The sequence below is a fragment of the Benincasa hispida genome, chromosome 1, assembly GCF_009727055.1.
Source record: "Benincasa hispida cultivar B227 chromosome 1, ASM972705v1, whole genome shotgun sequence".
In the NCBI taxonomy this organism is placed as follows: domain Eukaryota; kingdom Viridiplantae; phylum Streptophyta; class Magnoliopsida; order Cucurbitales; family Cucurbitaceae; genus Benincasa; species Benincasa hispida.
The window spans coordinates 27,675,018-27,747,106 of record NC_052349.1 but is presented as its reverse complement, the minus strand read 5'-3'; the positions used below and the strand labels follow the sequence as shown (position 1 = coordinate 27,747,106).

Here is a 72,089-nt window from a genome sequence, read left to right as displayed (position 1 = left end):
TTAGTTCAGGTAATTCTGGCGGTTTTTTAGTTGAGTTTCATGTTATTTAGCAATATTTGTAACCTAATCCTTCTGTTTTCTTGTAATATCTGGTTCCATTTTACATGTCCAACTTTGTATCTTCATCTACTCATATACATACATATGACACATATAAAATTGAATCATCTACACGTGATCAAGAATGTGCTAATGATGATTTGGTTGTTTATAGGCCTCCTGATGTCATGATTACTGCAAATTGATCACTCAGGTAGCCTCTTCATTTGATTCTATGGCCAAACACCAGATTTTATCTTGGAAAAGAGCTCCGTCAATGTCGATTTATTTATTTTTTATTATTATTGTTTTTTTGCATCCAGGTTGGTTCCTGGAATAAGCTATAGAATTCAGTTTATCATTTGTTGAAATGACGTGGTTCATAATCTTGTAAGTTGTACTACTAAGTGGCTGGTTGAATTATATGACATTCTACTGCATATGATGCCATTCTGATATATTTACCATCGTCACTGTTCTGCCTAAGGAATTTAATTTTCTAAATTTGATTTTTCATTTCTTTTGTTAGGCGTGTTACTTAAAGTTGCCATCTTTTTGTGGCCATTTATATATATTGGTAAACTATGCCATTTTTGCTTGTATATCTGACTAATCCTTAATGAATCAATGGAAAAAATTACCCCCTAATTATCAAGAGAACGACGTTTTGTTATAGTATGAGATGATAAGAGTTTTTCTAAGTTCATATATTGGCTTGTTTTGTTAAATGCCCTATGATAAGTTTCTTGTGCACAATTTTGGGGGTCCATTAGCATTATTGAAAGTATGTTGATGGATTGATGACGACAAGTCTCAGCATATAGAAATTGAACCCACCTTAATTTTTATTTTAAAGAACAAAAGACGATTTAGTTTAAATCTTGTTTTATGTTCGCTTTTCAAATCTACGTTGCTTTGGTATCTCTGGTTTTAGCATAAAAATAAAAAATTAAAGAAGTTGGTCCCTTTGAACTTTGAAAGGCCTATATCTTACTCTAAATATACAGACGTAGTTTATGTTCTTGTTGTTAGTTTTTAATTAATTGTTTAACATAAGTGTAGAATCATTTTGTAACATGACAAATTTGACGTTTGTATGTCACTTCAATGCAAAGTTATACTTAGAGCTAATGTGGAGAAAATTATTTAAAATGAATGTATCAACTTTCACAATAGCATAGCAACAACTTCGACCGAACAGTTGGTTCCTCGATGGCTGAGAAACAAGATTAATAGGTATCAATTCTTGCAAACCGAATGGAACTTCATTTCCTTTGATTTGGGAAGGCAATGCTGCTAACTATTCATCAAATTCCAGCTCCTTTGAGACAAAATACTGTTATAGATCTGTCATGGATGCTCAAACGATTAGAGAAAAGATCGTTCTATGTGAAACCATAATTGATGGTTCTTCAATTATGGAAATAGGAGGGGAAGGGATTACCATGAAGCCTATTGCATTTGCCATGTCCTTGTCATTTACAGCAGTTGTTTCTCAAGAAGCTGCCAATGTCTTCATAATGTAACACCAACCAACTGTATCTTACTTTTGTCTTTTTAATCCTTTTGAAAGATTGACTTTCATGATAATTGCATTTTAAGGGACCCAAAAGCCACTATTCAATTTGGTCAAACTTGGAAGGGTCACTCAGCTCCTTTTGTTGCTGAGTTCTACTCTAGAGGCGAACATATCAATTCAGACATGTTCAAGGTATGCCTTGAAACCTTATTTTGAGAGTGCAATTTCTATGTACTATATAAAATAAAGCTAAACCAGGTTTGGTTTTAGTTCACAATCAGACAGCCTAATCTCATTGTGCCCAGTGGCAGATACTCACCGGTTGGTTTGTCGTCAGTCTATTATGGTAACGTTTTTGTCTGGAATATCAATGTCGTGTCCCATGTCAATGGAGTTGCCTTTGAAAAGAAAATGACATTTTAGTACTGGTTAGTTAAAACCTGCAAAAGCAGTTAATCCAAGTATTTCAATATATCAAAATTAGACTACAACTTTCTTTGCAAACAAGTCTACAACACTTCAAATTCTGATGGTGATCAAGGAGTTCGCAACAGTTCTAGACATGGAAGAGGATGGGATCTGAATTATCCTTCACTTTCCCTTGCAGTAGAAGATGGACATGGAGTTGATGACTTTTGTTACCAGAAAATTTACTTCACCAATTTCAACTTGCCTTGTTGAAGTTTATACACCTGAAGCTATTAAGGGTCAAAGTTGAGCTGACAGTTCTTTCATCTCCAACAATGCTGGGAAGAGAAATCCTTCACGGTAAGGATTATAAGTCCAAAAAAAACAAAATCCTCCCCTGCTGGTCCAATAAGCTCAACCACAAATTCACTATGACTAAGTATGATTATGTCATTGAGGTTCATAACTTCTTTGTTTGACATTTGACGATTCCATTGACCCGGTTAAGTTAGGATATGATTTTGATACTACTTGAAAGGAATAACATAACTCCTACATATCTTATAATGATCTTTCATTTAACTATTTAATGTGATACTTTGATCGCATTTTCAACAAATATTGTTTTAAGTGCTAAGCATATCAAGTTCTATCATTGGGAAGGGGACATGAGAAGTTCGGTTGGGGTTTACACAACACTTCGATCAGCCAGAGCAATCAATACCGGAGGACTATTTTATGTTTGAAATCAACATTTTTGGCAGAAACCAAGGGTAGAAAATATGTCTATCTGATAACAAGTATGATATAGATGAAGATGGTTATTGTTAAACACGGTATTCTTTAGTGATCTTGTTCTTCAAATTCGTCTGTTACAATGATTTATAGTATTTGACATACTATATATAAAGACTTTCTTAATGTAAGAGACATCTTTCTCACTTTATTTGAAACAGTAATGATTCAACATCACATAACTTTTGTGGAAAAAAAAAAACTCTCCCTCTCTCTCAGTTCACCACCCGACAATTGAGTCTGACATTTCCATTTTGACTTACCCCAAGATTACCCAAATTCACCATTGAAGCTGCAAACTCCTTAAAGAACAAGTTCTGATCTTGAGCAAACAACCCAACAAGTCCTCTAGTTCTAGAATCAACAAACAAAGCTTGATCTGAACCAAACACACCCTTTCCTTCCAACAGTCTCTTGTAATACACATTGTCAAAGGTTGAGGAAGTTGGGTCCAAGAATTGTCCAGCATTTTTGTCCAAATTCGGTTTTTGACATTTGTTTCTTAGAATTTGGGCAAACCTAGATTCCAAAGTTGGATCAATTTCATGAATTGAGCTGAAGTTGCGAAGTCTAGATTGAAAGGAAGAACAGTGTGAGAATCCAAGTGTGTGAGCCCCAGATAGAGCAACCAAATCCTTAACTTCTAACCCTCTGTTTGCAAAGCTCTGGATGAGTTGAGACACATTGAAAGTTGGAGCTGGCAAGTTGATAGTCTCAGAAGCCTTAGAAATCTTCCCATCTTTCCTTCCTTTGAGTACACTCCAATATGGGCCTCCAGACTGCATATTTTTCAAACACAAAGGAAGGGAAAGTGAATATTACTAATCTTAAATGATAAATCCTAGGATGAACTCTACATTTAGCTTAAATTATTAGCCTACTTGTTAACTTGTTAAGCCATGTCTATTGAATTTTCAAAGTTTTACATGCTTTATACCGGTCCAAACTTTCAATCTTATTTCTAAGAGTTCCCTACTATTAGTCCAGTTTCTTTTACACTTTTAAATCAAATGTCTATGTTGGAATGCCTTAGAACTATTATCTGACGTTCCAAATGACCAAGTACGAGCATTTCGTTGTTACTTAGGTGCTTTTGTAATTCAAATTCTGATATTTATAAATTTGATGTGCTCCATGGATATAGCTAATACATTATTAGTGAATCATATAAATTTTTGTGTCGATTTCTCTATTGTTTATGTGTTCTGTTTTTTCTTTGATAGTTGATTTCAAAATAGTTTAAACCTACCTAGATCAGCTTATCACACATCATTCTTTTAAGTAATATGATCACTATGTTACTTGATTGTTAAACTAATAAAGTGAACCACAATGATATCTATTAGACACAAAATGAAAGTTGAAGGAGTTATCAAAACCTTTGGAACAACTTCAAAGGTTCATATATCTACTAGAATTTTTTTAGTATGAAAACAAAAGAGACAATCTTAAAATTCTAGGGGCAAATCAAGTTACATACCAAAGTTACTACATCTCTAGCAGCGATGGTGACAATATCAGCACAAGAAACAGTATGTGGGCATGCACTTTCAAGCTTGGCTTTGGCCTCGTCGATCACATAGAATGATCTCAACGAGATGTTTGGAGGTGCATCTTTCTCTGCCTGATTCTCCGGCGTCGAGTCTATCAACACCGATGCATCACATCCCTATAAAAAAGGCAACAGTTTGTACACTTTAATATGAACAATTCTCCATAATACTCACTCATTTCAAGTCATGTCCACAACATTTACAAATGACAAAAAGTTTCTAGGGAGATTACCCTTATAAAACAGTCATGGAAGAAGAGCCTGAGAAGACGAGCAGGGACTTTGGGGTCATGAATGGAAGCATTGTAGACGGTTTGGAGGATGATTTTTTCTGCATCGGGACATGTGTTTGAGTAATAATGGCCATCAAGAACTCCCTCCGACAAACAAACCATCATCATTAGAAACAAGAATGATGCATTTCTTGCCATTGTTTGAACTTTGAAACATAAAAGTTGCTTACTTGGTAGTATTCTGTAGTGAAATAGTTTCATAAAGTGTTGATCTTTATATAGAGATCATTTCATGATCAAGATTTGGAAGACCTTAATTAATCGTTAATGAAGCAAATTAGCTGTTTGATTTGGATTGATCCTACTGTACTTTCAAGCTACTCCATTGTGGAAGAAGAGATCAGTTGTACTGCTCACTTTTTCTCTTTTCAAACTTTGGGAACTCATTAAGCAACCATCCAAAAAGCATAAATAATTATATATATAAATCAAATGACAAAAAAAAAAAGTTTGATTTTTGTCCATCATGATAGTTTCTATCTCTCCATAAATTAACACAAAAGCTCATGACATTAATAACTTTCCACCGATATTGTCAATTTGAACATATTGGTCATACTTATGTATGTAACTTAGCTAGAGAGATGATTGAAGTTTTAAAAGTATAATGAGGACCAAACAAATTCAATTCAATCGAACCAATTACAAATTTCAAATATTATAGTTCAACTTCCAGAGGAGGAGGGAAGTGATTTTTTCTTTTGAAGTGTTTGGTTGAATTGATGAGTGATTAATATAACGAAATTGTAATTGAATATAGTTTACTGAGCATAACCAAATTGGGGGGTAAAGTTAAGTTATATATGTACTTGACATAAGGTTGAGATTGGTTAGGCAATATCCATCAAAGGGTTTGGTTTGTGTATGGTGTGATGGGTGGGGCAAGAAGTGATATAGAACTGAAGTACAAACAATGCGTACCACAAAATTCCCTCACCTTAAGTCGCTGTTTGGACGTCAAGAAACATTCACTTTTCCCATTTGTTGAATCATATTCCTAATACTTTAGCGTATCTTCTTATTTAATCATCTTTACACCTTACATTTCATTAAAATGTTTTAACCAAACCAATAGTTCAATATTCTAAATAATAGTTTTTTTTTAGAGAATTATTTTAAATGACAAAATTATTAAAAAATATTTACAAATAATAACAAAATATCATAGTCTATCTGTGATGGGTTGTAATAGACCGTGATAAACTATTATCTGTATCTATCATCACACAGATAGTAGTCTATTACGGTCTATCGCGGATAGACAATGAAATTTTGTTATATTTATAAATATTTTGGTTCATTTTTCTTTAATACTTTTGATCCATTTTAGAGTATGCTTTTATTATGTCTATAAACTTTTTTAAAAAAATCTTTTTTATCCTTGAACTTTGAATTTTGTTTCGAAAAATATCTTCACAGGGATGTGACATACTTTACAACAATAACATTCACATAAATATTGATTTGACAATTAATGTATTTAAGGGTGAACACAATAGACCGAAAAACTGAGTTGACCGACAAGAACTTATCGATCGGTTTTGTGTTCTTCAGCGGTCAAGATCGTTTGCTAATTAGCTAAACCGATCACGGTCGGTTCAACAACGATTTGGTTAGAAAATCGACTCTGACTAATCACTACTCACTCCTAGTAAAAATTGATTATATAAAGGATTTTCATGTTAACATTTGAGATGAAGTAGGCGGTAAGAAGATTCTAATCTTCCATATATAGCTAGAAGAGTGATTATAATTTTCCAGAAGGTTTTAAGACTGAAGTAGGTGGTATTAAAAAAAAAAAAAATCTCCCATATAACTATAAATAATATCATGTAAGACTTTTAGTTTCATATATTGACTATCACACATTAATTTTTTTATTTGATAAGACGATTTAGAAAAGTAATATATTTAATAATTTAATTGAAACCATTAAAGTTTAGGGGTATTTGTATAAACTAACTTTTATTTTAGGGTTGTTTTGTTGTTGACGTTTATTTTATAAATATATTGCTTTTCTTTCTTTTTTTTTTAAGTACAACCAAAATGTATTAATTTCTAATTCAGCATTTAACGTGTAATTTTGGCAAAATCAAATAGTTTTGGTTCCACCGTTTCTTATAAAAATTTAAAGATAAAAATTAAGAGGAATGTGTTCTTGTTAGGTCCTTGGTGTAAGATAGAAATAGATTAAGAGAACATCGATATAAGCTTGCAATTTATGATGTTATAGAAATGTATATGGATCTAAGATTAAATGTAGGTGTTAAATTGTAAATTTGATAGGACTGTTAGGTTGGTTATGTTGGTTTTACTTTTGGTTAAGATTTAGGTACCTCGTATACCTATTTATACTCTATATTTTACACTATTGATGAAAGGAAAAATACAGTTCACATGGTATCAGAGCCTTACTATTAAATATTAAATATTTATTACTCTCTCGTTTACGCCTGTCGTCGCCATTCAAACGATCCATCGTTTCCATTTGCAAGCCTTCATTCGTTTCCGTTCACAAGCACAAGATTTTCGTCCATTTTCGTCCGCAAGCACAAGTTCTTGTCTGTTTCCATCCACAAAATTTTCGTCTGGTTCTGTCTGCAAGCCTTCCGTCGATTCGCGTTCACCCAAATCTCATATCTTAGATCTTCATTTTCGTACGCAAGATTCCCATCGATTCGCATCCACCCATATCTCAGATCTAAAATCTCCGTTTTCGTCCGCAAGTCGTCCGTCAAAGCACCATCCACCCAGATCTCTCTCAGATCTCCACATGTCATCGTTCACGTCGAAGCATAGAAGGCATTCGCCCAGATCTACACCGTTCGTTCGTCATGATGTCCGATCGTCTGCTGTCATGGTCGTTCATCCAGATCTCTATTGTCAGGGCAAGCCGTCAGCTGTTTGCGAACAACCCTAGCCGAGTTGAATCCTAGCCGAGTCGATCTATGAAGACGAGCCATGCAAGTTGAGACAGGTGAACCAAGCCAAGGGAGTCGAGCCAGTCGAGTCGAGCCGAGTTAGGCTGAGTCGAGCTTAGTGAGATGATCAAGACCAATATGTCTGTTTCTATTTTTTTTTCTCTCGTTATAATGGAAAAAAATGACATATTTCATCCGATTAGCACTATTCTTGATAGCACTAACTACATTACTTGGGCCTATCAAATGAATAGCTTCCTGATTTGGCGTAAGCTGTGGCGAGTTGTTAGGAGCTACTAAAGAAGACAGTAAGTTTCTAGAAAGACTAAAAGACTGAGATAGCAAGAATCATTAAATAATCACCTGGTTGGGTAACACTTCCATCCCAGCTATCCATACCCAGTGCATTCGATACAACTAAAGAACTTTGGGATTTTTTGTATGTACGGTTTCAAACTGTTACTTGCTCATTATTACCAACTTCATACTACTCTGGTGGGCATAAGTCAGGAGATCGAGCAATCTATTAATGAGTATCTTGCCATTCTCCAACCTATTTAAACTTAGTTAGGCTAGGCTAAGATTAGTCTAGATCATATACGGCTTGTCAAGGATTTGATGGGACTTCGTCCAGAGTATGAGTTTGTTTTGTAGGATCTAAAGGCAACACTAGAGGGAAAGATGAATAGGGTTGACTACCAATTTTTTAAAAAATAATTTTATCTTCAAACAATGCTCAATAAAGTTAACCCACTAATTTGATTAAAGAAAATTTATGCAAGACAAAACTTAAATCATGCAAGCTATGATAACTTCAAATTTAAAGACAATTTAATATAACACACTAAAAATTAAATGCAATTGGGAAAGATTAAAAAATAACTAAGACAAGAAGCAAAAAATTTGAAAACAAGAAATAAAAGAGAGAGAGGAAGAGAAAACACCGGGAATTATATGGTTCGAAAAATTGCCTACTCCACTCTCCAAGACTCCTTCTTGGACATTTCACTAAGTGATCCTCTTGCAGGTGAGGACAAAACCGACACACCGACACATGACCCTCTTTTTCCTAGGCTAAAGAGAAACCCAAGATCCTTTTTACTGGTTCAAGATCAAACCAATTTCTTTTTCTCACAACCCAAGATATACCCACACCTTAATACAATTCCCAAAAAAATAAAAGAAAACCTCACAATATTACCTCTTGAAGGCTAAATACACAAGTTGAGCACTATTGAGCACTAAAAAAAAAAAAACTCACAAAATAACTCTAGGCCAATTTAGGGGCAAGGAGGACAAGAATTTAAGAGTAGAGAAAATTGAGAGCTAAAGACTTGATAGCTTTTGGTGTGTGTATATGAAGAGTAAAATCAAGTCGAATTTATAGGCGAAGGGGATAAATTTTGGCCATTGGATATGATTACAAATGAAGGGTGGAGATTGAATGAAAATAGAAAAGGAAAGGATTTGTAATTAAGAGAGGAATTGAAAAGGAAAGTATTTGTAGGAATTGAAAAATTGGAATTATTGAGATTTGGAGAATAAAAAAGGATTTGAAGGATGACAATTTAGGAAGGAAATTAAATTTAAAAAGGCTGAACAATCTTAACCTGCGTCACGTGTCGCCATACTATTGATCTACGCACATTAACGATTTCTCCTCCTTTAAAAATCAGCTGCCACTTGTCATTATCTCATTCGTCCATGGTCGCCACGTAAGCAAAAAAGTGACCGGTTGGAGCGCCACATCATCAATATTGACTGTTGGAGCACCACGTCAGCTGCCACATCATCAATATTGATCGTTTGTGTGCCACGTCAGCCACCGTGTCAGATTCCACGTCAGCAAAGTGCCACGTGTCACTGCCACGTCAGATTTCCTCTTCAATCTTCTTTTGGTTATAACTTGCTCGTTTGAACTGAAATCGTCTTTCCGAGCTCTACAAGATAGTGACTCTGAAACACTGAAAATGTTAGTACAAAAAATCTAAGTTTGTTATCATCAAAATACTTGGTTTGATTGAAGCCCTAAAGCTAACATGTTCGTGGTGCCTTGTTACATCGCAGTTCTGAGCTATCTCTTGATGCTACAATTCAGAAAATTCTCTTTGAGGAGAAGTGGCTTGGGCTCGTCTTCTCACCATCCTCGAATCTTGTACTCGCAACCACCCATTCACGGTTTTCGACTGAGTCATTTTTTTGCAAGAATTATAAACAGCATGGCCACAAGTTTTCCAATTGCCCCACTATTGAGTTGAAGGAACTCTTATTCAAGAGTACCTACGATCGGAAGCGGATCTTTCCAATTCATTGTGACATGATTTCCACATATACATTCAATCATACTAAAACGCATTCATAATGCTAAAGAGATCGAAAGATCATACCAGTTGAAGACTTATTCTTCACAGAAAATCTCACTTTTTCTGAGATGGTAAGTTATTGCTCAACAAAAACCAATCGTCTACCTCGAACACTCACCACACAAACAGAAAGAAACAGAGATGATCCCACCACTCAGAGCCCTCAATATTCTTGGAGTGAGAATCCAAAGGGTGGGCTTTGTTCGGATTTGGTAGAGGGAAGGAGGAAGAGAGATCGTATACAACGATCAAGCAAGTGAGAGATGGGCTCGTCTATCATATAGACAAAATGCTTGATCGTTTAGGTGAAGTATACGATCGTGTAGAAAAAAGGTAAGTGGTCATCTAAATAATCATGTAGGAAAAGATAAACGATCGTCTAAACGATTGTGTAGAAAAACTAAGCGATCATCTATATGATCGTTTAGTAAATATTGGGCACTAAACGATCGCTTCGGAGAAGGTAAAACGATCGTTTAGTAAATAGCGCAGGGGTGTAATCATTAATCAATCGCTTAGCACTATCGTATAGATAAGCAATCGTGCAGGCACTATCATATAAGCACAAATTTTCTAAGCGATGACACACTTCAACACAATGACCGTGCATATCCCATGCTTAACACACCGTGAGCTATTTATGCTCTCAAAATGATCTTTCATCTTACTCATCCGTTATTAGAACGGAAGAGACGTCGTCCCATTACCCTTTTAATCGTTCAATGAATATGATCACATCATATTCATAACTTATGAATTAATATCATATATTAATCATATTATTTTTCCTCCACTAGATATAAATCATATTTATATCCAATTTCCTCCAAATTAATGTATCTCATACATAAAGTTAATTATATCATATATAATTAACTAGTTTAATTATATCATATATAATTAACTAGTTTAATTATATCATATATAATCGAACTCCTTCTTGTCAACTTGAACATTTCAAACTAACCCAAAAACTAACTCTCAACTTGTACCAAGCTACCAAGGGGACCTTATGGACCTATGGCTCGAAGCTTCAACGGTACGTGAATAGCTGACTAAACTCTTTAGTCACGATATCCACCATCCGTTAACTGCCAGGCATTCCACTAAAGACCAACAGTTGAACTCTTCTTGCCATAGATATATTTCTATGTCCATTAGATATAACCAATCATTAGTACGATGACCCTTCACAGATGCTCATAATTACAGCAGGCCAATTTATTGTTTTGCCCATGTAGTTACATCTTACTCCTTAAGTACCACTGATCCCTCTAATGAACAATACAACATAGTCCTACTATGTGTGAACACCTCTCGGGCCATGAGAATGTGGTACACAATCGTTCAAGTCTTGGGATCAGCCCTTAAGAGAGCAATCTATCTACTTACCCTGCTTCGGGGGAGGAGGAACTTCATCTTGTGAAGCTGAGTTCCCAGATCCCAAATCAAATGAATCCTCAAAGTATAAGGTTTGAGTCGATGCTCTGGTCACTGCACCCATGCAAATCAAAGAACTGCCCTCAATGGCAAGAGTTTCCAACTTATTCAGGATTGAGGTCATGTTACCTAAGGTCATCCTAGTGAAGTGAAGTTTCACTCATGAACGAAGTTATATGACAATACGTTAACACTTCAAGGTTAGGTCTTATACAAACTCTTTGTATAGGATGCCCCCGCTCGCATGTCTGCTACATGAATGATTAGGATCAGACCATCTGTGACAAGTCACAACACATGTAACAATTCCTCAAAGTGGGCCGCGTCCGTAGTGCTACCACGATAAGGTTTCCCTCCTATATCTATATACTACAAACTATTTTGGTTGTCACTTAAGACATGATCCACTTGTATGTCACTACATACATGCTTAAGTTACATAAAGACAACCAGAGATATTAAGTTTATTAGTTTGTGGTAAAATAAAAACATCTAAATGTATAAAGTCAAGAAGTGAAGTAAATAACATATATATTATACATCATAAGCGTTCTTACAAAGTTGTTTACAAACTACAGGACACAATACTTTAGGGCACATACCCTAACATGAGTGCAGGTACTACCACAGACAGGGTTATATCTTGTACAACTATTTTACAAACTACCTCAGCCTCCAAGGTACACCAATAAATCCAAGAAATCCTCTAAGCATGGCTCTCCATCTGTTATGGCTGCCGCTACTACCTCCGATGTGGCACATTCCAATCCTCTGAGTATCCAAATCAGCGACCTTCAGAACTTGCTGAAACAGGTGTTATCTCCCAATTCTCTTGCCATTGTTGTCACACCAGGTACATCTTGGCTTCTTGATTCAGCTTGTTGCTATCACATGGCCTCAAATATGGCCTTGTTGTCTTCTTCCACACTTGTAAAATCCCTTCCTTCGGTACATTCCACATATGGTAACCACATGTCTATTTCACATATTAGGACTGTTAGTACACCGAGGATTAACCTCTCTACTACTTATTATGTTCTGAACCTGACCTTTAATCTTGTATTTGTTGGACAGCTGTGTGGCTTGGGACTAACTGTTCTCTTTTCCTCTCATGGTTATCAGGTTCAGGATCCGCGGATGGGTCAGATGGTTGGTACAGGTCGCAAGGTGGGAAGATTATTTGAGTTCACATCCTTTCAGCCACCTGTCATGTCATCTATTTCCACATTTATCACAGATATTGACACGTATCAGTGGCACCTTTGCCTTGGTCATGCGTCATCTGACAAACTTCGTAGCTTAATTTCTGTTGGTACCTTAAATAATGTTTTTCAATTTCGTTCATTTGATTGTTTACATTGCAAACTGGCAAAACAACATGCTCTATCTTTTTCTGCTTCAACATCATTATGTGATAAACCATTTGATCTTATTCATTCTGATATTTAGGGCCTTGCTCCTATTTTTACAATAAATGGCTATCAGTATTTTTATTATTTACTGATGACTAATCTCGTTTTACTTAGTTATATTTTCTTAGAAATTGTTCCTCTTTACCCCAAATTTACATTGAGCTTGCTAAAATGATTCAAACTCACTTTTCTCAAACCATTAAAATCCTTTGGACTAACAATGCAATAGAGTATAAAGACTCTCACCTGCTTTCCTTCCTTGCCCAATAGGGTACTCTTGTCCAACGTTCATGTCCTTATAATTCTCAATAGAATGGTTAGACTGACTAGAAGCATTGGCATGTTCTTAACTCTGTTCATGCACAGCTTCTCTCCGCGTCTTGTCCTGAAAAGTTTAGGGTGAAGTTGCACTTACATCTGTTTATGCTATTAACCGTCTTCCCTCTTCTATTCTCCAAAACTTGTCTCATTTTGAACAGTTGTATGGTACTTCTCCCTCTTATTCTCATCTCAAAGTTTTTGGTTGTGCATGCTTTGTTCTACTTCATCCTCATGAACATTCCAAACTTGACCTCGGGCTCGTTTGTGTTGCTTTCTTGGTTATAGAACTGAACATAAAAGGTTTCGATATTGAGATCTCATATCAAACCGGTTACGTATCTCTTGCCATGTCACTTTTTGGGAACATCGTGTGTTTTCTAGTATTTCTTCTTTTCATGCTTCCCTTCTTGGTACCCAACCATTCTTCACTAATCTCGCCACTGATCTATTCCCTGCCGTGGTTCTTCACCTAGTCCTGAATCTCCCACTCTACCCGTCCTAGAGCTTGATCAGTCTTCTCCTTCTACTACACTCTCAGATCTACCATCTGTCCCTGATGCCAACCACGATTCTGCATCTGTTTACTGATCTACCCAGGTAAAAGAAACCCCTCATTATCTCCAAGATGATCATTGTTTTTTCACTATCATGTCTTTAGTTGAACCCCAGTCTTATCATGAGGCTTGTACTAACCCTCTTTGGCAACAAGCAATGGATGAGGAACTTCAGGCTTTAGAAAAGACTCATACTAAGGAGTATGTTGAATTACCTCATAGCAAGAAACCTATCAGATGTAAGTGGATTTATAAAATCAGAACTCGCTCTGATGGATCTGTCGAACGTTATAAGGCTCGTTTGGTGGCCAAAGGGTATTAACAGGAGTATGGTATTGATCATGAGGAAATCTTCACTCCAGTTGCACGAATGACATCTATTCAGAGTCTATTGACCATCGGAGTTGCCACGCAGTGGCTCCTTCTTCAAATGGATGTTAAGAATGCTTTCCTCAATGACACTCTATCTGAAGAAGTTTATATGTAGCTACCACCTGACGTCTTCACCCCACGAAAAAAGGTTTGTCTTCTTTGATGTGTATTATATGGGCTCAAACAAGCTCCTCGTGCCTAGTTTGCAACCTTCAGTTCTACCATTACCCAGCTGCGGTTTACTTCCAATCTTCATGACTTTACTCTATTTACTCGTAAAACTTCCCACGGTATTGTTCTCCTCCTGTTATATGTGGATGATATGATTATTACTGGTGATTATCCTTAGGCTATTTTGGATCTCCGACGCTATCTAGGAGAACACTTTGAAATGAAAGACCTGGGACCACTCAATTACTTTCTTGGTCTTCAGGTTTCATCATTCTCTAATGGATATTACTTATCTCAAGTAAAGTATGCATCAGATCTTTTAGCTTGTTCAAGTATCACTGATTCTGGCACAGCACCAACACCGTTGAATTCCAATATTCGTCTGACCTCTTTTGATGGTGTTCCCCTCCAGAATCCAACCCTGTATAGACAGCTAGTTGACAACTTTATCTATTTAACAGTAACTCGTCCAACATAACTTATGCAGTTCATGTTATCAGTCAGTGCATGTCTACTCCCCGCATTATCCATTTCACAGTTGTTCTTCATATTCTACGTTATGTTAAAGGTACACTAGGACATGGACTTCAATTCTACTCTCAATCTTCATTGGTTTTTTATGGGTATGCTGGCACCGATTAGGCATATAACCCTACGGATAGACGATCAGCCACAAGTTATTGTTTTCATTTGGGTGATTCTCTCATCTCCTTGCGGAGTAAAAAACAAACCGTTGTTTCTCGGTCCAACACTAAATCAGAATATTGTACAATTTTCGGTGAAACTTCAGAGGTCTTATGGCTGGGTTGGCTCTTGGCTGACATGGGGGCTCCCCAAGATTCTACTACTATTCTTCGTTGTAACAATCATAGTGCTATTCAGATAGTACATAATAATGTTTTTCATGAACAGACAAAAGCACATTGAGATCGACTGTCACTTTGTCTGCCACCATCTCCAGAGTTCTATCATGCACCTTCAATCCATATCTACAACTGAGCAACCGGCCGACATCTTCACCAAAACCCTCTCCTCTATCTGCTTTCATCAGCTACTGTGAAAACTCAAGCTGTTCTCTACCCTACTACCTTGAGTTTGAGGGGATGTTAAATTGTAAATTTGTTAGGATTGTTAGGTTGGTTTTGGTTGGTTATGTTTGTTTTACTTTTGGTTAAGATTTAGTTAGCTATTTTAGGTATCTTGTATACCTATTTATACTCTTGTATTTTACACTATTAATGAAAGGGAAAATACACACAAAAGTTCACAGTAGGAATGGCTATCCTTAGTCTGAAACTACGACCCTAAAGATTGTTTTTCGATTAAGAGTGTGTATCATCTTGCAGTTTCTTTAAACCATCGTGAAGTGGTCTCCTTCGAATGACTTCGGTTCTTTGTTGATGTGGAAGCCTTTTTGGAGTGCCAGAGCACTTCCCAAAGCAAAATAATCTATCCAGAAGTTTATTCAGAATATCAACACTTCTAAAATCAATTTAATTAAGAAGGGGATTCATGCTAATCTATGCATTTGTTTTGCAGGAACGCTAAGGAGTCCTTGAGTCATGGACATGTAAGTTTGCAAAGAAAAATTGGCTCACTTTCATTTCTAATACTTGATCTATGTTTCCGAATGGCAAGGATGATTGGTCTCCCCTGGACTTTTGGCATTGGATGTTCGATAAGCTCAAGGACGTGGAGCACAGTGAAGCTATAACCGTTCTCTGGTGCCTATAGAGCTATCAAAATTCTATCATAGTTAGTGGGGCCAAAGCTTCTCCAGACCAAATTCAAAGGAACATTAACTTGTATTTGTATTTGGGGGAGTTTTCTCTTATGCATGACGACGAGTTTCTCTCCTTTTCGAGGTGCCTCCAAGGCTAAATGAATGAAAGCTAAATGTAAATACTTCTTGGAATGCCACCAAGCTTTATGGTGGTTTTGGGTGGGTGGTACTTGACTTCCTTGGATCTCCCTTCTGTGTTAGTTTCAAAAAGATAATAAAAAATGGCCTATCAAGATATGTTGGATGCTGAGGTCTCAATGCTATTACATCTCTCAGAATCTCACTCTTCCACCTTCAATTGTAGTTCATCTTTGATGATTTGGAGGGTTGTTAGGTTTATAATTTCATAACCTTGTTAGGCTAAATATTTTTTTAGGACAGTTTGTTTTTGGGTTTTGCCAGTGTTAGGGGGTTAATGAATTTCTCGTTTGAAAAATATACATACTACAATATGATATAGAACCACCTCTGAAAATGAAATATGGCGAGCAACACTAATACTACCTTTATGTGACTAACTTTGGACTCTGACAACCACCTTCGATTATAAACTCTGGAGAAAATCATCTTTGGTAATCAACTTCGACAATTACCTTTGATTGTTATAAAACCGACGACTAAGTCCAATATTTATATGTAGAAAATTGTAAAATGTATTTTTATTTAATTGAATTTACCTATCAAATGAGTGTTAAGAATATTTAAAAAATTATGTATGTAGTTAAAAAGTCTGTAACAAATAACAAAAAAGAAACTCATAAAATAGAGATTTTTTCATGACACATTTTTTTTTGTAAGAATTTAGTGGAAAATGGAAATTTGTTCTCAAATAATCCTCCAAATTTGAAGGAATTGAAAATGGAATTGTTTAAGAAATGTGGTGGCATTTTATTGATTGATAAGATGATGTGAGATATTCAATTAAAAAAATTCATGACAGAGGAAAAATACAAGCAACAAAAGGATGAAGAAGAAAAGGAAGAAGAAAAAGATTTGATGAATATCGAGAAAAATTAGGAATAAAAAATCTTGATTTATCATTAGTTTTCCATTTTATTTAACCATATTTCTACAAGAAATGTAGTGGCAAAAAAAAAAAAAGAAAGAAAGAAACAAAATTTAAAAATAAAAGAAATAAAATTGCAATTTATATTTTATTCAAACATAAATAAGTAGAATTATTGAATAAAAAAGTTTTAAAACAAAAATAATAATCATAAAAGTAAATTATTTAGAATTCAAAAAACTGCATTAAATATCCGGAGCATATGAACTTAACTCTACATTACAAAAACATATGAACCAAGACAAAATAATTTTACACCCCAAATAGAGACATGAACTTTGACAAAACAACTCTACATTCCAAACACAGACATATAAACTCCAAATATCATATCTCAATTCAGCGCCTCCAACAACCCTTTAAGGTTTAATTGATGAAAGTAATAGTTTAGGATAAAGATTAGTAGAGTATTTTGATAAGTTCAGGTTAATTTTTTCCCAAAATCAAAGTTTATAAACATACTTGTCGAAAACATTTCAAATCAAATTTTAACCAAACAAACAATTGTTACTATTTTTAAAAATTGAAATTGAAAAATAGGGACTTCAATAAAATATAAATAAATAAAACTTATTTTTATTTTTTTTCAAACTTTATTGTTGTTGGAACAGCTACCTTTAGTGGACAAAAAAAAAAAAACAGTTGCAAACGAACGACGTCTGACATCGAAAATTAACCTGTAAAACAAAAAGTGGTTGCAGGCTGAGTCATGGAGCTCGCTCTCGTTAAGACGTTTTGCGGCTCTGCCCCTTGTGCAAGCAGTTCAACGAAGGTCACGTCGTCCCCAAAATAAAACAGCCTAGAAAAACAATTGCAAACGTACAACGTCTGACGTCGGAAATTAACCTGCAAAACAAAAATTGGTTATAGGTGAAAGAGTTAAATAACATGCAGCGAAAGTATCAGGGATCTAAAAGCATTCAAATTCACTAATTTTGGCAAATACTAAAGCATGCTTTTCTAAAAAGTGAGTTTTAAGATCATACCTTTGTAGAACTCTCTAAGAATTCGAGTGTACAACAGCAATCTTCACTAGAAATCACCGTAAACCACCCCAAAACCTTCCCTACTATCCTCTTGGAGCTTTAGGTAAAGTTGTAGAACTCAAGAACAGCTTGAAAAGGTGAAGAACAATGAAGAACTCACAGCAACCGGACAAGAAGAACAATTTCTTCTCACAGAGATTTTTCTCTAAAAAATTCTGCATTAGTTTTCCTCAATGACTCCAATCTTCTTTATATATTGCATATGAACATGCAAATTAAGAAGTGAAGTGCATGGCTTACAGCTTATGCTTGGAGAATTAATGAAGAAAAGTTAATGATTTTTGTATGAGCATGAAGATGAAGGTAATGGAAAAAATTCATTCTCCATTTTGTGCACCATGCAAAATCAATTTTCACTTTTCTTTTTAAAACATAAAATGATTTCAAAACCATTTTAATTGAAAAAAGATTTTCTTAAATTAATTTAAAATATTAATTAATTTAATATCAAATATTAAATTAATTTTTGCACAATAATCATCTTCATATATTTAAATCATATTTAAATATATATTCTCTTGTTCCGTTTAATTTGAACGTTTCAAATTAATTTCTCAAGCTACCTAAAGCTTATCAATTTACGAGCTAGTAGGGGGACATCGTGGACCTACAGATCATGGGCTCCAACGATTCGAGATTAATCGACTAAAGTCATTAGTCCGATCTAATCCCCATTCGTTAACTAATGGGACACTCCACTATAGCCCATAGTTGAACTCCCCTCGCTGTAAATATATTATGTCTACTTAATAACCATAATCAGTAAGTCGATCCTTCATAGGTTGTTCGTAATCACAGCTAGGTCAAAAATACCGTTTTATCCCTGTGATTACATCTTGTTCTTTAAGTTCCTAGTAATCCTCTAATGAACAATTCTGATTCATAATCTCTATGAATCAAATCTTTTCTCTATCATAAGAAGGTGGGGCTCCGATTGTTCAAGACCTGGAGTTAGTACTTAAGCGAACAACCTATCTGCTAACCCTAAATAGGGTAGGAGTGAATTCCCTCTTACAAGGCTATGTCCCCAGCTGTTCATCCAGTCTTATCCCCAAAAGGTAAGCTTATTGAGCAATGTTGTTGGACTACTCTCACCGTTTGCAGATCAAAGAATAATCCCAAACAAATAGGAGTTCATAGCTACTCAGGATTAAGATCGAGTTAACCTAGGTTACATATTAAATGAAATAGTCAGTTTTAACAGTAAACGGTCGTTATAAAGAAAAGTGACTATTTTCATGGTCCAGTCTATATGCAAACTCATTGCATAGGATGCCTCCACTCTTATGTCTCAACATGAACGATTTGTAGATTACAATGTTTGTAGCACCTTACAATAACAACTATAGAGTAGGCCGCATCCAACAGTGTTACCCGGATGAGATACCCAATTTCATCCATATACTCATTAGACCATTTAGGCTATATACTGTCAATTTGATCATGTTTATGCCATTACATAAAGTTACAGCATTCAGAGTATAGCCAAGGATGCGCTTATTGGATTTTCATAATAAGATGCAAAATCAATAAGTCATTATTATTGATAAAATAGAATGTTTAACACGAACTGCGAGTTCTAGGACATTCCCAACAATATGTTAAGTCGTGGAGCTCGTTCTCTTTAAGACGTTTCGCAGCTCTGCCCCTTGTACAAGTAGTTCAACAAAGGCCATGCTGTCCCCAGAAGAAAATAGCCTAGAAAAATCAAATTTGTCTCGATCGGAGCTACATCGGAACCGATCGGAATACTCACACCCTTTAATATGTAAATTGCTTGAAAACGTAAAATTAGAGGAAATAATAGATGGAAGTAAGAATAGAAGAGAGGAGAAAATGGCTGTGTTCGAAATGAAGGAATGCGGGTATATTTATAGGCCTTGAACGGTTGCGCAAAACTGATGGGGAGAATAACGTGTGTAACCACTAAATGTGCACGAGAGAAGCATGCGGGAAAATTGAAGATTGAAGAAATTTTCTTTATTTTTAAATAATATTAAAAATAAAGAAATAGAAAATAAAAATTTATTATTTTTTAATAAAAAAAATAAGCAACGCACATGTGGAATGTCCACCATACCCACATTTGAGTATCTCTTCACTCCCTAAAAAATATGGGTACCCGTAGGAAGTCATCTATGATATGGCTAAGTTCATCTCTTATTTCCCACAATAAGCATAGCTCAATTGGTATACGGATATGTTGGTGGCCAAAAAATATGTGGTTCAAAACCTTCTACCCCTATTGTACTAAAAAAAAGTCATATCTTATTTTGTATATTAATTTTGAAATTAAATTTCTGGCTCTACTTTATAGTCATTTGGTTTTAAAAAACGAAGTCTATTTTCTCTCAATTTTTTACAATGATTTTCATATTTTTAAAGACAAATAGTTGACTTTTAGCCAAATTCAAAAAAAATATTACATGTGTTTTTTTTAATAGTTTTCCGAACTTAGGAAGTAGAAATCAAAACAAGAAATTAGAGGTGAAAGAAGTATTTGTAGGCTTAATTTTCAAAAACTAAAAATCCAAAATGAAATGGTTACCAAATGTATATCACAAAACCAAGGTAACTCATTGTGAACCGTTGATGATAATTTTTTTTTTTAACAATTGGAGAGTTTTTACCTCTGACTTTAAAGAGGTAGAATATATCAATTTCTCAAGAGATTATTATAATTTAATCCCTTTTTCCAAACTTATTTTCATAAATGTCTAAACTTTTTTATATTTTTATATATAAGATTTAATGAATTTTTCGGACTAGAATACCCTTGAATGTGGTGGGCGACTGGAGTGAAAATATGGCATTGGAAGAAATTTTTCATTTTTACGAAGCATCTTTAATGTTTCATTTATTTGTTGAGATTTTATTATTTGTTTAATTGAAGAGAGAAAATGCATTTATTTGTTGAAATTTTTTTTGGTTAACTAGGAGAACTACATTTAATGAAATTTTATTTTCTATTTACATTGGTTTTACGTATCAACTTATTGGTTTTTCTGATAGATTTATGCTTATTTTAAATATATTTTAAAATATTTTGTTAGGTATTTGAAAATATTCTAACCAATATATGAAACATACTACATTTTATAAATTAAAGATTGACTAAATGTATAAACTAATAATGAATTATACCACAGTATATAAATCTCATATTGGCTTATTGTTCCACATAATCATAGATAAATTTCATTTACATCATATTATATATATAATATATACCATTTAAGTAATCAAAAACCTCAACAATCAAAATTTGTTGTGAAGGTGGAGAGTACAAGAGTTAGAGAGAATGAATGGAAATTTTGAAAAAATATTGGTTGAAATAAATCTTGCACGTGAATTAAGGAAACTTTTGAGTTTCTTGTTTTAAAATATATAAAACTAATAATAGGTTGAGGATAAAAAGATAATTGGACCTATTTTTATATAATTAAGAAGTCGTTTGGATATTTTTTGAAATAATAGTAATGCTTGGACAAAAATGAAATTTAGAAAAGCCTTGTGTGATGTTATTCCATTTCTCAATTTGGTGGGGATGAGCATCATTCCTGGACATGACCAACTTTCATTTATTAAAAAAAAAATCTAAAATGATAAATGATATGACATGCAAGGTCTATATTTTTCCATTCAAACATCTCACATATCATATAAATACATAGAACAAATACTTGAAGGCGGATAATTATTCCCATGTTGCGAAGTAAGTTAGGTTTTGGTAATTATTTAATATTTTCGTATTGAAAATTAAGTCTATTTTTTCTCAATTACTTATCATAATTTGCATATTTTTTAAGAGGGTTAAACTTTTAGCCAAATATTAAATTTCAAAAACAAGTTTCTAAAATTTTTTTTTTTTTAAAAAAAAACTTAGCTTAATTTTTTAAAACATTGATAAAAAGTAACCAATCATGAAATTTAAAGGTGGAAAATGTGTTTATAGGCTTAATTCTCAAATACTAAAAACCAACAATTAATGTTCCATTTGGTAAACATTTTGTTTTTATTCCTATTTTTGAAAATTAAACCTATAGACAATACTTCTACCTCCAAATTTTTTCTTTTATTATCTAATTTGCACCCATAGTTTAAAAAATAAGCCAAAATTTGAGAGCTAAAAAAGTAGCTTTCAATTTTTTTTTTTTTTTTTTTTTTTTGACTAAGAATTCAATTATTGTACTTAAGAAATGTGTAAATTATGGTAAAAAATATAGATGAAATAAGCTTAATTTTAAAAAACCAAATTGTTATCAAACGAGATCTAAATGATTACCAAATAGAGCTTTAATTAATTAATCAATTAAATTTCCATACAAATTGTAAAGTAATTTATGGATGTGCTCTTCTATAAAAAGTAAAGAATGTGATTGTATTATAATATAAGGCAATAACCATGATTTTTTAAAAAAAAAAAAAAAAAATTGACCTATTTATGTTTTAAACTTTGAACTTTATTCTATTTTTGATACCTAAACTTTCAAAAACATTTATTTTAATCTCAAAACTTTTAAAAAAATGTTTTATTTCGGTCCCTCCTGTTAAAGATTATATGGTTGAACATGATAAAGTGAAATAAAATATCACAACACAATGCAAAATAGTAAATAATCAAAATCTTGGACACAAAATGAGATCTCCTATTGAAGATTATTTTATCACCTAATTCAAATTTGAGACTACATTTTTAGCATCGGTAAACTTATTTGTCAATCTAGTCATCCAAAAATAGAAGTTATATCACCATTATATTTAAAAGTTAATATAATATTAATAGTAATGACCAAAATAAGTACTTTTTAAAAGTTCATAAATTATAATAGATATTTATTAAAATTTAGAGACATAGAATAAACTTGAAAGTTCAAAAATCAAAATAGGATTAAATCAAAAATTGATTTATACTACAAAAATATCATACAGTCTTGGTTCACACTATAAATATATTTTCATAAAAATTAGTTAGATCACATATTAATATCATTGGAACTCACAATATTGGTGGAGGGAGTATAGAAAAATTTCCCCAATAATCATAATGTGTTCATGGTTAAAAAAAATGTTGGATAAAGCGGGAGACACCACTAGGAGTTAGGAGCCTAGAGCATCAGTCGGTCCAAATTGGAACACGTGTCCATCTGTCACATGACAGCTAGCCCCCCCCAACGTTGTGGCCCACCCCACCTGACCTAACTCCTCTACAAAACACAATCCCATTTTTTGACTTTTTAAAAATAATAATCCATAGGCTTTGTGGGCCCATCCCACGCGGCACGCCTTACCTAGCTATTAGCTTTCGGACCCACCTTACACGTGCATCCCAATCTTCTCGTAACCCACCACCCTGCACGTGGAAACATCTGACTCACGTGACCATTTTTGTGAACACCCCTCACCCTTCTTCACGGTAAAGAAAGCCAACACAAGCTGATTCCTCCTTTTAAATAATTTTGTAACATTCAATTTATAGTTGTTGATGGAAGTATGAAACATATCAATCTACACATGTAAAAAGACCAAAGTACTACAAGAACTAAATCAATAGTAATTTCCTTTTCTCCTCTTTCTAAGAGTAATATAAAGAATATAATGGGCAAATTTAGTAGTTTCAACATCAATTTTAGGGGGAGAAAACTATACGTTTTTAATCTAAAAAGTTTCTTCACTATTACTCCTGGCCAGTAAAAATTGCATATAAGTTGTGTTGTGTGTGAGAGAAAGCAGTAAAATAATAGACCAACAAAAAGAAATTGGCAGAAAGGACTTGTTCTTTCCTACTATTTTTACACTGCTAACAAGATTTATTCCAGGGAAAATAATATTTGCCCAAACTACCACTTCTAGAGCCCTGTAACTACAGTTATAACACAGCAAAGACGACGAAGAAACAGTGAGAGTAAAAAGTCATTTTCAAGGTTTTGAACATGGCGTCTGAGACTTCGCAGGGCTTGGCCGACCCATGAATTCCAGCTCTTTCTTTTCGTAAATTTCCAAAGAGAAATCTCTCAACATTTGAGTGCTACCACTGGTTGTTGACGGAGCACTGGCCGTCGACGGAGTCAAATTATGCGAAACGATCGCCGGCGATGATCCACTTTCCAACCCGCTCGCACTATTTGAAACAGCTCTGGCCAGAACCGGCACCACACCCCCAAATTGCAAACCGGGATTCATTGACGATACCAAATTAGATATGGGTCTCGCCGGCACCGCCCAGAGCTGTGGATGGTGGTTGTTCGACGTTCCTGGAACCATGAAGAACGGCTCTGTAACGCCGCCGGCGCTGCCCCAGAAAGGAACAAGGCCAGCACCGTAAGCCGCCATTGGAGCAATCGGCGTAAGACCCGAGGAAACGGAAGCTTGATCGTTGCATTCGTTGGATTCGGAGTTTGGGCCTTTTCGTCTTCTTTTTCTTGGTGCTTCAGAAATTTCTCCGTTGGGCCTCGCCGGAGATGTGGTTGGGATTTTGAGCGTCCCGCCGACGGAGACAGCGATGGCCGGAACGGTACCTGTTCCCGTCGCTTCGATAATTGCCGGCTCGGCGTGCTCAAGTAACCACCGGATTGTCTCGCCGTCGGACTTATGGTCGAGTTCTCTGGTCAGCTGGAAGATACGGGCGGCGCAGGCCGCCGGCATCCGAATCCTCCGGCCCCGGCCCTCAACCTTCGTGTGGCGATCCTTGGAAGGACGTTTCGCCGGCTTTGCCACTGTCGACGGTACCTGAGAAAGACTCAAAGGATGCATAATATCCAATCCGTGCTCCATAATCCCTTCCTTTTCTTTCTTCGGAACCGCGGTAGACGGCGGCTCCACGTGGGGATCCGATAAAATCTCTTCAGTCTTGGCAAGATTTGAAGAATCTACCGTGCTGTTGGTCTGGTTTTCGTAGCCGCCATTAGAGCTTCCTTCCTTTTCATTAAGGCGATGGTTTTGATTGGCTTCCTCCATGAAGAAACCCAAATTAAAATTCAAGTAAAACCCAGAAAATTGAGATCAAATCACAGACGCCGAATGAAGAAAAATCCTGAAAATCGTGAAATTTCGCAGACGAAATCAGTGAAGCGTTCGAAGAAGCAGAAGAAGAAGGGAATAATGGGTTGACCAGACCAAGACCAAAGTGAATCTGATCTCAGTTTACACTGTAGATGATTAGATAGACTAATTGAGAAATGAAAAGCAAAAAATCGGGTTAAGAAATTTCTAAGTTTTTTAAGAAGAAAAGAAAAAGGGATGAAAAAAGTGAGAAAGGAAGAGAGAAACAAACCCTAGAGAAGCAGTAGGAGCCAGACCAGAAGCCAACCCCACTTTATCCTTTGAAGAGGGACCCTCAAACCCTATTTATGATTATGAAGTTTAATGTATGGACGGCTCAGATCTTTTATTTCAGTCACTACTTCCACAGATGTTGCCACGTTTCTCTTTGGTCAAACATTTCTTTGCTTTTCGTCCCCCTCCTCCTCTCTGCACTTTTTTAAAAACTTTTTAATTGAAAAGGTTTAAATAATTTTGTTTCTTTCTATGTAATTGTAAATGTCTAAGCGACGAGGATGAAACATTTTAGTTTTCATTTTTCATTAATTGAATGTAGTAACAAGTCACTTTTAAGTATTTGAGAACTTTGAGGTAGCTAATTTATAATATATTTTTAAATATATTCATAATCGCATTTAACATTTTTTTAAAATTTTGTTAACTACTATTTATATATATATATATATATATATATAATTTAGAAGAGGAGAACTTTTATTTAACCCCATATGGGCTAAAATGATACCATCGTTGACAGCTAGCAACTCAATCCACTGGAGAATAGGCCCAGTCCAAACTCCAGATAGGGAATTTAACCTAGCCTTTTTTGCAATACAAACTGCTAATATATTACAAACTCTCGGGTGAAAACAACTGAAATTTCTTCAAAATTTGAATACTCTTCCCAGTGAATTTCGCAGAACTGCACACCAGCCCCATGGACGGAGGAGAGATAGTCCAAGAAGCATAAATATTTAACTTCAGACAACCATTCGATGGAGAAGACCATTTTATTGAGGGAGGTAAATAGTAGGTATTCATGTTTCTTTGTCAACTACTTGTTAGAATGGAGTCTTTCATTCATGTACTTTTTTTACGTTCGAGCATAACAAAATATGTCTTAAAAGATTTTAAAATTAGATGTGAATTTTAAAAAGTTATTCAAAATATATCTCCATGTAGTTGTCAATAAAATATTTATTTAGTTGATTCTCAATTATTTTTATTTATTAATTAACTAATATAATTTATGATATTAATTTTTTAAAATTATTAGTCTATTATATAATATGGTTTATTGTAACTAATTTACATGTATTTTCCTTTTATTATTGTTATTATTGGTTATATTTCCAATTATTTGAACTACTATATTTAAGATCGAAAAGGTCAAAAAATGGGTGGTGGACAAAAGAATTAATATATTTGTTAAATTTTAGGTCTATTGTAAGATTCAATATTCAGTAAATGGTTCAAAGCCCAAAGTGGATTTAGGCCCAAATAATATTCGGCCTGATTTGACTTGGCCCTAAGCCGACAAAGCTTTAGTTTGAGATTTCTATTAATATTCCATTAATGTTTTGAAAGACCTATTGATCACTCTATTTTCAATAAAATTAGTATTTATTTACAATTCAGCTCTCACCTACGTTTATTTATATATATATATACACACCTATTTATCTTTCCTCCATGCATACTTTCTCTCCCTCATGTATATATTCTCTCTCCCCAATAATATATTTCATATATTCTCTCCCGCATAATTCATACTCATTTCTTCCTCTTCCCTCTCTTCCCCTTCCTCTTTTTTCTCCTTCCGACGATGTGAGTTGCAAGCAGTAGACGACAACGTGGGACGAATTGATGGCTTGATACGAGATGACACAAATGACTTGGGACGAATCGATGGCGCGGACGGCGTGGAACGAATCGACGGTGACAGGTTACGCAGATTCGGTCGACGGCACAACAGGGTGAGAAAATTCGATCGACGAAGATGGAGAGAGAGATCGTGGCGGTCATGGCTGAAGAAGAGATGAAGATGGAGGGTTATGCATTATAAACCCTCATATGAAGATGGACTTTATATTTTTTTTTCCTATTTTTTGTATGTACCGTGATATATATATGTATTTTTTTAGCTTTTGTAGGAAATTTGATATATATTGTGGTATATGTATTCGTTTATTTGATATAAACTAGTGCTTTTTTTTATTTAGACTTATTGTATTATGATATATATACTGTGATGTAAATGAAATTTATGAAGATTTATATACTGTGGTATATTTCATATATTGGTTTCTACTATAACTTATGTCAAACATTGAATCAATCTCTAATTTATAAACTGTAATATATTTCATATGTTTGTAAGAGTATTTTCAAGTAACTAACAAAATGTTCTAAGGTATATTGAAAATAATCATGAATTCGTCAAAATGTTCTAAAGTATATTTAAAATAACCATTGATCTGTAAAATAAATAAATAAATAAATTGATATGTGAAAACCAACTTAAATAGAAAATAAAATTTCGTTAAATACATTTTTTTTCCAAACTAGAAAATAAAAAAGATTAAAATAAATGCATTTTCTCTCTCCAATTGATAAATGAAAAAAACAATATTAAATGCATTTTCTCTCTTTATAATAAATGTAATTTCTCTCTCCATCATTAAAGTAGCTTCGAAAATAGGAAATATATATATATAACAAATATAAATAAATAAATAAATAAAAAGGTAAAACTGTCCAAAAATAATGCTAAAATACCTGTTTGAAAAAAATCTTTATGAAAATATATGGTCAAAGATAGGCTTCTTATGTAAAAATTTCTAGTTGTTTATGAAGGATCCACAACGAAGGTACCCTTGAGGGGAAGCGGATCTCCCAAATCCCAAATTTTCAGAATTTAAAATTTTTCCAAGAAGAAAGAAAAAATATGCATTTAATTTTAAAACAAACAACATTCTAAACACAAAATTAAAGGTTTCTGAAACCCTTACCTTTGAAGAACTTAAATCCACAAGTATCCTTTCCCACGAACAATCACGAATTGTGAATAAAATGGCTAATTGGGCACCACTGCAAGGAAGTTTGGTATTTTCTAGGATGAGAATTCAGAAAGTGTGGGCTCTGACTATTTTGAATTTTGAGGGAAAGAAAGAGATTTAGAGAGGAAAAGAGATCTCAAGGGAGCACTGTGCCTCTGTGTATTCTTACAGGTTCTCACTTCCACGATTAGGAGAGAAAAAAAGGGGTGGGAGTCAACTCCCTCCCTTAATTAATTTAAAATAATTAAATATTAATGAATACATTTAATTAAATAAATAATTTAATATATATTAATATGATAACTACTTTATCATATAATATATATTAAAATATATGTTATATCAAATATAACATATAACTTATAGTTTTAATATTGTATCATATACAATAGAACCTATAGTTTCTCTTTTCTCACTAATGACATTTAATATAAATCACATTTATATTAAATTTAAAAATATGAATCCAATTCATATAACTAATATTTCAATCATATTCAAATATTTATTTCCTCTCAAATAAACTTTATATTATAATGTATCAAATACATTATAACAATTATATCATATATAATTAATTCTCTCAATAAATTTGAACAATTCAAATTAATCCAAAAATTGATTCTCATTTAATCCCGTTGAGCTACCAACGAGACCTCATGGACTTGTAAATTGAAGCTCCAACGATACATGAATAATTAATTAAAATTTTTAATTAAATTATTCACCATCTAATAACTGAAGAGCACTCCACTAAAGACCATCAGTTGCACTCTTCGCACTACATATATATTTCTGTGTCCGTTGGATATAACAAGTAAAAAATACAATGACCCTTCACAAATTATTCGTAAGTACAGTAGGGCCAAAATTACCGTTTTACCCCTGTAGTTACATCTAACTCCTTAAGTACCATGATCTCTCTAATGAACAATAAATCATAGTCTAACTATGATCAAAACCCCTCCCGAGCTAGAAGAGGGTGTGGCGCTACATTGTTCAAGCCCTGGAATCAGTCGTTAAAGGAGCAATTTATCTACTTGCCCCGACATTGGGGAAAGAGTAAATTCCTTCTTGTGTAGCTGTGTTCCCAACTCCTCAATCAGATGAATCCCCAAAACGGTAGGCTTGTTGAGTCCGCAATCTGGCCACTCTCACTCATACAAACCAAATGACTGCCCTCATAAGCAGAAGTTTACAACTTACTCAAGATTCAGGTTATGTTATCTATTGGTTATCCTGGTGAAATGTAAGTATCTATTACGAATAACGTTATATAATGAGACTAAACATTTTGTGGTCCGATCTTATACAAACTTCTTTATATAGGATATCCCCGCTCATATGTTCTCACATGAATAATCAGGATCAGATCATTTGTAGCTCTTTATAACAATTGTAACACCTACAAAGTGGGTCATACTCATAGTGTCACCAGGATAAGGTATCCAACCTTATCCATCTACTAAAGACCTTTTAGGTCACCACTTAAACATGTTCCATCCGTATATCTCTACATACATGTTTAAGCTACAAGATAACCTTGGATGTTGGTTTATTGGTTTGTGGTTAATGCAACTAATTTTGAAATAAAACATAAAATATTTTATAACATAAATAAAATGTTGTACATTACAATTACAAACTATAGGACCTTACGAGATGTAGGGCATCAAACCCAACAATTTTAAGTTTTAGAGCTGGTCACATGAATAACAATCAGACCTAAAATAATAAAAGACGTAAAACAAGGATAAACACACTAGGGATATAGTACAAAATTAGCACTAGATATCACTGATAACAGCTATCAGTGATAACTATATAGGTAATTGACCAAAAAGCCCACACGCAACCCACCATTTCATGCTTCTTCTTCCGTTTTTCTCAAATTGAAAACTATCACTGATAGCAGCTATCAATGATAGCAACTAATAGTAGCTATTAGTGATAGTAGCTATCAACGATAGCAACTAATAGTAGCTATTAGTGATAGTTATTGATAGCTACTATCAGTTACTATCATTGATAGCTACTATCAGTGATAATTTTCAATTTGAGAAATATTAATACAACCTTAAATAGTAACACTTGAAATATCACCTTTTTTATTTGTTATCAGTTTTCAATGGCTATCATTGATATACTCGATCAGTTAGAACCAAACCTGAAATATTAAGACCTAAGGCTAGCAGTAGATATCAATGATAGACTTTTATATGTAGTTATCGACTTTTAAAGGAAAATTATCATCTTTTAAAGATTAATATTTAAAATTATAAGTGACAGAAGTCTATCAATAAGAGGTCTATATGACTATCTCTAATAATTGCCCAAGTCATATCACCAATATCATTAATATCATTCATTTTATTGATATATACCTAAGTCATATCACTTATATATGAATATCACTGATAGCTATGACTATCATTGAAAACTTCAATCAATGGGTATCACCGATAGCTTTTAGCAGTGGCTATCAATGATAGACTTTCATTAAATCAAATTGATTTTTATATCATTGATATCATCGATATGTGGATATCACCTAAGTTTTATCACCGATATCACTGATATCACTTATATTGTAGTTATCAGTGATAGCTTCTATCATTAATAATATACTATTAGAGATAATCTCTATCATTCCTTTTTACCATCAAATAACATGCCATCGTCGATAGATTCTATCATATAAACATGCTATTAGTAATAACTTCTATGCATTTCACATACAGTTTAGTTCGAGATTCAACTTTATTAATTAAATTCACTAAGTTGGCTATCAACGATAGACTTCTATAAGTGACCATTAACTGTGAAAAAAACCATCAAAGATTAAGCTATCAATGATAGAAAATATTAGTGGCTATCGCTGATAGACTTTCGTTATAATAATCAAACTTGATGATTGGTTTGTTGGTGTTAAGTCACTTATGAATTGGATACTTTCAAGTCTTGGATACGGAAGAAGCAAAAATTAGATAAAGGAAAGAAAATAAAAAAAAAAAAAAGGAAAGAAAGAGAAGAAGCAAAAACTAAAGAAAGAAAAGAAAATTAAAAAAAAAATGAGGCAAAAATAGAAGAAATGAAAGAAAATTAAAAAAAAGAAAGGGAATAAGTAAAAAGGAAAAAAGAAAAGAAAATAAAAAAAGAAAAAAAAAGAAAGGGAAGAGGAAGAAAATGAAAGAAAATTAAAAAAATAAAAAAAAGGGAAGAAACAAAAACCGGATAAAGAAAAGAAAAGAAAATAAAAAAGATAGGGAAGAAGCAAAAACTAGAAGAAAAGAAAATAAAAAATAAAAAAGAAAGAAAAGAAGCAAAAACCAATATAGGAAAGAAAACAAAAAAATAAAAGAAAGGAAATAAGAAAAAATCGAAGAAAATAAAGAAAATAAAAAGATTAAAAAAAAGGAAGAAAGTGTATAACAAGACAAGATAAGGGTGGATGAAATTAGAAATTAGAAAAAATTCAAAGGTTGACTAATCAACCATTTCCTATTTGCAAATATTTTAAAATGATAATATATTTTTAGATTTTTTTCACTTATTTTATTATCTACTACAAATATCCTAAGTTTTATTATGTTGAGAAATTACCGTGAATGGCCAAAATGTGAGTGTAATTTTGAAAGAGGTCCATTTTTTTAATATACTGAAATATGGCCATTAGTATTTGAGGAGAGACCCCCTACTCATTAGATTATTCCATATTTACTCCTACAAATTCTAGATTTTTTTAACAAAATCTCTCTCTCTTTAAGTTTCCATCTCTAACAACGAGCAAAATTTTCAATCTCTTTGGCATTATCAACTTCATCTTCCTCAACAACGGTCACAATTTTAAAATATGACTCATACAACACCGGAACACCATGACTAAAACCATGACAACGTTTCTTGGACACAAAATTTTCGCCCCTATTATCGGATGCCCTTGGATTAGGATGTGACGACCGGAATCCATGTCTTGTAACCTATAGGTATGTAATGTGTTTTTAAATTAAGGTTTCAAAGTGTTTTTGCATATTAATTTGTGAGATTTTCAAATGATGGTGATTAGAATGAAAGATGAATTGGGCATTTGAAGAATTTGTATATCTATGGGGAAGTTGTTGGAGTAAGCATCAAAGACTTTAGGTTTTAGTATAAGAAAGTATTTTGTGTGGATTAGTTGACGTTTTTAATATATAATATTTTCATTTGCATGGCTTGATGAAGTTTTTAGCTATTACCTGTATGTGAGATTTAAATTATTTTTAGAATAAAATTTGTGACGGAATATGATGAAAATTTCAACTAATACAAGGTATATGTATGATTCATACTCATGAAGATTGAAGATTCAAAGTACGTAATACAAGTTATTTATTTATTTCTTAAATTTTGAGTTAAATTATAGTTAAATATATTTCATGATTAACTAATTTTGTTGGTACCTAAAAGCTATAACTTTTCATTTCTATTTTCAACCATTAAAGATCTAGTTTTGTTTCAATGATATATATATATATTTTTTTTGATATTATTTTTTAAGAATTAAAGTTAGTTTTGATATATTTTCTTTTTTTATTTGCTTGAGAATATTCATATTTGGAACTCAAATTTATGAGAGATTTAGGATGATTTAGTTTATTAGATCCTATTTTAAGTTAGATTTTTTTAAGTTCACCATATTCATAGGGATTTGGTAGTGAGAGTATCTTTGTCCACCCTTCAATTTTAAATAGTATCAAAATTAGTCCATTTTCAAAATTAGTTTGGTCATTATTTTAAGACACATTCTATTTTGGTCATTTATCCTGTTGCTTCATTTATGTTTGGTGAAGAATATCTTTTGATCAATCAGTGTTATTTCCTTACTTCTTTCTTCTTTTTTGAGTGCCAAAAAAACAAAAAAAAAGAGAAACCATCTCCATTCATGAGAAAAACAGGTGTATCCATGTTGATGTTGATGATCCAATGAACCTAAGGTGGTCTTTCCGCCAAACTTTGTTAAATAAACATCTTTGTAGTAAGAGTGTATGCGGCTTTATTTGGTCTATGAGCATCAAGCTTAATTTACACATGCTTCATGAATTTCAAACAGGTTCATGGCATGATGGTTAAGTTGGGGATTTTGGCTGATCATTATGGACAAAACTCATCGATTCGTTGCTTGGGAGCTTTGTGGGGATTTTTCTTGTGCAGGTAAGGTGTTTGATGAAATGCTTGTACGAGATGTTGTTTCGTGAAACAGTTTGATATCTGGGTTCATGAAGTCGGGGCATTTTGATAAGGCCATTTCTTTGTTTTTCGGGATGGATGTGGAGCCAAGCATTGCAACTTTAGTCAGTGTGTCTACTGCTTGTGCAAGAAAGAGTGACTTGTGCACAGGGAAGGGAACTCATGGTGTGATCTAGCGAAGGTTTAAGTTGGATTTAGTACTAGGCAATGCGATGCTAGATATGTATGTAAAGAATGGATGTTTGTGTGAAGCTAAGAAAATTTTTGACGAGCTTCCAACGAGAGATATTGTGTCTTGGACCATCATGATCACTGGATTGGTGCAGAGTGACCATCCAAAAGAGGACTTGGAACTGTTTTCAATTATGCGAACCTTGGGTATTAGCCTTGATGGGATTATTTTAACTAGTGTTCTCCCTGCTTGTGCTAGCCTAGGAACCTTTGACTTCAGCACATGGGTCCATGAGTACATAAATCAAAGAGGAATCAAATGGGATATCCAAATTGGAATTGCTGTTATTGACATGTATGCCAAATGTGGATGAATCAAAATGGCACTGCAAATCTTTTCAATATGCCTCAAAGAAATACCTTCACTTGGAATGCCCTGTTATGCGGTCTGGCAATGCATGGACTTGTGCATGAAGCATTAAATCTTTTTGAAGTAATGATAATATATGGTGTCAAGCCTAATGAGGTAATGTTTCTAGCGATTACAACAGCTTGCTGCCGTTCTGGTATGGTCAACGAAGGGCGCAAGTATTGTAACAATATGAATAGTCAACTTTACAATTTGTTGCCAAAGTTGGAGCATCGTGGATGCATGATTGATTTGTTCTGTCGAGCTGGACTCTTGGAGGAAGTTATGGAGTTGGCAAGGACCGTGGCAATGAAGCCAGACCAGATGTGCTTATCTTGGGAGTGCTACTAGATGCTTGCAGAACTGCTGGAAATGTTGAGCTCTCTCATCACATATAAGATTACATCTTGGAACTTGATCCAGAGAATAGTGGAGTCTTCATGCTGCTGTCCAAAAAGATGGTCTGTTGTGACTCGATTAAGGAGGTTGATGAAGGAAAGAGGTGTGAAAAAAGCATCTGGATCAAGTGTCATTGAGGTGGATGGTAAGGCTCACGAGTTTTTGGTTGGATATATTAGCCACCTCCAAACTGAAGAAATCTAGAAATTGTTAAACCTCATTAACTCTGCCTATCATGAATGCCATTTGATGCATCCATTATAGGTTGCTGGTCCATTTACAGACATGTCTTTTGGAGAACAAGTCCTAACCCTGTGTAGGCTGATTCATCTGCTGGTAATTGGTATAGCCACAACTACGTTGTAACAGATTATCTTGAAGTTTTTAGCTAGATGAAAATGATGGGGACCCCTATCTTCAGTTTCATTTTAAAAAGGCTTTTAACTAAGAACAATATTAACTTTTCATGAAAGGCAGAAACTAAATCCAGAAAACTCTTTGGAGTTCCAAGAGTCAAGGTTGGGTTGGAGTTTGAAGGAAGGACATCTGAAATATTTTTCAATAATGAGTGGACAAAATGCCAAATTAATCAAATTATTTCAATGACAGATGAGAAAGCAGCCAGCAGTTTTAGTAGATCAAGTGGAAGTCTTGCAGCAAGGTAGGTGATTAATGATTTACGGTGTGCAGTTGCTTCTTTTTAGTTTCTCTCTAATCTTATATTCTAACAAAATAACTTGAAATGATTAGCTCTTGAAGAATCTCATGGGAAAAGATCATCAATATTTCATTTGATGGTTCTTATCTAAAGGTTCTTCAATAGGCGATGTTTCTTTTGGTAACAAAATATTTATGCAACTTTCAGACCGGGCAAAATTCCAAATCACAATTGAAAATGGGTACAAATAATTATGCTACATTTACTTTTTCAACTTTCAACTCTGAAATCCAGAGTATCAAACTCTCTTCTGCTTCATTCCAAAAGAATGTCTCTCTTTTAATATCCTTCTTCCCATATACCTGCACCATGGAAGATTCATAGTATAGTAAGGTCCCAGTTACTGGGCAATAAGGCAACCGATTAACTTTCTAATTTTTATAGATATATTTAAATTAAATTCTTGGATACAAAAGTTACTTTAAGGAAAATTTAGAGCCCCGAGCCAGTATGATGAAGACTTGATGTGATATTGCAACTGTTAACGTAAATTATGAGTTATATATGGGTCCAAATTTACGTTAACAGAAACAATGTCATAGGATAACCCAAATGCTCATATCAATTTCTTTTGGATATTTATATTTAAGATTCCGTAAGTTCAATGTTATCAACTTCTTCGTGCTCACCTTCCAAGCATCATCACGGTAGCTTGAGGATTGGTTCCAGGAGTTTGATGAAAGGTTGATCCATCAATAACTCGAAGAGCACCAATACCGAAAACTCTGTAATCCTGATCAACGACTCTACCAACTTGACAGCCACCGTGGTAATGCCATATGGTCAAGACAGTGTCGGTGCAAAACTGTTCCAAAGAAACAGCAGCTCTAGCATGCTTACGTCTCAAGTTGAGAGGCAAATTCACTATCAGATTGAGAAGGGTCTGCACTGGATACTTTCTATCACGAAACTTTGAAAAAGCTTTCGAGTTTACTACATTTATAATTGTTCTCATCCCTTCAACACACCTCCTCAGATCCTCTGGTTCTTTGAAATAGTTGAAGGTTACAGAAGGATTGTCATGTGGGTCAGTGTTCTGGAGCTCCAAGTGACCTGTGGAACTTGGACCCATTAATTTTTCCAATATGATTCCACCTCTTAAGGTTGCCTCTATGAATAGAGTTGCTCTCCCCAGTGCTTCTGGAGCTATTGTGAATGGTTTGTCACTCTGCACATTTCATAAAAAATCTCTTCTGATTTAGGTAAGTAAATCTTTTACTTTTACTTCACGCATTGAGCTTTCTTACATGTCAAGTCCAATAATTCTTTGAATTTAACTTGGGTCCTTACCAATTATTAGGCCTAAAATGAAAACAAGCTGCAATGATAAAAATCAAGAACCTGATTGAAGAGTAATTCAAAGCTTTCTGAGAGTCTATGAGCCAAAGAACGATCAAAGCTTAATCCACTGGCTGTTTCAATGTAGCTGCCAAACTTTGTTATTCCCACAACTTGAATTAGAGAGACCTCAACTGGTCGGGGCGAAGGTATGAAGAGTATGTTCATTGGATTATCAGCCATTCCCTGGCCTACCATGGGCTGGTCCAAGACCAACCTGATTTTATGGGCCATAAGATGACGGGCTGGCCCATACCACTCAACATCAATAACTGTGGGCTTCCAATTGCCCCAGCTGAGAGAATTATCTCATTCTTGGAGTTTCTCTTCAGGTATGCTCTGTGCTTAAACACCATTTGCATCTTTGAATATCACTCCAAAAGCTTTAGGTCTTCTTTCTGCATAAAAAATGTTCATAATGGAATGGACATGAAGTTGCATTATTGTAACCCGAATGAGTCATGAAAGTTTGTGATTTTCTTATTGGTCATTTATCATTTTGAAAATTTACCTTTGTATTGAAACAAGATCTTATGGACGACTGCGTGTAAATAAACTTTAAGATTCTTGGGAATAGCACGCTGAAGTAAATCAGCTGCAGTATGCCTGCATCCCTCTTTGTCAAAGCTCGTCCCTCCGACCTTAGTCCCATGGATATGATCATAAGTGAAACCATTGTATGGCAGAACTCCTACTTCAGTTAGACCATCCCTCACTGCAGCTTGCCATTCCAACATTGGTGGCTCAAATGCCACCAGTTTCTCAACCCATCTGTAAGATCGATTCACCATAATCTCATTCCAACCAGCTTTCTTCACATAATGCGGACTTGATCGGGTGTAAAATCCTGCATTCACAGCCGAACCACCCCCTAAACCTCGTGCACGAGCATTGATAACTCCATCCTGAGAGACGAATTCTTGGATTGGAGATGAGGGGCTGGTGTCTGATAGGGTGGTGGCAAATTTATTGATATGGGTTATGTTCATATTGCTGTATGGCGAGCCACCGCGCTCAAGAACTAGAACAGTGGCACCATGTGAAAGAGTGGCGGCTAATGGACAGCCAGTAGTTCCTCCACCGATTATAATGTAGTCGTAGTAGACAACCGGCGGAGCTGAAGTTGCCTTTCTAACAAACATGCTATAAGGAGCTGCAACACGTATAAATAGTGTAAGAAATGAGCAAAAGGGTAATAGAGAGATGGAGAGAGATAAACTTACGGATCTCTGAGCAAGAGAAACTCGAAAATACAAGAAAACCAGCAACAAAGGCCTCGGAAAAATTCCACAGCTTCATTGTCAATACCAAAATGCATAAACAATTACAGCACTTATCTTCTGTCTCTTGTTTTACAGAAAACACCACCAACTTCTGTCCTTTAAATAACTCAGAACCCCAAATTTTAGCTTCCTAACACTCTTTAATCTCCCAAAAAAGAACTCACTTAGCCATCTTTTTCCATCAGAAACAAGCAGCATCTAGAGTTAACAGTTCAACAACACCCATCACCACTTCATATAAAGATTCAGTGTCCTCCCGTCAAATTAGAAGCTTAGGCCCTTCCTGTTTTTCCCTCATCAACATATTTATATCAAATTGATGGTGCAAGTGGGGGCGATCATGGCGGGATGAGTGATTTTAAATATATATATTTTTACTTGTTTGTTTTCAAGAAATCATTAGCATAACATAAGGTCTTTATCGATTACTTTTGATTAGGGACATCAAACCTATGAATATTACAAGTAATTTTCTTTGTCAAAGAATCCATGCTGTTTAGTTCTCTTCTGCTTCGAAAAAAGAGTTATGTAGTAATTCATGGATTTTACAACTTGGTTCCTAATAATTTTATATTTTATATAGAAGTAAAACTCAAGTTACTATTATTAGGGGTGTTCATGGGTTGGGTTAAAAGACTTTTTAGACTCAACCCAATTGTTCGGGTTGTAAATTTTTTTTTAACCCAAATAATCCTTATTAAAAAATGACCCAACCCAACCCAACCATGAAATATTTGAGTTGGGTTGGTTCAGGTTAATTAAATTATTTATTTAAATATGCAAAACGTAAATATGTAAAAATCTAATTTAATTATTTTCATATATTGAATTAAGATTAACTACTCAACTTCAATTTATATAATGCAAATTTTCTTTCTAAAATGTAAAGAAACTACTTTTAAGAGTTTTTGAAGAATAAGTTATTAAAAAAATATTGGAATTACATAAAATTAGAATAAATATATGTATAAATAATTGTGTTATAAGTAACAAAAAAATATATTTTAAAATTAATAATAAATTCGGGTTGGTTCGGATTGGTTTAGGTGATCCATGAACCAATCCAACCCATAAAATTTTCATTTATTTGATCGATTTTTTCGAATCATTGGATTTTTTTAACGCCCCTAACTATTACGATCTAATGCCAGTGTAAAAATCATGTACATAAAGGGAGTTTGGTGAAGGAAATAAAGGCCAAAAGCATTATCACAATATATACTAAAAAATGCTTGTAATTTGCCACTTTATCTTCATTTTTTTCAGAGTTACTATCCTAATGAGATCTAGGACAAAAGTTGTCATATAGGTTTTTACCAAATCACATAACATTTTAATCTTAAAAGTATTCATTTAGGTAACTTAAAATATAATTAATTTTCTAATTTGAAATTAGATTCTAAAAGTGGGGATTTGAATTATGAACTTTGTGGTCTCCAACACATTTAAATATCAATTGAGTTATATTCAATTTAACGAGTTTATTATGTGACTAAAATATAATGGGTGGAAATTCTGATTTGGTATGGAAATTAATTGCTAATGTGTAGTTGAAATCTAATTAGTTGAAAATAAATTTAGAGCATGTCACACGCAAACACACGTGTGAATGGACCATAAGGTTGTCCAATCACATTGCTCCTTTGTGCCAAGTTGGATCGTCACTACTGTTTGTTTTGGTTAATTGCTCCACAAAATGGTTGAAGTAATTAATGAATCCATTAGAATCCCAATTCATTTATTAACTAAACTTATCAAAATTAGAATGCGTATCAAGTTGGATGTGACGTGTTCTCCAAAAATAATAATAATAAAACAAAATAATTATGATATTGAAATTCGCTATTGAAACAGTTTTTAAGACTGAAAAATTAAATATGTTAAAAAAAATAGAAAAATCAAATATTATTTTCTCAAAAAAAAAAAAAATTAACACATTAAGAGGCCGTTTGGAACAAGAAGTTGATTATTATAGTTGGATTATAATAGTTTGTGTTTGATGCGTAGATTATTTTAGTTTGAATTATAATAATATGTGTTTGAGGTGTAAACTATTTTAGTATGAGAAAAAAATAGTAAATATTATAGTAAAAAATATAAAAAAAATGATAATTGTAAAATAGTAAAAACAGTAGCAAATAGAGGTCTTGAAATAGTGTTGACAATAGTTAATTGGAGGTTTGAAATAACATTCAAAGTGTGGTTATTATAGTATTAGGAGAGTCCTCACTCCCAAACACCCCCTAAAATTTCCATCTTTAGATTTATAGTTACAATATGCAAAAAAAAAAAATAAACATTCATCCGTTCTAACTCAATTATAGTTATCTAAATTATATCTCATTTTATTAATTTTTTTTTGAAAATTTAAAGAATTTTTTTTGGAAATTAATTAAAAAAAAAGCTTGATTATATTACTTTTTTCTAGAATTCCAACTAAGATATTTAATTTCTTCAAAAAAAAATGGGAAAAAAGAAAGAAAGAAAGAAAGAAAAGAAAAGGAAAGAAAAGGAAGAAAAACTGCAATATTTAATTCACTCTTTTTGGTACGAATTTTGAAATTGCTTATTAAAGTCTTCATTCAATTCGAGTTGAAGTATTAGTTTGCTGAGTACCGAGTAAGATGAAAATTAATTACAATACAAGTCTTATTTTTGTTTGATTTTATATTAGTTTAGTTCTAACAAAATTACTAATGAAGTTATTTTATTCGATAAGTAAAATATTAAGTTATTTAAAATATTTGAATTGAGTCTCTAAAGTGTACATGAAGGAAACGTTGACACCCATGAGAGAACAAATGAAATGTTTAAGCTATAATAATTTATAAAATTGTATCCATTAAAATCTAAACCAACAATTATATCCATTCAAAACCCTAAACTTTTTTTTTAATAGGTAATATTATTATACAACAACAAGAGATCCCATAACCCCGGATCAAGCCATCATAGCAAACAAAGCACCTACATAAAACGTACAGCCGGAAGACTCAAAACAACCAACCTAAACCAGAACAACAAAAAATAGAGAGACGAACAAACTAAACACAAGCAAAAAGTAAACATAATAAAAAAACCCTACACCAGGAACAATCAAAGAACCATAGAAACCAAGGGGAAACAAAAGACAACGAACAACAAACAAGCCAGAGGAGGCCATGAAAATCAATCTGCGCACGTGCATGGACCATAGAGACAATAAACTGTAACAAAGAAGACGCCAATCTTGGACGCTCGCCATGCAACTGACGATTCCTCTCCTGCCAAATATAATAAATTGACGCACACCAGAAGGCTCGAAATAACTTACTCCGAACACACTTACCTGACTCCATCCGACACACCCATCTCAACTCCACATCCCACCCAGCAACCCGATGAGACTAACCCAACAGACGCAACACACCCTCCCAGACCTCACTCCCAAATACACAATCGAAAAATCAATGATTTCGAGACTCTACCCCATCAATACAAAGCAGACAGGCAACATCCACCGTTCGATCCCACCTCCTCAACCAATCCCGAGTACCTAATCTGTCCTTCATTGCCAGCCAGGCATAGAAGGAATGCCTCGAAATATTACCCCCAAACCAAACTAGATGAGCTCAGGATACTCTAGGACGTCTCGGAGTAGACTCTCCCAAGCACTAGCAACAGTAAACTGACCATTACCACTCGATACCTAAACCCAACAATCCTCCCCACTCACCCTCGACTCCGCATCCTGAACCAAACCCCACAATTCAAGAAGTTTTCAAGAAAGCGATGGCCAAAGCCAACAACCATCAATGGATTAAAAATATGACAGTCTAGCCTCACGACAACTGCCAACATCATTAGTTACGCGGTCCCCATAAATCTTGAAAATCGACCCCACAGACAGCCACGGATCCCACCAAACAAAGCATCTCCTGCATCCTGACAAACGGCTTAAGCTATCACGACGGCGTAAAATTACCCTCAAACAACAGGATTGCTTCATCTCAGTACGAATCACCCATAACGAACGACCCCAAAGCACATACTCCTCCATCCATGCAACCCACAGGGAACCAGACCACACCAGCAATAACCATAATAATTTCAAAATAGCCGCCACATTCCAAAAAGAAGTATGATGAATATCCAAACCCCCTTCAACTTTCGACAAACATACCTCATCCCAAGCAGCACACACATCCCAAACAAACCCTGAACTTTCATAAGTTAATTAATTTAGAATCCAATAGAATTTTGTTTTAAGATCGTTAATTTATAAATTTCACACATGCATGAGACTTTTTTTTAGATGTATACGGTGATTATTATATATTATAGAGAAATGTCATAATCTAAATCGATAGTTGCAATTTTTTTATTAAATTTGAATGTACAACTTTACATTTGCTTGCCTTCCTCTATGTTGCTTAGACTTATTTAGAAAGAATTACAATCACATGATTTGCTACTTTTAGTGGAATTCGATCATGTAGAACAAATTTATAAGTAATTTTGAGCTGATTTTAAATAGAATCAAATAAAAATAGCTACGAATCAAAATTTGTGTAATTATGAAAGCTTAGGTTCATTTATAAAAACTCTAGTTTAAAATGATACAATTATTAGTTTGATATCTTAGTTAATACGACCTCTAAATTTTAAGACTATAAGTCGATATTTGTGTTGGTTCAATGTGTAATGTTAAACAATTTTTTTAAAAGAATATTGGTAATATAATTCAAAAAATAGAAGAAGACAAAATCTGAATAATCAGTTTTATGGTAGCGTATACAATACAAAAAACGGTTTCTTGCTTACTACAATTAGTTTCAGAAGCGAATCCGTTGCTTTGTTTTGCAACCGCCAAATGTTCGGCCCTCTTATTTATTTATTATAATTTTCTTACGCATACTTTTTTTTTTTTTTTAAAAAAAATAAACTATTATAGTTTTTTTAATTATTTACAATTCAATTAGTTGAACAATTAAACCATCAATCTACGAATTATTGTTTTATTCACTAACTTATGCTCTTATGAACCATATTATTTGTATATATATTGAATGGAATTGATGATACTGAATTTATTGATTTAAAAAATTCAACAAATGTAGGGGCCAAACCTACAACTAAAGCTAAAAATATTACATGTTTTGCCTAATGAGCTATACAATATGTGATAATATTTAATTATGAAAATTAATTAATCTAAACATCATTCCATTGCTAAGCAATTCAAATATCTAATATTTTAATTGATGATATATGGACTCGAATTTGATAAATTGATTCAATTATACATAACATTACTAGGAACCGTCACATTTTATTTGTTTGAACTTTGAATATAATTAGAAATATCAATTAATAAATCATAAAAGTAAGAGCTCTAGGAGTAGGCCAATCAAGTCATATAAGAGCTTACAGCATAAAAATTAACTATAATTTATTACCTTTGAAAAGCAATATTTAGAAAAATTGAGCTACCGTAAAAATGCGAGTTACTGTTGAAATGACCATAGTTCATATATATTTTGTTTATTAAATTTAGATATTTGAAAGTAAAAATAAAAAATAAAAGAAAGAAAAAAGACAAATTACAAATAGACATATTCTTTCTCTTAAATATATATATATATTAATTAGGATATTTGTACATACAAGAGAAAGATGATGAGCCATATTTTACCTCTATATCCCTGAGAAAGAAAATACATACAAGTCTGTGTCTGGGAAATTATAATTCCAAAAAAATCTAAAGCTTATATATATGTATATATTTTGGGGTGGGGGTATAAATTTGCCTGAAAACTCCGGGAAGAGTTTAAATTATTGGTTTGGAAATTGGAAATTATTTAGAAAAAAAAAAAAAAAAAAAAGAGAAAAGGATGAAAATTAAGCAGGTTGGATTAATCCGAAGTTGGAAGGTTTATGGGAGGCGATAATTTTAATAACCAAACCGGGGAAGACATCATCCGGGTCATGGATATGCGGGTTCCGCTCCACGATAAACGGGTCACCGCACTTGTCGCTAATGGTGTGAAGCGTTTCTCCTTCTCCCACCACATAAATCTCATCGCACGGCCGCCCCGTCTCCAAGTTCCCTCTGATCAGCAACCGGTCATCGGAGGAGGAGGAAGAGGACGAAGTTTCTCTGATGGACCCAATCAAGATCAGGCCCAACAGGCCGACGGCGCAGTACCAGGAGACGGCGTCGATTAGGGTTCGTGAAGACTGTGGCCTACTTCTGCAAATAGAGACGCGGGGCATGGTGGTGGATTTTTTGTTTTTTGTTTCTTTTATTTTTGAGAAAGAGAGTTTAAAATGAAATGGAGATGGAGAAATTAAAGTAAGTATTTATAAAGTGGTTTTAGTTTATGATAAGAGAGAAGAAAAGTTAAAAGAGGGATTTTGGTTGGGACGTTGAGCTTACGTCCACTTGTGTTCTACATTTTGGATTGGTTTCAACTTGTCTCAATTTCTCCCAAACGGCAAAACCATTATAATATACATACTCTTTCTAATTACTAATAAGGACCTAACTATATATTTATTATTCTACATTACTTTTGAGGTTCAATTTTACCTTCCTTTCACCTTCTCCTTATTTTATACATATCTATATATATCTTTCAGTAGATTCTTGATTTTTTAAATATTTGATCTGTAGTGTTTAATAGGTACTTATCATTTTAACTAATAACTAATACTTTTTGTTGTTTGTTGCCAAATATTTGAAATCAAATTTGTTCATTGTTACCAAACTAATGAATAGTTTAAAAGTTATTTAAACTTAATAGACTCAAATTTGAAAGCAATTTTAGGACCTCTTTTAAGCAAGTACATGATAGTTACACAATTTTGAAAGAAATTACCGAATACATACTACGCTACAACCAAACTTTGACATTTAACCTAATTTAAATAAATATATTGTACGAAACTGCAAGTTACTTTATTATTATTATTATTATTATTATTTTAATTAATATAATTATTCATATAAATCAATGTGATCTTCAACTTTTCACGTGAAAATGAAGCATGGAAGGTCAACGCAAAGCAGGGAAAAAAGGTTCTCCAATCTTATTTGGGTTCATTTTTAATTGTCTGGTTTGTGTTAAATAAGTTTCTTATTTTTATATTTCAAAAAAAAAAAAAAAAAAAATCCTAAACATTATTCTGAAAGTAAAAATGCAATGAAGTGGCCCGTTTTATGAACATTCCTGTCTCTTTTTCTTGTTTATGTTTTCTCAATCTTTTAAGAAACAGATTTTATTTGATAACTCTTTCTGTTACTTATTCTAAAATTGAAGGAAACGTTGCTAAAAAATGACAAATTTTGAGAAATTACAAAAAAGTAATTTTTTTTCCTATTTCTATCTTATATTACTATTTCTTTTATCTTAACGAAAATGCATCCTTCCCATCTATTGATAATTTTGCATGTTCAAAGCCTAAGATTGGGCACTTTTAATTGTTTTCGTTTACATTTATTTCATCTTTCATATTTTATTTTATAATTTAAAAAAATGTGCTATATTATTATTTTATTTTAATTTGAATTTTAAATTCTCCGATATTTAGATTTATATATTATTTAATTTCAATAAGGTAGTTAATTTTCTATATTTCAAATTTCAAGAGACACTTTTATATTCTTTGTTTTTATAATTTATCCCCATTACTTTGTATATTTCATTTGATTTTCTTTATTCAATTTACCTTTTCAAAATAATTTTGCTATGATTGTATAAATTTAATTTTAAATTTTAAAAATGCTCCATAATATTACTTTAATTTTCCATTATATATATATATATATATTATAATATATTTTATATTTCAACTTTTGATTATTAAATTTTGCAATATGCATGTTTATATATTATCTTAATTCTAATATTTTAGTATATATGAAATTGAGTAGACTTTTACGATATATATAATTTTTTTTGACTGACACATTCATTTAGCTTAATTTTAATCATTTACATAACAATATAATTAAGTTGGATTTGACTTAACTTCATTTAAGACAAATGACTCAAGTTAGAGATGATATGATACAATTTATTATTATATTTAGTTTTTACCGGAATTACTTGTATTAGATGACATAAACTTTTGATAATATTTTTTTTCGATGTTTAATGTATGACATATATTCTCTTCTTATATTATAATGTTAAAAAAAAAAAAAAATAGTTATCAAACATATTCTTGTTTCTTGTTCTCAAAAAAGAAGAAACATAAAATAGGAAATAGAGAACAGAAAACAGGAAATGAGAATTTTATCAAACGGGTCTTTAGTTTTCTTTAAAAAGAAACTAAATTAAGGACCTAAAAGGTTTCAAATTTTTTATGAAATAAAACAAAAAAATTATTGATATAAGTTGTACGTATTTTTTATGAAATAAAATAAACTAAAATAATGTTTCCAGACGCGACGTTAATTTAACCAACTTTACGTGGCTAAATGATTATAAGGTTTTTTTTTTTTTAATTTCATTTCTTTAATAAATATAACTATTATAAGGTAGGATTAGGCTTAGATAATTTACATTAATAATATAAGCCGTGGACGTAAGGGAAAAATCTAGATGAATAAACACGTAAGTCCACTAGAAGTTTGACACGTGGGCTGTAGAATGCCGAAAGGTTTTGATTTTGGTGGTGTAGGGGGAGAGTGGTTTGTGGGTGGCAAATGCATATAACAGCAACATGCCAAGTTGTGCAATCTTATTATATTTCGCGTGTTTGGTCAACGACTTAAGCAAATTCCTTCACCAAACAATATAATTCCAATCGGAATTTAATGATTTCTTTTTTTTTTAAAAAAAAATTATAATGAGTATTTCACTTTAATTTGTAGAGAAAAAAAAGTGTTTTTAAGTTCAATCTAGGTTTTATAAATTTTTAAAATTAATTAATTGGTTCAACTTTTTAAATACACAATTTGGCCCTTTTAACTAAAAAGAAAAAAAATAATAATAAAGAAAATTATTTTAAATGACAGAACTATAACAGAACTACTAAAAATATTTATAACTAATAGCAATATATCATAGTCTATCTGTGATAGACCACACTGATAGTAGTCTATCAAGTTAGAATGTGAGGTTGAATGATATGGTTGACTCACGCGGCAAGTCGAAGTGCTTGTTATCGTTTGAAGAGGTATACAATTGGACAGTAAACGATAGTGCTGGAGAGGTAGATGATAACATCAACAGCTAGACGATAGTGTCAAGAGGCTGACGATAGCACTTAGACAAGGTAAACGATAGCGTCAAAAGATAGAAGATAACGTTTGGTGGAGGTAGACAATGACGTCTGAAGGAGGTTGACGATAGCTTCAAGAGATAGATGATATCGTGTAGACGATAGCGTCAAGAGATAGACGATAGAAGATATTGTGTAGACGATAGCGTCAGGAGGTAGGCGATAGATGATATCGTGTAGACGATAGCGTTAGGGGGTAGGCGATATCGTGTAAAACGATAGCGTCAGGAGGTAGACGATAGTATCAGAAAAGGAAAATGATAGTTTCAATCAGGCAGACGATAACTCAGACAGTGCACGATAGTGGCAAGCCAACTTTTCTTTTATAATTTCTTGTGTGTTGAAATGTACATAGGTGATGTATTTATACAATATGGAATCCCTAATTTGGGAATGCAAAAATAACTCAACAAAACAAATGGTTAGACACTTTGTTGTAACCAACATATTCCTTTGGTAAACCTTATTCTTTTGGTAGAGAGGTAAGACTGTATTTTATGTGTTGGCATCCTTAATTACCCCCCCCCCTCTCATTTACACCGAGTTTGGATCGAAGGTGGAAGAACTGTGAGTGTGTTAAGGTCTTGGTGAGGCAGTCAGCGATTTGGTCGAAGGATGGTACATAACGAACACCAAGCTGACCACTGAGGACTTGATCACGAACGAAGTGAATGTCGATCTCAATGTGCTTGGTCCGTGCATGAAACATCGAATTGACGACTAGAGCACCGACGTTGAGGTTGTCACACTACAAGACTGGAGCCTTATGTTTGACACCAATCTCAGATAGTAGTTGTTGCATCTAGATGATTTCTGCAGAGGCATGAGTGAGTGCTCTATATTCAGACTCTGTGCTGGATCGGGCGACAACGAATTTTTTCTTTGAGAACCAAGAGACAAGATTATCTCCAAAGAAGATGCAATAAGCAACAACTGAATTTCGATCGTCTATGTTGGTTGCCCAATCAGCATCGGAGAAGGCCGAAATTGACAGGTCGGACCCATGTTGAATATAGAGGCCAAAGTATCGAGTGCCACTTACATATCTTAGTACTCTCTTCACCGCTTACCAGTGAACGTCCGTAGGTTGCTTTAAGTACTGACTTAGATGATTAACCACATATGTAATGTCAGGTCTTGTGGTGGTTAAGTACTGTAGGGGGCCAATCATGCTTCGATAGATATAGGGATTTTCAAGAGGAGTGCCATCGGAGATGGAGAGTTTCTTGTTTAGAACACTCGGAGAGGGTGCCGGTTTTAGATCTCCAAGGTCAAGGCGGTTAAGTAGGTCCTCGACATACTTTTCCTGATCCAGTCGAACTCCATTGGGGACAGTGTGCAGTTGGACTCCAAGGAAGTAATGGAATTGGCCAAGATCTTTTAGAGCAAACTTAGAGTCCAAGGCTGTTACAAGTTGTTGATTACCCGCAACAGTAATAGTATCAAGGTAGAAGTGCTTGATATATGAAGAGAGATGTATTAGGCTTAGCATTCTGAAAGCCCCAGCTACATAGTGCTGTTTTCAGTGTGTTGTTCCAGGCCCTTGGCGCTTGTTTTGAGGTCATATATGGCTATAAACGACATACATGATTTAGTAGTTGAGGATCAATAAATCCTTGTGGTTGGCACATGTAAACTTCTTCATCGAGGACACCATTAAGGAAGGCGTTATTGAAATCTAACTGTCTCAGGTGCCACCCTTTGGATACAGCAAGGCTAATGACGATCCGGATGGTGGATGCCTTTACCACTAAACTAAATGTCTCAAAGAAATCAATGCCCGGGTTTTGATGGAAGCCTTTTGCTACGAGGCATGCCTTGTAGCGTATAATGGAGCCATTAGGACTTCGTTTGATTTTGAATACCCATTTATTACCAACAACGTTCATCGATGGTGATGGAGGAACTAAAGTCCAAGTCTGATTTTTCATCAGTGCTTGAAATTCATCACTCATCGCTTTGTTCCACTGCGTAGTTTTGAGTGCATCACTGACGCGAGTAGGTTCAGTTAGAGACCAGTCTTTCTGGGTTTGGGAGGATAGTATTTTGGGTTTGAAGATGCTTGCCTTTCCTCGGGTAATCATGGGATGAGTAGACATGGGTACAGGGTGTGAGACAGTATTGGGTGAAGATTGGGCAGTGGACGACGAAGGTAAACGATCGGTGAGTTGTGTATCTTGAAAAATTCTCCACCATTATCCGACTGTAGGGACTTGATCAGTGTATTGAACTGAGTTTGTATCATGGTGAGAAAGTGTTGAAAAGCTGCCAGTGTGTCACTTTTTAACCTCAGAAGATAAATCCATGTGTACCTACTGTGATCATCAACAAAGATAGCATAATATTTGTACCCATCTGTAGACAAGAGAGGAGCTGGACCCCACAAATCAGTATGTATAAGTTCAAAGGTTGCAGATGCTCTTTAGATAGAGTTAGAGAAGGCTAAAGAATGCGATTTGCCATAGCTACAAGAATCACAAAATTTGAGCTATTCATTAGATAACATAGGGAGATTACAACCTTTGATAATAAACTCTAGTATTTTTTATGAAGGATGGCCAAGCCTTCTATGCCATGTAACCTTAGACACCCTATGCTTCGAAGATATGCTAAGAGCAGAAAGATCTTTATTCTTATGCACTGGTTGTGATGGTATTCCGTTTCCTACTGGCTTTGAGCTGACTTCTGCACCCTCTAACTGATATAGTCCATCTTTAAGCATTCCCTTCATTACTGATTGTCTCGTACCCTTATCCTTAACAAGACAGTAATCCGTGTGAAATTTAATAAACACGTAATTGTCTTTTGTTAGCTTAGATATACTGACCAAATTTTTTGCTATGGCAGGCACACATAACATATCATTCAGTTTCAAATTGCAGGCATCACTAGACAGACATGTAGTTCCAACATGAGAAATTTCTAAAGTATTACCATTAGCTATAATGGCTGCTTTAGTACCTGAGTATTCAGTCGGATTACCAAGATTGTTGAAGTCTGAGGTAACATGATTGGAGGCACCACTGTCAGCATACCAATTTGCATCAGTCATATTTTCTTGTCTTATTAGAAAGGGGTTGCTTCCATAAGCAGTGGCTAGGGCTGTGGGTGAGGTTGTGTGTTTTTGGTCTGGTTGTTGGGGAAGGGTTGTCCCTTGTTTTGAGGAGAATTGGGAACAAAATCTCTGTTATACCTATTGAAGCAGTAGAACGCTATGTGTCCCACCTTCCCACAGACTTGACACACAGATTTGTTGTTGTTTCTTCCCCTGCCTCGACCTCTGCCATGGCCACCACCACCTCGTTGTCCTCCCCCAATAGACTGATTACTACTATTGGTCTTGTTATTTTGGTTGACATGTCTAGTGTTTGTCATATTCACTGATGCATTACTGACTTGGTTGAAGCCTACTATCGTCTTTTGGTTTGACTGATGTTCCAATCTCCTTTCATACAGGAGAAGTTCTAACTGCATATCAAGCCACGACATGTCCGCTCTCCCTTGGATCGTGGCCACAATGGCATTGTACTCTTCATCAAGTCCTAGTAGTACCTGTGAAACAAGAGCTCTTGGTGGCACAAGACTACCAGCTTGCTCGAGATTGTCAGTATTCATTTTCCTAGTTCGAAGGTACTCTTCCATTTTTAAATTACCTTTCCTGGTTGTTTGAAACACATGTCTCAGATAATCTTCTTCAGCTCTGGATTAAACACCAAAGAGTTGTTGAATGCTGGTCCATAGATCCCTTGCACATTCACATCCCATCACTTGAATGGCAACCTCTGGTGTTATGGAGTTGATCTACAGCCATCCATGCTTTGTATTGAGGATTTACCTCAAGTGCTATTAACGAGCTGGAAGCACCATTGCCGAAGCTTCCTTTTGTGCTGCGTGGAGCAGCTCCTGCTCCAGTCGATCCAGTCGGTATGCTCTCACCGATTGTAGGTTGCAGAAACATTGGGAGACAAACCTTTTGTCCAGCCAGGTGTCCTTCGAGTCGGTAACTCCGAAGAATTGGAAGCGCCAAGTTTTTCCATAGGAGGAAATTCCTGTGATCAAGTTTAATGGAGGTTATCTGATTGAGAAGTTGGTTCAAGCGTGGGTCACTGAAGTTGGCTGTGCCGAGGGTGGCTCTCAGGTTTCCTTGATTGACGTTGGTCAGTATTAGCTCTGATACCAAGTTAGAATGTGAGGTTGAATGATAACAATAGCATCAAGAGATAGACGATAGCGTTTGGTGGAGGTAGGCAATGACGTATGAAGGAGGTAGACAATAGCTTAAAGAGATAGACGATATCGTGTAGACGATAGCGTCAGGAGGTAGACGATTAAATGATAATCGTATAGACGATCATGTCAGGGGGTAGACGATAGCGTCAGGAGGTAGACGATAGTATCAGAAAAGGTAAACGATAGTTTCAATCAGACAGACGATAACTCAGACAGTACATGACAGTGGCAAGCAACTTTTCCTTTTATAATTTCTTGTGTGTGAAATGTACATAGGTGATGTATTTATATAATTTGGAATCCCTAATTTGGGAATGCAAGAATAACTCAACAAAACAAATGGTTAGACACTTTGTTTGTAACCAACCTATTTCCTTTGGTAAGCCCTATTCTTTGGTAGAGAGACAAGACTGTATTTTATGTTTTGGCACCTTAACATATTACGGCCAGATAGACTGTTGATATCTATTAGTTATAAATATTTATTTTATTTTCCTATATTTTAAAAGAGTCCTAAATAATTCATGTTAATTAGTGTTAGAATATTCATTTTTTTTGTCTGTTTAATATTTTGTCTCAGTTACCTACGTGGATGTAATACTTATTTTATTCATCTTAATTAACCCACATATATTAAAAACGATGTTATCTATGTTAAAACAATTAACAAAAAAATAATGAGAACTAAATTTGTTGTCATTTGAAGGTTGGAGACTAATATAAACATTTTCAAAATTTGAGAAACAGAAATGAAATGCAAGTTAGAGTTTATGAACTGAAATCAATATCTATCTATATATATTAGAATTATATTTTTTTTTTATAGTTTTTTTAGTTTTTAGTTTTTTAGTTTTTTTTTTTTTTTTTTTTTTTGAAGCTTTTTCATTTTTGAAAACGATTTTGCATCACTTTATAGGATTGTTTAGGCATTAGTGGAAGGTCTAAAAATTTAACTACACTAGCATGAATTAGTGATTACTTAATTTCATTAATAGTACTAGATAAGTCATCTTCCATGAAAATAAATATATAATATGATAGTGAGCTTAATATATACAAAAAGATGTGGAACATATAGTTGCCATTCAAGAAACAATACTATGAAAAAAGAAAGGCATTTGGATAGCAGTTTCAATTTGACCATCATAATTTAATTCCAATGTCAATTTCCTAGACGCATCAAAATATAAAAGATTACAAAAACCCCAACTTGCCATTTTAATAGTAGGCGGCTCACACAATTGCCTCAACAATTTAAAAATAATCTCATAATATTGAAAGTTTAAAAACAAATCTATTATTTCGTTTGATAATTAGCACAATTTTTTTTTGTTCAATATGAAGTTTATGCTTAAGAATAAGATAAATATTTATAGAGTTTACAAGATATGGAAAAGGTAAATATATGGAGAAGATAATAGGGAAGATATCAGGGAAGATATCTGGAAATAATATCCAGGGATATATAATCTATGGATATCTATATCTAATTAAAATATTTATAACACTCCTACTTAGATGTCCATAATGTATAGAATATATCCGGTTAAAATCTTACTAAGAAAAATCAATGGGATAAAAACTTAGTGAAGGAAAAAGGGTACATCATTTATATACTTTGATAACTGTCTCATTAAAAACCTTGCTAGGAAAACCTAGTGGGACAAAACCATAGTCAAGGGAAAAAGAGTATAACACATTCTCTTCATCATATAAACATCACTTGATACTCATGTTGTGGGTTAACTTCTCAAATGTTGTTGCAGGTAACTCCTTCGTCAATAAGTCTCCCAAGTCGTCTTTTGAAGAAATTCGTTAAATAATGATGTTTATACTTTATGCTTTATCATCTTCATATAAAAACACTATTGACTAGCCTCGTACATCATCAAGATTTTAACATGATTTAAAGTAGTTGTTATAATCTGCTTCATAAGTTGCCATGATATAAAAATTATTCTCTATGTACTAAATAACTTATTTAAGATCTAGTTCTTATAGGTTAGATAAGTAACTTACATATTCATAATTAACTAGATCACAATTAGATTTATGAGAATAAAATAAATTTATGTAAACTAATTCTCAAATAAAAACATAACATATATTTAACTCTGCTCCAATATCTTTCTCTAGGAATATTATATTTATGCTACGATAGATAGGGTATAAACTAGTAAAGATATAAGTACACTTATTTTTAAAAAAATAAGGTTCTTTGGGACCCAAAGTTCTTTATTATCTTAATGATATCAGGTGATATAAATTTTCACACAAACTATCATAGGAATGTTCAATGGTGGAACTAGTCCATATAAAATCTTATATGCATAAATTAATGCAATTCCTTCTGCTTTATGCCTTATTTGCAAGCTAAGGCAAAATTTATCATCTCAATTTATTTCTTAAGAAACTCTATTTGTCTTTGAAATCTTCAGGAGCTTATGCTTAAATTATCAACATATATATAAATAATTTATAGTAAATCTCAAGTTGTGATTTCTTTATAAAAGCATATGGATAAATAGCGATAATTTAATACCTTCGTATCAACAAATATTTAATAAAATGATTATATCACATTCGTCAAGAATGTTTTATAAGAATCTCTATGCTATATATATTGAATTATATGAATTTGGTACCTTTAATCATTTAAGGATATAATTATTAAGAGATTCATATAAATGTATAATGACTATATCCATAAGATGTATGTTAAGTTTTTCATACACAACTAGATAATTTAGATATCTCATGGTAATTATCCACCATAGGAGAATATGTCTCATTATAATCAATACTACTTTTTTGTGAGAATTATTGTAGAATTTGTCTTATATGATATAATGTGACCCCATTCTATTTGTTTTTCTTACAAATATTCACTTGTATCTCATATATTTGATGTTCTCTAATGTTTGAACTATTAGTTCTCATGATTTAAAAAATTAAGTTTATTTCTATTACATCGTTTCATTCCACATAAGTCAATCATTTCTATGTCGCAACATTTTTTTAAAAAAAATATATATGAGTATATAATACTCATTTTGATAAATGATATCGTGAGCAACATTGTATGCAAAAAGTTGTCAAACTATTTATGTATGGTTCCATCTTTTTCAAGTCATGATATATAATTTATTGAGATCTTTTTATTATCCTCTTTTAATTCAAGATTCTTATGATTACTTATATTTAGGATTTCTCCTAGAATATACATATTCTTAACTGAGTCATTTTGATTATTGAATACTTTTTTTTTCGAGGATCTTTAGTGTAAATGTTGGGCCTGCTTCTTAATGTATGTTTGAATTAAGCCCAAATGATGAATGATTTTGTGGTCTTTCTTGCTGATCCAATTCGTGAGCCCATTTTGCCCCAAATTAATTCTAGTTTGGTAGAATGCTTGGCTATCAATTGACCACGAACTTCCAACTGATGCTCTCCATGTGGTTGCTCCACTACTCTTTGCCTGATGGAAGTGAAAGAAAAATTATCTTTCTGATGGGTGATTAATCAGAATTAATTTCCTTTCTCTCTCTTGCTCTCTCTTCTCTGTCCTTTCGAATTCTTTGAACTTCTTCTAACTCTAATGTATCTGTTTGATTTTGTGCGACTGCTTCGAGTAAACGATGAAGAACATTGCATGCAATCGTGTAGACGAAGGGAAGAAGAGAAGAAGAACACAACGATATACATGGTTTGACTTATTGTTGCCTACATCCACGGGAAGGAGGGAGATCTTTTATTAAGAGCTAAGTCACAAATTCTTTCTTTTATAGATTTCAAGTTCTTCTTGAAGCTATTGTATTGTATGCTACGAAAATTCGTAAATGATGAGTATTTATACTAATTTTTATGATACAAGTAGTTACAATAACAGATTGTAAAAGTTAACGAAATGTGAAATAGTTCTTGAATGTTGAATGTTTGAGTTTATATTCTTCAAATCTCCACCTTAAGCTCAACATGCAAGCTCTTCTCCTTCTGGATTTAACATGTCTTCACCCTTTTTCAGGAAGTTGAAATCCGATCTGACCAAGACAGTTTGCTGGCTTGAGTTTGCTCATAGGTTTGATAAGCATGTCGGCTGCGTTTTCGGTGGTATGAACTTTAAGCACCTCAACTTCTCCTTTCTCTATTCTGTCTCTTACGAAATGATACTTGATGCCTATATGTTTGGTCCTTGAATGATACTGAGGGTTTCTGGATAGGTGAATGACACTTTGGTTATCACAGTAGATTTTTACTATTGTTTGATTAATACTAAAGTTCTTTATCAACCCCTTTAGCCACAATGCTTCTTTTATTGCTTCTGATAAAGCCATGTACTCTGCTTCTGTGATTGATAATGTTGTGATTGATTGTAAATTTGTTTTCCAATACAACAAATTAGGACCAAATAAGAATAGATAACCTGTTAATGATCTTCTTTTGTCTTGGTCACCTGCAAAATCTAAATCAACATATCCATATAGCTCTAAATTTGATTTATTAGTACTTTGATATATTAATTTTGACTATTTAGACCAAATTAGATATCTTAAAATCCATTTTGTTGCTTCCCAGTGTCTTTTTCCAGGGTTAGACATGTATCTATTGACTAGACTAGTGCTGTATGATAGATCTGGTCTAGTAGATATCATTAAGTACATTAGACTCCCTACTGCTTGATTGCATGGAATTGATTGCATTTGAGTCAAATGTTCTATGTCTGTTTCTTTTGGTGAGTTTTCTGAGGAAAGTTTAAAATGACTAGCAATTGGTATAATGACAGGTTTTGCATTAGACATATTAAATCTGTTAATTACTTTTTCACATTAGCTTAACTGGCTAATGGTTAGAGTTGAGGAAGTTCTGTCTCTTTGAATTTCAATCCCAAGGATCTTTCTAGACTGACCCAAGTTCTTCTTATCAAATTCTCTCTTTATGAGGTTTTTGACATGAGTTAAATCCTCCTTAGATTTTCCTGCTAGTAGCATATCATCAATATAAAGTAGTAGATAGCCTTTGTCCTTATAGGTAGATGAATTAATATAAGAACAAATATCATAGGAAGTTCTTTGAAATCCAATACTCTCTATGTAATCATTAAACCTTCTATACCAGCATCTAGGGGATTATTTTAGACCATATATAGTCTTATTTAGGAGATAGTATAAGTCTTCCTTTCCTCTTTCTTCAAACCCTTTAGGTTGAACCATATAGATAACCTCATCTAAGTTTCCATGTAGGAAAGCAATTTTAACATCTAGTTGATTCAAGGTTGTACTAAGCAACTAGAGATAAAAGTAGTCTAATAGAGGTTTGTTTTACTACTGGTGAAAAAATTTCAGAATAGTCTATTCCTTCCCTCTGTGTAAACCCTTTAGCCACTAACCTTACCTTGTACCTAGGCTTTTCTTCTTTGGTAGAACCCTCATTTAGTTTATATATCCATTTAGAGGCTATAGGTTTGCATCCTTTAGGAAGAGGGGCTAGGGTTCAAGTATTATTGACAGTGAGTGACTCCATTTCTTCACACATAGCTTGAATTCAAGACCTAGCATTAGGGCAGTTTACTGCCTCTTCAAAGGTGGCTGTTCTTGGTCATTAGGAGCTATTGTGGCATTTAGATATAGGTTCATATAGTTAGTTTCAGTATACCTAGCTGGAAGAACTATCACTCTTCTTTGTCTATCCCTAGCCAAAGAATACTGACTTAAATCAGGGACAACTTCAGTATTCATTGTATTCTCATTTGCAACATCCTCTTCTTCTTCTTCTGAATTAGTAGGAGGGTTATGGTTAGTGGAAGAAGCTTTAGGTGTCTCCACCTCAATCCTAGCAGTATTAGGGCTATTAGGAACTTCATAAGTTGTCTTTTATTTTCACATAAACATCTCTTTTTCTCTGAAAGTGACATCTCTACTTATAACAAACTTTTCTCAATAGGATTCCACATCTTAAATCCTTTTACACCTTCAGAAAACCCTACAAACATACACTTTACTGTCCTATATTTTAATTTCCCCTGATTTTGATGAATATAGGCAACACATCCAAATACCCTTAGGTTTTCTAGGTTAGGTGGATGTTTGGTCCATTTTTCTTTAGGAGTCAAAAAATTTAGGGAGGAATGTGGACACCTATTTAAGGTGTACACTATGTAGCTTGCAGCCTCAACCCAATATATTTCACTCAAGATTGCATCTGATAGGAGACAACTAACCCTCTCCATGACTGTTCTATTTAGTCTTTCAACTACTTCATTATGTTGAGGAGTGAATCTAACAGTCCTATGCCTAGTTATTCCTGTTTCTTTACAGAATTTATTAAACTCTTCACTACAAAATTCTAGTCCATTATCAGTTCTTAGGTATTTAATTTCTTTAGAAGTTTGCTACTTTATCATGAGTTTCCATTCCTTAAACCTATCAAGTACTTGGTCCTTAGTTTTAAGGAAGTAGACCTAACTTTTTCTAGAGAAGTCATAAGCAAAAGAAAGTAAATACTTTGAGCCACTTAGGCTAGGTGTAGGAGCTAGAGCCCATAGGTCAGAGTGTATATAGTCTAGGATAGCTTTTGTGGTGTGTTGTGCTTTAGTGAAACTTTGCCTTGTGGCTTTCCCTAAAACACAGTGTTCATAAAAGAGTAGATTTTCTGAGAGACCTTTAGGAAGAATCCCTTGTTTAGATAGAACTTCTAGGCCTTTAGACTAATGTGAATTAATCTTTTGTGCCATACATCAGCCTCTGTGATCTTATTTATGGTGGCAGCATATGCCCCTATCATCATTTCAACTCCTTTGACCACAAATAAGTCATTTATCTTTTCCCCAACTAATATCACCTTAGAATCTTTAGCACCTCAAGGGTTCCTCCTTTATCCCTGTACTCACACCCAATTGCATCTAGCATACCTAAGGAGATTAGATTTCTCTTAAGTAATGGAACATATCTCACATTCCTAAGAAGTTTAATAGTTCCATCCTTAAGTTTCATGGAAACAGAGCCAATACCTTCTATTTTACAGCCTTGGTTGTTTCCCATATACACCATTTCTCCTTCAATTTCTTTAAAAGTTTTAAACCAAGGTCTCATTGAGGTCATGTGGTATGTGCATCCGGAATCTAGGACCCAATCATGTTTTCCTAGAGGATTTACATGATTGAATTTGTCTAAAGTTGAGGCTAAAGCATCTAAGTAGATGAAGGATCCTTCTACAACAGATGCCTCGGGCTGTTTGCCTTTTGAGTCATTTTCTTTCTCTTGATTCTTTCTTTTTAAGATAAAACAGTCCTTAATTAGATGTCCATTTTTCTTGCAGTACTTACATTTTATTTTCTGTTTTGATTTTTTATTTTCTGAGTTGTGAGGATTTTATCCTTTGAATGGTTTTGTTTGAAGTTTCTTTTAACAAATAGACCTTCACCACTAGGATGATCTTTTCTATCAATCTATAATTCTAGCTCTCTAGTTCTTAGGGCTGAGATTATAGTGTCTGAGCTTATACTATCCCTTCCATACTTTAGAGCATTTTTTATTTCTTTATAGGGTCCAGACAAGGAGTTTAGAAGCACATAGGCCTCATTTTCATCACCAAGTTTTTCTTCTAGAGTTTTAAATTCAGCAACAATTTTCTTGAACTCATCTAAGTTATTAGTTAAAGTTTTAGATGAATCCATTTTAAATGTGAAGAATTTATCCCTAAGATATATTTTGCTAGGAAGATCTTTAGTAGCATATAACTCTTCTAGCTTAGTCCATATCCTATATGCAATTTCTTGATCTAAAACTTGTCTAAGAACACTATCACTAAGGTTTAGAACCAACGTATCATAGGCTGCTAGCTCCCAGTCTTCCTTTTCTTGAGCTGTCACAGTGGCAAGGAGTGTTGATGGGTCAAAGAGTGCTCTATGAGCTTTCTGCTGGCCGAGAATCACCTTGATTTTGGCCTTCCACAGTCCGAAGTCTCCTTCGCCATTGAATTTCTCCACTTCAAATCTTGCTATTGACATTTTGGATGAAAAACTTGAGTCTTGATTCTTCAAGAATTGTAATATTGTAAGTCTGTTGCTCTAATACCACTTTGTTGGGCCTGCTTCTTGATGTATGTTTGAATTAAGTCAAAATGATGAATGATTTTGTGGCCTTTCTTGCTAATCCAATTCGTGAGCCCAATGGTTTTGTCCCAAATTAATTTTGGTTTGGTAGAATGCTTAGCTATCAATTGACCACGAACTTCTAGCTGGTGCTCTCCACGTGGTTTGCTCCACTACTCTTTGCTTGATGGAAGTGAAAGAAAAATTATCTTTTTGATGGGTGATTAATCAGAATTAATTTCCTCTCTCTCTTGCTCTCTCGTTCTCTATCCATTCGAATTCTTTGAACTTCTTCTAACCCTAATGTCTCTGTTTTATTTTGTGCGACTGCTTCGAGTAAACAATGAAGAAAAATGCATGCAATCGTGTAGACAAAGGGAAGAAGAAAAGAAGAACACAACGATATACGTGATTCGACTTAACGTTGCCTACATCCACGGGAAGGAGGGAGATCTTTTATTAAGAGCTAAGTCACAAATTCTATCTTTTATAGATTTCAAGTTCTTCTTGAAGCTATTGTGTTGAATGCTACAAAAATTTGTAAATGATAAGTATTTATACTAATTTTTATGATACAAGTAGTTACAATAACAGACTGTAAAAGTTAAAGAAATGTGAAATAGTTCTTGAATGTTGAATGTATGAGCTTATATTCTTTAGTAAACCCCTAAGCTTGTTTTATTAGCTAATTATGTTTAAGTCTTTTTAATTATGTAATTAAGCTCTTGTAAGTAAGTATTTATGATGATTGCATTGGTTGAAATGTACGAAAGGTTTATTGTGTTTGTTTGTAAAAGCTTTAACGAGGAGAAAAATATTCTAAGTGTAAAAGATAATGCTCTCGGGTGCCTAGAGGGTAGGAAAATATTCTAAGATTGGAATGTTAAGCTTTCGGGAAATGGAGGAGAATTAACACTTATAGAAAAATAGGGAATTTTACGCGATGAAGTTATGCCAAGCTATGCGACCAAATTCGCATGAGACTGTTGAGAGTTAATGAAGATAGTGTATTAGGAGAGTCGTGAAGTAAGTATCAGTTGGAAGGCTTAGAAATTGGAAAACAAGGCGGCCGTGGACCAATGCGATGAAGATGTCGTTTTGAGGATGCAATGAGAATGGAAGTATGCGATGGAAAGGGTTTTAGTGGTCGCAAGTCCATGCGATGGAGTTAAGCTAGAGAGTTCAGCTCAACCAACCAGTGGTGGCATAGATGGCAATCTTAAGAACGTTAATTGTGGATTAGAATGCCATGTGGCATTTGATTAGGTTAGCCAATTCATGCAAGCCCACATAAAAATAGAAGTTGAAAAGAAGGGAAATGTTTTGCCAAAATTTTCCTATGCCTAAGAGAAAGTGTTGCTACCATCTGAAGCTTAGAAGGTGTTGAAGAACTCTCAGGCAAGTTTGAGAGAGTTGAGGATTTCCAACCAATCCAAAGGAATTTGATGCTCAAATTATAAGGTAAGAGAGTTAAGATGTCTATGGGAAAATTCATTAAAGAAAATTTAATTAGTTAATGGCTGAAATTAGAAATATAGAATCTGGAAGATTGAAATCTGAAATGATATTGTAGATGAATAAGCAGACAGCTGCGTACGGAGAACAAGCAAGTAGCTGACCAGTCGATGACATACGCTGATGCGTGTAAGCATTAACAAAGTATTCACAACTGAGACGCGTTGAATGCATTGCATAGTGGACACTCATCACATAGGCTAAGAGGGGTGTTCCAGTGTCTACCTGAGCATCGCGCAAAAGGGTTGCCATTTTCTAGTCAAGTTATAAGGTAAAATGACTAAGTGTAGTTGATGCGTTGAGGTGAACAATGTGAGGAACTTAGTCATGATGCGATGAAATTGGTAGTATCCGTTGATGTCAAATTTATATATTAAGCTTAAAAGGGAGGTAATGAAACTAACAAAGGAGCCTTTCTTTATTTTAGGGCAGACGTAAGTAGGATAGGCTTTTAGGCCCTTTGATAAGTAGCTTAAGACAGTGAGTGACAAATTTTGATAAATGTTTTCTAATGATCAGTTTTACATATGGTTTCCAACGCATAATCGATTCAACTTGCAGTTTTAATACCATTATTTCTGTGGCACATGCTTTACTCATCTGTTGGACGCATGACCCTGTTTTCAAATAAATAAAATTTCATATGTGAGTTTAGCATGCGATTTCAATAAGTTTATGCCTATCATTTATACTTAATATTTACAAGGCACTATGTGATGACATGAAATTTATAAAGTACGGTTAACTCACATGAGTATTTTGTTATTACATTTGTAATATGTTTTAAATGTTTAAATGTCTTGTATAAACCCTACTCCATTGTTGGTACCAAAGGCATGGTAAGGTACCCACATGTCAGTTACACTAGGGATCCTCGACACTGAAGGTATGGTAAAGTGGTCAGGACCTAATGCAGCTCTACGTGCATGTATGACCTATATTATCGACATTGATGAGATCGAGCAAAAGGGCTCTTTCTTAACTAAGGTTATTAGGGATTGAGCAAAAGGGCTCTCCTATATGCTCAGACAGAGGAGTAGAGGTGATTTACAAGAATAATAATGAGCTTCAATTCAGGGGTTAACATATGATATTTTTTCATGTTTCTAGTTTTAATTCTAAACCCTGGAAGTGATCATGTAAATATTTTATGAGAAGCCATGTCTATGTTATTTATGTTAAAGCGTGTTTTATTTTAAATAGTCACTCACTAGGCATTTTAAGCTCATTCTTTTAAATGTTTTCTTTCCCAAGGTAGTGGTAGACGTCCTGAAGCCGAGTAGATCTGCCAGTCAGTCACTGATCAGGATTCTTTAGTAGTTTGAAGTTTAGGTGGTCCACTATGTCTATTAACTATTTCTCTGTCTGTACATGTCATGAAAGTCAGGGTAGGACTTGTATACACTCATGTTGTATTTGGATGTGGATTTCTGTAACCGTTATATACTGTTGTAATCTTCTGATTTGTAGTACTTGTATGAGATGAGCTGTTGATGAGATTTATTTTAAGTTGTGGTAGGCATTAATTGCTAACTAGGTTTAACAATTGGTAAAGAGACAGGTTCACACTAATAGGTAGGACAGTAGTTGTCACAATAAGGTTGATGACTGCTGTCTTCACATCCTTTCTCGGGTTCAAAGGATAATCTGGGTGGGGGTGTGACAAGTATCGGAGCATAAGGTTTTGGGAATAGAGTCATGCACTAGACTAGGGGCATGTAAATGTTCTTTTGAATCTACTAATACATGTGTTATAGGGAGCATGCCTCGTGGAGGTGATGGACTGACTTGACAGACGGCTGAAGGGGATCATGACCTTACCGGAGATCCCGTGGTTCAAGGGGATCAATATCTAGTTAGAGAACTAGTAGTACATGAAGCTACATCTGAGGAAGATTCTAGTACCCCTCAGGTTAGAGCTAATCCTCAGATGGAGGATAGAGTCTTTGACAGGATTGCTCAGAGGCTGGCAGTCAGTGAAAGAATAGTGAAAGGATGAAGGCACTAGATGCCACTACATTTGAGGGTGCGACTAACCCAACAGATGTGGAAGCATGGTTAATTCAAATAAAGAAATGTTTCCAGGTAACAAAATGTCTCGAGGATCGTAAGGTCAAGTTAGCGGTATCTACTACAGAAAAGAGCATATAAGTGGTGGAGAATGGTAGATTCTAGAAGAAACAGGTCAGAGGTGATGACCTGGGATGAGCTTAAGAGGATCTTTGAAGATAAATACTATCCTACTTCTTATCGTGAGGCAAAAAGAAACGAGTTCATGAAACTTGTTCAAGGTAACATGATAGTTGCTAATTATGATTAGAAGTATACAGAGCTATCCAGGTATGCTTCTACAATTATAGTTGAGGAAAAAAAAATAGATGTGGATGTTTTAAGAGTGGATTGAGAAGGAAGATACAGACTTCAGTGACTGCTACAGCTAACTGGACAAATTTTTTCTAGTTAGTAGAGACCGTGATGAGGTAGAGAAGAGATTGGTAGAGGACGGGTAAGACAAAAAAAGTCTACTACAGAAACAAGTGGAAATTTACTCTAGGATTATCTGGCGAAAGAGATTTCAAGCATTGTTTCAGTGGACAAATGGCTTCTCAAGGGAGTATAGCAGGAAGTCAATAGAGAAGAAGCATGTAGAGATCTAGCAAAACAATTGAAGGATCCAAACAGATAGGAGAGTCTGTCACCAGTACAGGTAAGAAACCTCAGTGTGCCAGTTGTGGCAAACATCACTTAGAACAGTGTTATGAGGGGCAGAATGTCTGCTATCAGTGCGTAGTCGAGTCATTATAGGAGACAATATCTTCAGTTAGTTTCAGGAACACGGACTAAGAAGAGGACAGGATCACAGACAGTGAGTCAGCCCCAGGTTGGTACAGTTAGAGATGAGAACACTAGTGGTGCCAAACAGAAGAGTGTAGCGAGACGACCCCGTCAGCAGGGTAAGGTCTATGCCATGGCATAACAGAAGGACGAAGATGCACCAAATGTGGTGACTGATATAATACTTATTCATAATAGGCTCGTTGATGTATTATTTGATCTAAGAGTAACCCATTCATTTATTTCTAACATGTTTGCATTTCATATTGATAGGATGTTAGAAACTACGCCTAAAGATTTAGTTATTTCCATTATTGTTGGTGATGTACTGATAGTGAATGATTATTACAAAAACTGTGTGATTTTAATAGAGGGATAGAACATGGTGATTTATTAATTCCTTTAGAATTGTCAGAGTTTGATGCTATCCTACGAATGGACTTCTTGTTTAAATACCATGCATCTATTGATTTTCATAAGAAGGAAGTAACATTCAGATTACCAGACAAAGTGGAAGTAGTGTTTGCTAGAGAAAGAAAAATGTTTCCTGCTTGTATAATTTCAGCAGTAAAGACCAAGAAACTATTGAGTAAAGGTTGTACAACGTACTTGCCGCATGTAACAGTTTCTCGGACGAAGAAGATAGGATTAGAGGATGTCCCTATGGTGCAGGAGTTTATTGATGTATTTCTTGAGGAGTTATCAGGATTACCACCTGATAAAGAGGTAGAGTTTACTATAAACATAATTTCGGAGACAACGCCTATTTCTTAGGCACCTTATATGATGGCCCCAACTGAGTTGAAGAAGTTGAAAACTCAATTGTAAGGGATATATTAGGCCTAGCATATCACATTGGGAGCATCAATCTTATTTTTTTTTTTTAAAAAATGGCACATTTAGGTTGTGCATTGATTACAGGCAGTTGAATAAGGTGACGATACGAAATAAATATCTGTTACCTTATATTGATGATCTGTTTGACCAGCTAAAAGGAGCATCAATATTCTCCAAGATCGATTTGAGATTAGGCTATCATCAGTTGAGGGTTAAGGAGTTAGATGTTCCTAAGACAACTTTTAGAACTAGGAATGGGCATTATGAGTTTAATGGTAATGCTATTTGGTTTAACTAATGCTCCAACAACGTTTATGGATATGATGAACATGATATTTCATCCACATTTAGAGTAGTTTGTAATTGTCTTTATAGATGATATCCTGATTTAATTAAATAGCAGAAAATAACATGTAGAGCATCTGCGAATAGTATTGCAGACACTACAAGAAAAGCAATTATATGCCAAATTTAGTAAATGCGAGTTCTAGCTTTACCAGGTGGTATTCTTGGGGCACAAGTGTTGGTAACAGATGTTAGTGTTGATCCCCAAAAGACAGAAGTTATAGTTAATTGGGAGCAACCTACCTTAGTAACAAAGGTGCGTAGTTTCCTTAGTTTGACAGACTACTACAGGAGGTTTGTAGAGGTTTTTTCAAAGATAGCTTTCCTTGACTAGTCTGACCAGGAGGGATGCTAAGTTTGAATGGATGGATAGTGGTGAGCAGAGTTTCCAGGGGCTAAAGCAAAGATTGGTGTCTGTACCAATCCTGACCCTTCTAGTTCTTGGGAAGGAATTTGAGATCTATTGTGATGCATTCAGACAGGGTTTGGGATGTTTACTAATGTAGGAAGGAAAAGTAATAGCTAACGCATCTAGACGGTTGAAGAAACACTAGGGTAACTACCCTACACATGACTTAGAGCTAGTAGTTGTGGTGTTAGCATTGAAGATTTGGAGGCATTACCTGTATGGTGAGAAATGTCATATCATTACAGATCATAAGAGTTTGAAGTACATCTTCGAATAAAAGGAGTTAAATGTGAGGTAGAGAAGATTGATAGAGTTACTTAAAGATTACGATTGCACCATTAACTATCACCCATGTAAAGCAAATGTGTTAGTCGATGCATTGAGCAAAAAATTGAGTTACTTTAGAAATATACCTGGTTTTCTAAGGGGAAGGTTATTATAGGAATTTAGAGGTGCTAATGCAGCATTGACAGTAGGTCACTTAGGTGAACTATTAACACACTTTCAGATAAGGCCTACCTTGATATTAGAGCTTAGTTAGAGGACCCTAACGTCAAAAAGTTAGTCGAAGAAGTGAGTAAATAGCAGAGAATAGATTATATTATAAGATAGGATGGAGTTTTGATGAAGAAGCACAGGTTGTGTGTTCCTAATGACAAGGCGTTGAAGAACAAAGTTTTAGAAGAGGCTCATAGCTCAGAGTATGCTATACACCCAGGTAATACTAAGATGTACAATACCTTGAAGAAATCTTATTGGTGACCTGGAATGAGGAGAGATATAGTAGGTTATGTAGACAGATGCATGATCTATCAGCAAGTTGGTCTTAAACGTCAAAGGCTTGAAGGTTTGCTAAACCTACTCCTAGTACCTGAGTGGAAATGGGAACATGTGACCATGGATTTTCTATTTGGCCTACCCAGGATGCCTAGTAGTTATGATGGTATTTTGGTGATTGTAGACAAAATGACTAAAATGGCAAAATTCTTGCCAGTCAAAGCCACTTCTACCCTTGATCAGCTGGCCAGGATATATGTTGACAGAGTTATAAGACAGTTTCGGGCTCCAATATCGATTATATCGAATAGAGATCCGAGGTTTACCTCGAAGTTCTGGCCCAGTTTGCAGAAAGCGCTTGACATTAAGTTATATTTTAGTACAACATTTCATCCACATACAGATGGACAATCAGAGCGGATGATCCAGACTTTAGAAGATATGTTGAGGGCTTGTGCATTACAGTTTAGGGGTAGCTGGGATACACACCTGCCATTAGTAGAGTTCGCTTATAATAACAGTTATCATTTCAGCATTGATATGGCTCCATATGAAGCCTTGTACGGGAGACCATGTAGAACTCTAGTCTATTGGGATGAAGTTGGTGAAAGGGAATTAATAGGGCCAAAGTAAGTATAGATGATTTCAGAAAATGTTAAGTTTATAAGAGAAAATTTGAAGACAACTCGAAACAGACAAAAGAATTATGCCGATATCGAAGAAGAGAGCTCAAGTTTGAGATTGGAGACCGATATTTCTTAAGTTATCATCATGGAAAGGAATACTCAAGTTTGGCAGGAAAGATAAGTTGAGCCCGAGATATATAGAACTCTATGAGATAGTCGAATGGGTCAGGCCAACGGCTTATAGATTAGCCTTACCTGCAGAATTTTGTAGGATACATGATGTTTTCCATGTATCTATGTTAAAGAAGTATGTTCCAGACCTTGCTCATATTCTACGGGAACAACCAATATAGTTGAAGGAAAATTTGTCTTATGAAGAGGAACTGGTACAAATATTAGACAGGAAAGAATAGGTATTAAGAATCAAAACTATTCCATTAGTTAAAGTATTGTGGAGAAACCATGGAATAAAGAAGCTACATGGGAAGTTCGGGAGCAGATGAAAAACAAGTATTCCCGTTTATCTAGTTAACTAAGCTTAAGGCAAATTTCGAGGCGGAAATTTCTTTAAGGGGAAGGTAAGTTGTAAACCCCTAAGCTTGTTTTATTAGCTAATTATGTAATTAAGCTCTTGTAAGTAAGTATTTATAATGATTGCAATGGTTGAAATGTATGAACGGTTTATTGTGTTTGTTTGTAAAAGCTTTAATGAGGAGAAAAATATTCTAAGTGTAAAAGATAATGTTTTCGGGTGCCTAGAGGGTAGGAAAATATTCTAAGATTGGAATGTTAAGCTTTCGGGGAAATGGAGGAGAATTAACACTTATAGAAAAATAGGGAATTTTACACGATGAAGTTATGCCAAGCTATGCGACCAAATTCGCATGAGACTGTTGAGAGTTAATGAAGATAGTGTATTAGGAGAGCCGTGAAATAAGTATCAGTTGGAAGGCTTAGAAATTGGCAAACAAGGCGGTCATGGACCAATGTGACAAAGATTTCATTTAGAGGATGCAATGAGAATTGAAGTACGCGATGATCATGAAAGGGTTTTGGTGGTCGCAAGTCCATGCGATGGAGTTAAGCTAGAGCATTTAGCTCAACCAACCGGTGGTGGGCTAGATTTAGGAATGTTAATTGAGGATTAGGTTGCCAGGTGATATTTGATTAGGTTAGCTGATTCATTCAAGTCCACATATAAATAGAAGTTGAAAAAAAGGGAAATGTTTTGCCAAAATTTTCCTACGCCTAAAAGAAATTGTTGTTGCCATCTGAAGCTCAGAAGGTGTTGAAGAACTCTCAGGCAAGATTGAGAGAGTTGAGGATTTCCAACCTATACAAAGGAATTTGATGCTTAAATTCTAAGGTAAGAGAATTAAGATGTCTATGTGCAAATTCATTATAGAAAATTTAATTAGTTAATGGCTGAAGTTAGAACTATAGAATCTGGAAGATTGAAATCTGAAATGATATTGTGGATGAATAAGTAGGCAGTTGCGTATGGAGAACAAGTAAGCAACTGACCAGTCGATGATATGTGCTGATGCGTGTAAGCATTAACAAAGTATTCACAGCCAAGGTTCATTGAGTGCATCGCATAGTGGATGCTTATTGCATAGACTAAGAGGGGTGTTCCAGTGTCTACCCGAGCACCGTGAGAGAGGGTTTCCATTTCCCAGCCAAGTTATAAGGTTAAATGACTAAGTGTAGTTGATGTGTTGAGGTGAGCGATGCGAGGAACTTAGTCATGATGCGATAAAATCAGTAGTATGCATTGATGTCAAATTTATATATTAAGCTCAAAAGGGAGCTAATGGAACTAACCAAGAGACCTTTCCTTATTTTAAGGCAGATGCAAGTAGGAGAGGCTTACAGACCCTTAGATAAGTAGCTTAAGACAACGAGTAACAAGTTTTGATAAATGTTTTCTAATGATCTTTTTTGCGTATGATTTCTAACGCATAATCTGATTCAACATGTAGTTTTTAAACCATGATTTCTATGACACATGCTTTACTCATCTATTGGACGCATGATCCATGTTTTCAAATAAATGAAATTTCATATGTGAGTTTAGCATGCGATTTCAATAAGTTTATGCCTATGATTTATACTTAATATTTACAAGGCATTATGTGATGACATGAAATTTATGAAGTATGGTTAACTCCATGAGTATTCTGAATTACATTTATAGTATGTTTTAAATGTTTAAATGCCTTGTATAAACCCTACTCTAATGTTGGTACAAGGCATGGTACAGTACCCAAAATTTAGTTAAATTAGGGATCCTCGACACCGAAGCTATGATAAGGTGGTTAGGACTTAATCTAGATCTACGTGCACATATGACCCATATTATCAATGTTGACGAGATCAAGCAAAAAAGCTCTCTCTCAACTAAGGTTATTAGGGATTGAGCAAAAGGGCTCTCCCATATGCTTAGACAGAGAAGTAGAGGTGCTTTATAGGAATAATAATGAGTGTTCAGGTTCGAGAATCATTGTCGTTAAGTCAACTCCAAACCGAAACAAAAGAAAATTTATGTTATAACTGAACTACTCCCATTTCTACTAAAATGTAGCAACAGTGGTAAGTGCGGGGTCGAACTACAGAGAAGCGAAGAATTAATTTGTTTTGAGTTAGATTTGACTGTGGAAAAACAGTAAAAACTAGGTTTTGGTTTTTGGTTTTGAAATTGAAACAAGCAAGAAAAAGTAAAATGCAATGGATATATGAAACGGTAATGGATTCATTTAGTTCTCAGATCAAGTAGCCATTCAATGTAAATTAAATCATTGTTTCAGCCAAAATATCATATATTCGAATTATGCATGAAAAGCTACCCAATCGATGCAAATTAACTAATCTCTACAAGCTCGAAAGTCAATTAAACTGAATCGAACAAGCGTCCTAATTCGTAGTTGAGGCTGGAAAGTCGTGCCCTAACTAACCTACATGCTCATAGATGCAATTGGGTTTTCAGCGGCCATAAAGAACTAGAAACACATGCATTAAGATTCAGGATTCAACTATGTTGATTAAGTGTCAAGAAAGATGTGTTCAAATAATCAATTTGTTCCTTAAATCTAGATTAAACGTGCGATTCAAAGATTCATGGAAAACCTAAAAAAAACCTAAGCATGATTATCTAATATGTGCTACAAGGGTAAATTCAAAGCATGGACGATATAAGGATGCGTGCGAGCTTGAATTTAACTAGCAAAGACATGCTTTCATGATAGGGGCATCAATCCAACACATAAAAACAAGTCTAAATTAAATAAAATTTAAGAAAAAGATAATTCTAGATTAAAGCATAAAAATTGAACTAGAAACTCATCAAAATACAAGAATACTTAATCTAAGAACTAATCAAAAGATTACCTCATTGATTCACAGACAAACCAATGGGATACAATCCAATACAAATTCATAATTCGAAAAATAAATCTAACCCAATGACACTAAAAATGAAAGAGAATAGAAGAAGAAAAAGAAATCCTGACTTTGGCCTTCATGCTTCAGCTCCAAAAATCGGCCTATACCCCCCAAAATTCAACATATTCTAACCTAGGGCCGAGGAGATATATTTATAGGAATCCATTGTAGCGTTGCAACGATTGGAATGGCATTACAACGCTGATGTGGCGAAGGGGAAGCGTCAAGCAAGTAGTCCAATGTTTAGCCCAACGCTCGGTTGCGCGCGCGTTCAACTCCATGTCCGCCATTCTTTGAAGCATTGCAATGCTAATGCTGATGCTTCTGCCTTCAAGTGTTGGAGCGAAGCGTCAAGATGCATTGGGACGCTGGCAGTGAAAAACTTCGGAGTGTCGCGACACTTGATATAGCGTTGCAATGCTGCGTCCACTGCCAGATAATTGCTACTTGATGCTCAACAACTTGATACTCGATCCTCGTTCACTCGGTAGCATTTTGTTGATTACTCGATGCCTTTTACTCGATGGTACTCGATGATGCTCGATGGTTGCCTCATACTTGGTGGAATCGATGACATTTTGGTCTTTTCAACTATTTTAAAGCTCGAATGTTCAAATGAACTCCAAATTGCTTCAAATTAACCCTGTTTTCTACCAAATGATTAATTCTACCTCTTGATTGCTCGATACCTACAAAATAGAAAAATAAACACATAAAATCTACTAACGAGCCCAAATTAAGCTAGGAATATTAGCTTTTTTTGAGAGCTAACAAACACCTCCAACTTAATTCTTGCTCGTCCTAAGCAAGGTAGAAACACACAATCAAGTAGAAAGTAATTAAAAACATGCTAGTTTAATTTGTAACGTTGTTACTCCAGTCTCAGCAGTTAGTTAGAATGAATTTTGTAATCAAGAACAGAAATCAATTATGATCAATCAATAAAGCACATGTATAAGAATGATTCTCAATTTATTCTTTCATGAGTGAGAGACTCACCTCTCGGCCTTGTCTCTTTTCTTTCCGGATTTCTTCTGATCAGTACTCAACTCAGCCTTTCTCTCAATAATCTAGAATTAATTAGCCCTCGTATCAAGTATATCCGTATCCAGTATACCCGTATCAAGTATATCTTCTCTAAATTCTATGGGGGTATTTATAGGTGAAAAGCTTTGACTTTTGCCTTGTGTACCCCACTTATTGTTATGGAAATTCCGAAGATGGAGGAATAAATATTCCTTCTGTTATGCAATCAGACCGTCAAATCTGCACAACGGTTAGTTATACACATGTCACAATCCTCTGCATTTGCTTCGCTCAGTTGCATCTTTCGATCGGTTGCTTGCATGCGGTGTTGTTTTTATTATCGCATGCGGTTGAAATTCAACTCGGGATCGACTGTCGCATTGCACTGTCATTGTATTAATCGTCTCTTCATTGTTGATTGATGGGCGCAATGTGACGGAGATGCGTTATTCAGTTTCTCGTTGAGCCTTGATCGCAAGTGGTGACTTGGTTTCCTGCAAAATAGAATAGAAATATCCTCTTCTATCATCTTGATGATGTTAGTCGGTGTAATTGCGATAATTCATAATTATTGTATTTCTGAGCTAGTTTTCATACAATCGACGTACATTCCTTCTTTTTTGGCCGCAATATCTAGATAAGGCAACATAAATAACTTGAATTTCTACAAGTTATCACACCCCCAAATTTAAATATATGCTTGTCCTCAAGCATATCTTCTACTAAGACAATAATGTTCAATTCCTATCCAATATTTTTGCGTCGATTGGTTGCTTCAAATGTTACACTTAGGCACATTATTTGACATTGCAATTTCCTTCTATCCTTGCTAATTCTTAACAAGTCCTACTTTATTCTTCTATATAACAAATTTCTGCTCAAAGATGCTTTTCTAGTTTAAAAATAAAATGTTTATCTCTTCTTTGTCAAAACAACTTGATATATCTATATGTGGTGGTCAAATCTTGCGTCATTTATTAGAGACTG

The 72,089-nt window shown here is 34.3% G+C and overlaps 5 protein-coding genes and 1 pseudogene across 10 annotated transcripts in view; 3 read left to right on the top strand and 3 right to left on the bottom strand.

Moving 5' to 3' along the window:
- The window catches only part of LOC120067107, a 2,334-nt gene extending 1,822 nt beyond the window's left edge, over positions 1-512 (top strand). Inside the window, exons 4-6 of one of the 2 annotated variants that reach the window (XM_039018535.1) lie at positions 1-9; positions 215-253; positions 363-512. The exon at positions 1-9 is cut by the window's left edge and continues 126 nt beyond it. The gene's annotated coding sequence lies outside the window, so the exon portion shown is untranslated. Of the gene's footprint in view, positions 10-214 lie in introns of both variants that reach the window. The other variant, XM_039018526.1, reaches the window with a different exon arrangement.
- A 274-nt stretch (positions 513-786) lies between these two features.
- LOC120067120 lies at positions 787-2,588 on the top strand. Of its 5 annotated transcripts, none has more exons than XM_039018565.1 (4): positions 787-1,561; positions 1,642-1,750; positions 1,829-1,904; positions 2,166-2,588. In XM_039018565.1, the coding sequence occupies exons 1-4, from the start codon at positions 1,392-1,394 to the stop codon at positions 2,237-2,239; spliced, it is 429 nt and encodes a 142-aa protein (XP_038874493.1). In that variant the 5' UTR covers positions 787-1,391; the 3' UTR covers positions 2,240-2,588. The 5 variants fall into 5 exon arrangements, with proteins under 5 accessions (XP_038874493.1, XP_038874484.1, XP_038874476.1 ...); XM_039018556.1 differs by having other exon boundaries at positions 1,829-1,986; positions 2,166-2,307; XM_039018548.1 differs by lacking the exon at positions 2,166-2,588 and having other exon boundaries at positions 787-1,275; positions 1,358-1,561; positions 1,829-2,088.
- A 199-nt stretch (positions 2,589-2,787) lies between these two features.
- On the bottom strand, positions 2,788-4,803 carry LOC120067101 (peroxidase 66). The gene is made up of 3 exons (XM_039018513.1): positions 4,547-4,803; positions 4,242-4,430; positions 2,788-3,540 (listed from the first exon to the last, which is right to left on the bottom strand). Exons 1-3 carry the CDS (start codon positions 4,742-4,744, stop codon positions 2,977-2,979), a joined length of 951 nt encoding a protein of 316 aa, XP_038874441.1. The 5' UTR covers positions 4,745-4,803; the 3' UTR covers positions 2,788-2,976.
- Positions 4,804-23,814: 19,011 nt separating this feature from the next.
- Positions 23,815-25,519, bottom strand: LOC120070151 (transcription factor TCP19). Its single transcript, XM_039022015.1, has 2 exons — positions 25,329-25,519; positions 23,815-25,088 (listed from the first exon to the last, which is right to left on the bottom strand). Exon 2 carries the CDS (start codon positions 25,010-25,012, stop codon positions 23,975-23,977), a length of 1,038 nt encoding a protein of 345 aa, XP_038877943.1. The 5' UTR covers positions 25,013-25,088; positions 25,329-25,519; the 3' UTR covers positions 23,815-23,974.
- A 7,713-nt stretch (positions 25,520-33,232) lies between these two features.
- On the top strand, positions 33,233-34,627 carry LOC120075689 (annotated as a pseudogene).
- Positions 34,628-35,022: 395 nt separating this feature from the next.
- Positions 35,023-38,188, bottom strand: LOC120075754 (protein HOTHEAD-like). The gene is given in 7 exon segments (XM_039029435.1): positions 35,023-35,383; positions 35,711-36,249; positions 36,423-36,673; positions 36,676-36,766; positions 36,768-36,817; positions 36,931-37,572; positions 37,643-38,188. Coding segments are annotated over 7 exon segments (1,713 nt in total). The 5' UTR covers positions 37,719-38,188; the 3' UTR covers positions 35,023-35,319.
- Between the last annotated feature and the right edge of the window lie 33,901 nt (positions 38,189-72,089).

What these genes read in the sequence shown, in the direction of transcription:
- LOC120067101 (XM_039018513.1), bottom strand. Translation starts at nt 4,744, where the DNA reads ATGGCAAGAAATGCATCATTCTTGTTTCTAATGATGATGGTTTGTTTG. An exon ending in TCCATGACTGTTTTATAAGG is followed by an intron (nt 4,431 to 4,546) that starts GTAATCTCCCTA and finishes CCTTTTTTATAG; the next exon opens with GGATGTGATGCATCGGTGTT. An exon ending in CTAGAGATGTAGTAACTTTG is followed by an intron (nt 3,541 to 4,241) that starts GTATGTAACTTG and finishes AAAAATATGCAG; the next exon opens with TCTGGAGGCCCATATTGGAG.
- LOC120067120 (XM_039018556.1), top strand. Translation starts at nt 1,392, where the DNA reads ATGGATGCTCAAACGATTAGAGAAAAGATCGTTCTATGTGAAACCATA. An exon ending in GCTGCCAATGTCTTCATAAT is followed by an intron (nt 1,562 to 1,641) that starts GTAACACCAACC and finishes TTGCATTTTAAG; the next exon opens with GGACCCAAAAGCCACTATTC. An exon ending in TCAATTCAGACATGTTCAAG is followed by an intron (nt 1,751 to 1,828) that starts GTATGCCTTGAA and finishes GTTTGGTTTTAG; the next exon opens with TTCACAATCAGACAGCCTAA.
- LOC120070151 (XM_039022015.1), bottom strand. Translation starts at nt 25,012, where the DNA reads ATGGAGGAAGCCAATCAAAACCATCGCCTTAATGAAAAGGAAGGAAGC.